Below are 72,089 nucleotides of genomic sequence, written 5' to 3'. Positions count from 1 at the left end.
CCATCTTGCTTGACTTTAGCAAGGCCTTTGATATGGTCCCCCACGAACGACTGGCCTACAAACTACATTACTACGGTATCAGGGGCAAATTATTGCAATGGATCCGGAGCTTCCTGGAAAACAGATGTCAACAATTTCTAATTGAGGGAAATTCATCCGACCCATCTCCAGTGATCTCAGGTGTCCCCCAAGGATCAGTCATATGACCCATCCTCTTCCTGCTCTATATCAACGACCTCCCACTCCAAGCTGCTTCCACATCACGCCTGTTCGCTGATGGCAGTCTCTTGTATAGGACGATTCGTACCTCAGACGGTGCCAAAAAACAAAGACAAATATCAAACAGGGAATGCCACGTACCAAAATCGCAGCCTCCCCAAAACGAAACCTACAGCACGCAGACGTGCACATCACACACATACACACATACACACACACACACACACACGTGCGCGCGCGCGCGCACACACACTAAGCCAACACACGAGGACAAAACGAACAATCAAAGGAACACCGTGGGGCACCGCCTTGGAACGATCAGTGGCAAAAACATCACTTGGGAGCTTAAACCAGTTTATGGTGCGCACCCAACCTCACTCTTACCCCCACCATGTTCCAAAGACACAGGACAGTGTAAATAAAAGTAATCCCCTCCAGGTGAATCTCTAACACACGTAATGGAAACAAAAAGGCATGGCATGAAAATACAAAAATGCTCGTGTATAAATATATAAAAAGCAAACCTTTAGAACCAAAAACGTATGTACTCAATGCCTTTTCAGAAGACAGAGCAACAAGAGAAAATACCCTTAAGGGCCCGACGAAACAGGCCAGAAGACAGGTATCAAAACAGTTCAGTCCTGGTGAGATTTAAAAACTGCTTATCATAGAGTTCGCCCCCTCCCCCAACCCCCTCTCCTCTTCCGTCAGACACAATCAAAGAGGGAAGCGTAGTGTCCAACTGTAAACGGGTTGAACACTAAACATGCGGTAAGTCTCAAAACAGTTGGCTCGTAACCTCTTTTAATAAAACGTTTTATAATTTTACCAAATACATTTGGAAAATTGTCATGACCCAAGATCTTACGAATTTTGTAAACCACATCCCCTTAAAAACGGGTTTAGAAATACCTTCTCGCAGAAGTGTCTTTAAATTACTATTGAATTTTAAAACTAAATCAGAATTACGATAGTAAAATTTAGCAAAATATTAACGCAATTTGTAATAACGGTAGCCTTGCTGAAGAAGTTTACTTGTAATACATAGATTACGTTCATTGAAATGCTTGGCATGACTACACGCTCTGGCAAACCGAATTAAATGAGAAATATACCCCATAAGATGTAGTCTGAGGTATATCCCCATCCAAATGGGGAAAATTTACAACACTAAAGTTTAAATCATCCCTCTTGTCATAAATTTTGGTATGTATAATATTGTCATAAATAGAGAGATGTAAATCTAAAAACGAAGCCTTACAAGAAGACTAAGACAGACTCCAACAACGGGAACGAGATTAGCTTATGTCCTTCAATCCCAACAAATGCGAGATCGTGCGTATTACCAAGAAGAGGAACCCGATCAAGACCACCTACCGCATCCATGCCAGTGAATTGCAGACAGTGAAGGGTGGCAAGTACCTGGGAGTCGACATCGACGAAAAGCTGTTCATGAATGCCCACATCGCATCCACTGGGAAAAAAGGCAAACAACAGCCTCGGCTTCCTAAGGAGAAACCTGACAACTTGCCCGCAAGACATCAAGGCACAGTGTTACGAGACCCTTGTCAGACCCATCCTTGAGTATGCCAGAACCGCCTGGGACCAGCATACGACGTCCAATATCACACAGCTGGAGCTGTTCAGCTCCGCGCCGCACGATTTGTCAAGGGGAACTACCGCACAACAAGCAGCACTAGTCAGATGATTGCTGATATTGGCTGGCAGCCCCTTGAACATCGCCGCTCCAATGGTATTCCGTTTTGTTTTTGTTTTGTTGTTGTTTTCTTTTCTTTTCTTTTTTTTTTTTTTTTTTTTTTTTTGTAATACAGTCATTATCAAAGCCATATGACCTTATCACTGGAAATGCATTATATCTGGAGTCTTTGAAAAAATGGTGCTGCGGCATTAATTATTATGTTAATAAATTCATTTTGTACATAGTAATGCCCATCTTATTATTCAGATTGATTCTCTGAAAGAATTAAGGTAATTCTTCGAAATATGTCTCTATTTTCATATCCCTTTTCTAGATATCAGTTACAATTACGTGCTTGTTTATTCTATTAAACCTTTCATCTTCCACAGGGCACTGGGAATGATGCTGGCGCGTGGTCCGCAATCTCTTTAAAATCTGGTGAAAGGAAAGTTAAGATTACAATTATCTTGTGTACACAATACGTTGTCTACTAAACTGCATCCTGTCTCGCGCTCAAATATAAACGATCCGCTATTTTCAAGCCTGCCGTAAAATATCAGTACAAAAAAAAAATACTTTTACTGCAACAAGGTGCACTACTGACCGAATTTATATGAGCCGCGCCATGAGAAAACCAATATAGTGGGTTTGCGACCAGCATGGATCCAGACCAGCCTGCGCATCCGCGCAGTCTGGTCAGGATCCTTGCTGTTCGCTTTCAAAGCCTATTGTAACTAGAGAAACCGTTAGCGAACAGCATGGATCCTGACCAGACTGCGCGGATGCGCAGGTTGGTCTGGATCCATGCTGGTCGCAAAACCACTATGTTGGTTTTCTCATGGCACGGCTCATATAGTATTCTAAGCACAATGACGTCTTAGCATTGCTATTGATTTAATGCGTGAGGGTGCCGCACATTTCATTACCTCTCAACAATGCTCAATCAAACCAAGATTGTTACTTTTTTGCTTGGTGGCATTCTACGCTTCCGTGGAATTTTCCTTTATAGTTTATTAGCCGAACTGAATAAGTCAGAATTCCAGGGTGATTACAATTAATACATTTATATGCAGGGAATTATATAGAAATCAAAAATATACCATTTTGAGAGGGAAAATGCCGCTTTATCTATCTGGCTATACCCAATATCGTAGTGGTTTGCCAAATAAAAAATATAGCACCTTAAATATTTCTTATAATTAAAGCATTTCAACAAGCGTTTCTTCTGGTATTTTTATTTCCGATAGAAATATTGGCACAAGAAACACTTAAAATCAACATTATTCTTGTGGTCATTCCATGTATGTATGTATGTATGTATGTATGTATGCATGTATGTATACATGTACGTATGTATGTATGTGCGCATGCGTGCGTCTGTGTGCTTTCTTACTTAGAATTCATAGGTGCGGGTTATATATATTGCTTTTTTTTTGTTTACCAGACATACATTTTATGCATGTTATTTCACATACATTTCATTGATAGAGAAAATCACGTTTTTTTTCTCGTTATGAAAGGTTTTATTTTCGTGTCATTTAAAGGTAATTGCATTTCCATGTTTTGCATGCACATTTGTCTACATTAAAGGCACATAATACATTGTAAGTTGTTATGACATAACAAACTGCAACCAACACTTAATTATATCTGGCAGAGGAGCGGTTTGTTTTTAGACTTTAAGCAAGTCCATTATCAAATGTTTTTCTTTATAGGTAATTAGTACAAAATTCGATATTTCTGCTCTGCTTTTATAGTGTGATATACTATTAAGGTAAGCTTTAAATTGATAGCATTTACATTGACCTTTGTCCTCAACTTTAAAAGGAGTAGAACACTCCTTTTTAAATTGTCTTTTGGATATTAAAGGTAATGAAATAGAAATAAAAGCAAAAATTTATTATATTATATTACTATTTAATTATAGTATTTATATACAATAATTGTTTCCCTGAAATGACCAATTTTGTTTTTAACATTTCCGTATACTTCAGCATGCAAATGGATTTTCTTAGTATTTGGAAATTAACTTATCATGTTTATCCGATGTTCATTTAATTTAGTGGTAGTTAAAGGGAATTCCTAAAGTTTTTTTATGCGCATCTTTCTGCGCAGCCGACACTTTCTATGGAAAACTCGAGTGAAGTCAACATTTGTTGAAACATGTGACAAACAATCTTAAATATGAGGAATCTTGAATGAAATAACATTTTTGATAAGGTTTATCAGTAATTAGATGTTGATATTGGTTTATGTTGTATTAAAAAGTATCATGCCTGACAGGTATCTTGCCATTTTTGTGGTTGCGTTTTCACATCGCATTTTAGTACAAAGACTGTGTTGTTCATATAATGTAAGACATTTGACTTAGTACTGATAAGACAGTATCACCTTTCAGATTATTTAATATTCAATTATAGAAAGATTTAAGATTTTTTAAAACTTTTTTTTAACTTCTAGCAGACATACATGTAATCAATTTGGCCAGGTCCGCGCCATTTTCCGTCCAAACAGGTGTTGAATTCTTGCGGTCTTAACATAAAATTTAGCCTGGTGACCCATACATTTTTAGCCATTTTTCTGCTCACAATACAATTATTTTTACACAAGAAAAAGAGGAAAAAATTCTATGAAACAGATTTTTTTTTCAAAATTTAAAAATATATTCTTCTCTTTGGGTATTTTTCATTGAAAAAAGTTCACAAAAGTGAATATGAAACAATATCTTTTTTTTCATTTTTACCCATTATTGTAAGGATATAGTATTACAAATATGATTATGATATCAAATAAGTATATAATAATATCTGTAAAATGAATAAACCTTATTGTGCTGTCTTGGTGTATATTTTGGTTGGTATTTATAAAAAAAGCATACAATTATGAAAATGTTGAAAAATCGGTGGCAGTTTCAGCAACAGTGGGTGTGTTCAAAACAGTTTTTCACACAACCAAGCCTGGTGACCCATTGTTTTTATTTGTTCATTGTTTTCAGCACAAATGTTTCTATCATATATGTGAATTTGAAAAAAATCTATGAAAGGAAAAAAACTATAGGTATTCTCTTTAATTCATATATGTTCAAAAAGAGTAATTGTGGTTAGCATAGCCACGCAAAAATTAAGTAGCGATTTAGATGACATGTTTTATAATACGGCTTTAGAGAAGTTTCTTGCTGAAGCGGTTAAATGGAAATGACAAAATTGTCTCAGGGGTTAGCTGTTTTTCGTTTTGTTTTGTAATGTATGAAGTATTTTTTGACTTTCACTAAAAACACGTCTGATGCGCCTTTGACATATTTCAGACTCCGGTATATACTGGGTTCAAGTCATTTGAATGACAAGACTGTTTTAATGTATATATTTTGTAACATGGTAGACCTGTCAGTATATTTTACATTTCCATTATAAACCAAATGGCATGCGTTGATGTGAAAGATGCATCTATTAAGACCATGCGGTCATCAGAAGATTAATTATATTTGTGAATGTGCGCGAGAATAACGCAAACCGGATGTTATCGAGAAATATGGATATTTCAACACATAAACAGATTACTTACAATGCAACAAATACAGGTCATTTTCAAACTTTTATTACATAGGCTTTTCACAAACTGTCGACTACATCATATTCATATTGAAGCGCCAATATTTTCTTTGCATATGATTCATAAATTCGATTTTCAAATGATTCATTAAGATAAGTTAAAATGAGAATATATTTCATTATTTTCCGGTGCTTAATTTGTTATTAGAAACAAAATGAAGCGTGAAATAAGTCGTTATGATTGTGACAGATGCAGTCCTGATAAAGACCAAAATGCAAGTGTCAATCAGTAAGATTACATTATATATTAAGTAGAACTTGTTTTGATCGACGAGAAGTAATCGGTGGTTTCATAAACAGCGCGATGTTAATCAGAAGATTGGATTTTCCAACACATTGGAAACAAGATTCTGAAATGTGATGAAACTAAATTCTTATAACACTTTTGCTTTGAAGTATAGTTGCTCACTGAAAATTCGTATTTAGGCTTAATTGCAGTTTTAAACTGCTTCGGTGCGAAAGCATTTTATTTGCAGAAAATGAGCACATTCAAATACATTCTGGGGTAACATCAAAGCTTTTTTTCTGGACCATAAGAGCATATTTTATGTATTTAATGCGAACTACATCCCTTTCCACTATACTTACATGTATTTGGACCAAGACTGCCTGAGTCGCAATCCAGATGTTCTATATAATGCTATTTGCTACGTAATCTTTGATACTTTTGACAATTTTATGCGAATCAATTAATTATGTCAAATTCTGGCCACCTTTAAATGATTTATAATTGTCATCTACCTTAGATTAATGAAACCCCTTAAAGAATGGGTTTGATTTGTGAAATAATATACGAGGGACATTCTTAAAATAATAACAATCGTGCTGAAATATGGTACTTTGTCTATTTAAAGACTTCAAATTTAGTTTATCCCTTCAAAGTATTCACCCTTATATTCAAACGCAATTTCTCAGTCGAGAAATCCAATGGGTGACATTGTGCAATCATCTAAATCTGAGAACTTTTCAGCATTTCTTGAGTATATTTGACCCCATTTTGCTCTCGGTTAACATGTGAAAGCCCCCATCGGGCGCAAACATTTCTTAAACCCAAATGCCTGGTGAGAATCTCATGAGTCCTCCCCTTTGACATGCCAAGAAAAAACGCTATCTCGGACATCGTGTCCCTGGCGTCTTTCAGACCTATTTCAGCAGCAATGTTCTTTGACGTCACTGCTGTTTTGGGCCTAAAAGGACGAGCCCCGTCTTAAAGGAGTGTCTGCCCATCTTTAAATTTACATACCCAACTGTAAAATGTTTTCATTGATACTGCACCCCTCCCATATGAAGTATGCAGTTCACTGAGAATCTGCCTTTCAGGTATTTCTTAGGAAGAACGTACTTTAACGCACGCTCTAATTTCAGATTCTGTTTACTTTTCATAGCTACATGCATTTTGCATAGTGTATATGACTACACCTGGTACAAAACTAAATATCCATGAAGCGGTACAAAGGTTTCGATATAACTATGCAGGATTATAAAGGAATCATTCATATATCGTTCATTTAGAACAAGAGTTTGTTTCAATTACATTTCTACGGAAGCGCGTGACTGTCATTGTTTTTAAGATAGTCCTTGTATGCCTTTCAAGATTATCATAATTTAGCTTACATATGCAAAATATTATATATATATACGGTCCTACATATACATTGCAACTAAAAGAAGTGTTGGCTATTTATCCTGACGGTGCGATGGTAACTTATATGTTATTGCAATCAGTGACTTATTAACAAAATAATCCCCACAAAATAATACTCTATATCAATTCATATTTTGACTTTTAAACCATTGTAAGAGTTCAATATAGTATTAAAGTCGGCTAACTAAACTTTCACAAAACACCATTGATGGATATCCGTCGTGATGCAATAGTAAAAACAAATTCAGAACATTAACAAAGGTGGCGTAAAACATCGCCACAATGAGTCCTTTTTGCCGAGCACCTTATCATAGAAAACGAAATGTCTTTGGCGTATGAACATTTTACGAGAGGTTGGTCTCGAAATAAATTTGTATCTATATAATTCGCTTGTAGTTATTCGTTAAAATTGTAAAGAAATGCCGCTAGATTTAACGATTCTGGAAAAGGAAACGGCTTAATTATCCATATTGTTGAGCACCTTTTTAGGGAAACTAAAGCTCTTTGGCGTATAAATCCTCACAAGGATTTAGTCTTGAAAAGAAACTGTATGTCTAATATTGCTGGTTATGATTCATCAATATTGTAAAGACATGTCCTTGATTTTACCATTCCGGAAACATTTTAAGCAGCAGACGGCTTAATTATCTAGATACAAAATTCTCGTTTATTCAGTTCTCCTCGGAAGAAATATGTCTGTGAAGTAACTAAATTGAATTGAGAAAGAGGAGTGGAAATGCAAGAAGAACTATCTTATCATTGAATAGCATAGATATTGAAGCTTTCTCCTTATTTCGTGCTTACATGACATATAGTTCAGTTTACAAATAAGGAAAATTTACAATAAAGAATATTAGATGCAATGTATAATATATTTATTATATGAATTTTGAATGAATATCAACCTTGTGACACAATAAGTGATAATATAATAAAGGTAAAATATATAAATAAGGTTATTAAACGAGACCTTTGTACACGATTACAGATAAATCCCATAAAAAGAAAACCATGACATTAATTGATAATTAGGCAGCACTCATGCTATGATATACAAATGTATGTTGAAATGAAAAAAATAGACAAGTTTTAGATTGCACAGAATGTTAACTTTAGTTAGTTACATAATTCATTCTCTTGTGTTAAAGTGGATTTAATTCTATGAAAAAAAATCTTGCAAATCAGTCATCTGGCATTTTTGCTGTCTAATTTTAATAAAAGAAATTTACAAACGTGAGAGTAAAACTGTGTCGCTATGATTAAAAACCAACAAACAAAACATGTGGGAAGCAGTCTTGTTTCCAATAAGAGAACATACTTTCAGATAGTTAAACACGATTTTCAATGGAAAACCGTTGCTTCCCCATGCACTTTCTCTAACTAAGATAAATCATTTGAGCCGTGCCATGAGAAAACCAACATAATGGGTTTGCGACCAGCATGGATCCAGACCAGCCTGCGCATCCGCGCAGTCTGGTCAGGATCCATGCTGTTCGCTTTTAAAGCCTACTGCAATTACAGAAACCGTTAGTGAACAGCACGGATCCTGACCAGACTGCGCGGATGCGCAGGCGGTTCTGGATCAATGCTGGTCGCAAACCCACTATGTTGATTTTGTCATGGCGTGGCTCATTTCAGTTCGAAAATGCTATTGATATAATCATGTTAATATTATACTCACATAAATCTTCATAATGCCAGTGTTAGAAAAGATCGTCAATGAGTTACGACTTCTGCAGTTTTTTTCTGTGGTTGTTTAAATATTCGATAATTTTCTTTATTCTGTATTTGTAATCTAAATTGTTCATATGAGATTGTCAATACTGTTTTTAAAGTTCAAGTTCTTCAGATCTTAGTATTTGTCCAAAGATTATTTAGAATTTATGAACGAAAATCTCTGCCATATGCTCATCTTAAATATTTCGGTAAACCTTTAAAAGATAAGGATGAAATGAGAAATAAACTGGAGTGGAACTTATAAACACAATTGATTTATCTAAAGTCTTTACTGATTAACGTTAGAGTCACAATGTACATTTTTTATTTCCATTTTAGCTCTGGCTTTCAGTATACTAACGAGATATAAAAACAGACAAATTCCATTTTCATATATTTATACATTGTATTCACTGTGTAATTCATACACATGTACATACATTGGTGCAACAGTATCAAGGGCGACTTTTATTCGAGATTGCATGGGTGCAAAAATATCACAGGTGACCCTTCCTTGCGAATCGAAACCGACATCATTTGCAAAATACACGGTGACACCGTTCCATAAAAAATCTTTCATAATTTTCTGGCGGTAATGAACAACATTGAGTCGAAACAATTACTTTTCAGTTTAAATCATGAACTTTTTCCCGGAAGAGGAGTTACAACTTAACGTGGGCGGGTTTGTTTGTTCTAATATCTAGATGTTGTAAGATTAATAGTCTGACGTTCATTATGAGTTTCGTATATACAGTCGAGTCCACTTAATACGAACTCGCTTGATACGAATTTTCGGCTATAACGAACAAAATCCGGATTCCCCGGCTGAGCCCTTCTATTTTTTTTTTGTTTTGAAAAATTATTTCGGTAATAGCGAACTCTCTTCATACGAATTTTCGGGAGATGTAAAAAGAAAAGAAACCACCTTTTATCTAATGCGACTTCTTTAGAAATGTAATACATTTGTACAAGGATTGGGTTGTACTTTATGGAAGTTCTATTGTGGTTTTCACCAATCTTATAGCTAAAAAATACATTCAGTCCTTAAATAAGAGCTTGTAATTGCAAAATTCTATAAAATAAGCAATTCAAATGTTTCACGACATATTCTATACAATGAGTTGTAGAGTATTTTTAGAAACAGTGTAATTAAGGTGCAGTATTATTTTCATAGGAGAAAAATCATTCCACCATATGGAAGTCGTCATTGTCTTAAAAATCTGCTTCCTTTACAAGTTAGTAACAAATTGATTGAAGGGGTATCGATGACCGAGTGTTTAGGGTCGCTGGCACCTTATCACTGTGAATTTAAAACATCGTTCAAGGTGTAGAATTCTTTCATTTAAGGAAGCCTTCCAGCTAGCTTAAGGAAGGTCAGTGGTTCTATACAGGTGCCCACACTTGTCTAAAATTATGCTTGGATGAGCACCTAGGGTCTTTCTCCACCAGGAAAAGCTGCAAAGGAGCCATGTGACCTATGAAAATATGGTACTGGATGATTCCCTTCCACTTTTCACAAAACTCATCCGTATGGGACTCAACGCAAATGAGGACCTCATACGCTGTTACACGCTTTAGTAATTCGGGCTACTATGACCTAAGTGCATGTCCTGATCTGACCTTGAAAACATATCTGTGTATATTAAGCTTTTGATCTTCCATTTGTCAATGAGGGGCTTTACTGCCGAATCGGTTTAGCGTGTAGGGGAGGATGGTGAAATCAATTTGGACTAACATATTGATATTGACAGACTGCAAATCTTACTATAAGTTGCATATGAAACACATATTTCACTATTTTTTTCTTTTCCAGCTTTCACAAAACACATCCGTATGTGACTCAACGCAGGTAGGAACCACGTGTAAATCGCATTACAAGCGTGTTTTGATATCGGACTACTGTGACTTATGTGTTTGTCCCTCTCTATTGTTGAATATATATCATTAAAATGAATATTGTGATCTACAATTTGACGGGTTTCACCGCCGGTTCAGTTCATTGGTTAGGGCAGGGTAACAGTATCAATTTGAGTAAAATTTCATATTTACAGAACTAATGTATGTAGGAATCGCGTGCAAATCGCATTACAAGCCTGTTTTAATATCGGGCTACTGTGACTTATGTGTTTGTCTCTATCTACTATTGAAGACATATCTATAAAACGAATATTGTGAACTACAGTTTCAGGGGTTTCACTGCCGACTGGGTGCATTGGTTAGGGCAGGGTGACGGTATCAATTTCAGAAAAATTTCATATATACAGAGCAGTGTCATTATACGTTGCATTTATATGAAAACTATGTGGTACTGGGTGATTCCCTTCCACTTTTCACTAAACTCACCCGTATGGGACTCAACGCAAATGAGGACCTTATACAATGTGACACGCATTTATTATTTAGTAATTCGGGCTACTATGACCTAAGTGCATGTCCTGATCTGACCTTGAAAACATATCTGTGTATATTAAGCTTTTGATCTACAATTTGAGGGGCTTTAATGCCGAATCGGTTTAGCGTTTAGGGGAGGATGGCGAAATCAATGTGGACTAACATATTGATATTTACAGACTGCAAATCTTACTATAAGTGCATATGAAACACATATTTCACTAGTTTTTTTCTTTTTTCAGCTTTCACAAAACGCATCCGTATGCGACTCAACGCAGGTAGGAACCACGTGTAATCGCATTACCAGCCTGTTTTAATATCGGACCACTGTGACTTATGTCTTTGTCCCTCTCTACTACTGAATATATATCTTTAAAATAAATACTGAGATCTACAATTTGAGGGGTATCACCGCCGATTCGGTTCATTGGTTAGGGCAGGGTGAAGGTATACATTTGAGTAAAATTTCATATTTACAGAACTGATGTACTAGTATGTAGGAATCGCGTGCAATTCGCATTATAAGCCTCTTTTAATATCGGGCTACTGCGGTTTATGTGTTTGTCCCTCTCTACTATTGAAGATATATCGTTAAATGAATATTCTGATCTGCAATTTGAGGGGTTTCACCGCCGATTTGGTTCATTGGTTAGGGCAGGGTGACGGTGTCAATTTGAGTAAAATGTCATATTTACAGAACTAATGTATGTAGGAATCGCGTGCAAATCGCATTACAAGCCTGTTTTAATATCGGGCTACTGTAGCTTATGTGTTTGTCCCTCTCTACTATTGAAGGTATATCTTTAAAATGAATATTGTGATCTACAATTTGAGGGGTTTCACCGCCGATTCGGTTCATTGGTTAGGGCAGGGTGACAGTATCAATTTGAGTAAAATTTCATATTTACAGAACTAATGTATGTAGGAATCGCGTGCAAATCGCATTACAAGCCTGTTTTAATATCGGGCTACTGTGACTTATGTGTTTGTCTCTATCTACTATTGAAGACATATCTATAAAATGAATATTGTGAACTACAGTTTGAGGGGTTTCACTGCCGATTGGGTGCATTGGTTAGGGCAGGGTGACGGTATCAATTTCAGAAAAATTTCATATTTACAGAGCAATGTTATTATACGTTGCATTTATATGAAAACTATATGGTACTGGGTGATTCCCTTCCACTTTTCACAAAACTCATCCGCATAGGACTCAACGCAAATGAGGACCTCATACGATGTTACACGCTTTAGTAATTCGGGCTACTATGACCTAAGTTTCTGTCCTGATCTGACCTTGAAAACATATCTGTGTATATTAAGCTTTTGATCTACCATTTGAGGGGCTTTACTGCCGAATTGGTTTAGCGTTTAGGGGAGGATGGCGAAATCAATTTGGACTAACATATTGATATTTACAAACTGCAAATGTTACTATAAGTTGCATATGAAAGACATATTTCACGAGTTTTTTTTCTTTTTCAGCTTTCACAAAACGCATCCGTATGCGACTCAACGCAGGTAGGAACCGCGTGTAAATCGCATTACAAGCCTGTTTTAATATCTGACTACTGTGACTTATGTGTTTGTCCCTACTATTGAAGATATATCTTTGAAATGAATATTGTGATCTACAATTTGAGGGGTTTCACCGCCGATTTGGTTCATTGGTTAGAGCAGGGTGACGGTATCAATTTGAGTAAAAATTCATATTTACAGAGCAAATGTAGGTAGGAATCGCGTGCAAATCGCATTACAAGCCTGTTTTAATATCGGGCTACTGTGACTTATGTGTTTGTCCCTCTCTACTATTGAAGGTATATCTTCAAAATGAATATTGTGATCTACAGTTTGAGGGGTTCCACCGCCGTATCGGTACATTTGTTAGGGCAGGGTGACGGTATCAATTTGAGTAAAATTTCATATTTACAGAACAAATGTATGTAGGAATCGCGTGCAAATCGCATTACAAGCCTGTTTTAATATCGGGCTACTGTGACTTATGTGTTTATCCGTCTCTACTATTGAAGACATAAAATCAAAATGAATATTGTGATCTACAGTTTGAGGGGGTTTCACCGCCGATTCGGTGCATTGGTTAGGGCAGGGTATCAATTTGAGTAAAATGTCATATTTACAGAGCAAATGTAGGTAGGAATAGCATGCAGATCGCATTACAAGCCTGTTTGAATATCGGAATCCTGTGACTGATGTGTTTGTCCCTCTCTACTATTGAAGATATATCTTTGAAAGGAATATCGTGATCTACAATTTGAGGGGTCTCACCGCCGATTCGGTTCTTTGATGAGGGCAGGGTAACGTTATCAATTTGAATAAAATTTCATATTTACAGAGCAAATGTAGGTAGGAATAGCATGCAGATCTCATTACAAGCCTGTTTGAATATCGGAATCCTGTGACTGATGTGTTTGTCCCTCTCTACTATTGAAGATATATCTTTGAAAGGAAGATCGTGATCTACAATTTGAGGGGTTTCACCGTCGATTCGGTTCATTGATGAGGGCAGGGTAACGTTATCAATTTGAGTAAAATTTCATATTTACAGAGCAAATGTAGGTAGGAATAGCATGCAGATCGCATTACAAGCCTGTTTGAATATCGGAATCCTGTGACTGATGTGTTTGTCCCTCTCTACTATTGAAGATATATCTTTGAAAGGAATATCGTGATCTACAATTTGAGGGGTTTCACCGTCGATTCGGTTCATTGATGAGGGCAGGGTAACGTTATCAATTTGAGTAGAATTTCATATTTATAAAGCAAATGTAAGTAGGAATAGCGTGCAAATCGCAATAAAAGCCTCTTTTAATATTGTGCTACTGTGACTTATGTGTTTGTCCCTCTTTACTATTGAAGGTATATCTTTAAAATGAATATTGTGATCTACAATTTGAGAGCTTTCACCGCCGTATCGGTACATTTGTTAGGGCAGGGTGACGGTATCAATTTGAGTAAAAATTCATATTTACAGAACAAATGTATGTAGGAATCGCGTGCAAATCGCATTACAATCCTGTTTTGATATCGGGCTACTGTGACTTATGTGTTTGTCCCTCTCTACTGTTGAAGACATATCTATAAAATGTATATTGTGATCTATAGTTTGAGGGGTTTCACTGCCGATTCGGTACATTGATTAGGGCAGGGTGACGGTATCAATTTCAGAAAAATTTCATATTTACAATGTTTTGATACGTTGAATTTATATGAAATCTATATGGTACTGGGTGATTCCCTTCCACTTTTCACAAAACACATCCGTATAGGACCGAAGTTTCTGTCCTGATAAGACCTTGAAACCATATCTGTGTATATTAAGCTTTTGATCTACCATCCGAGGGGCTTTACTGCCGAATCGGTTTAGCGTTAAGGGGAGGATGGCGAGATCAATTTGGACTCACATATCGATATTTACAGACTGCAAATGTTACTATAAGTTGCATATGAAAGACACATTTCACTAGTTTCTTCTTTTTCAGCTTTCACAAAACGCATCCGTATGCGACTCAACGCAGGTAGGAACCACGTGTTAATCGCATTACAAGCCTGCTTTGATTGAAAGCCTTGGCATCATTATTTAGGGATTCGTTTAGAAATTTATGGGTTTTTTTCTTATTGTGTTATAAAACCAATTAGACCACGATAATCCGTAAATAGCCAATCGCAAAGCAGACTTTTACCTGTCTATATTTCATATACAACAGTAGCGTTGTATATATATCGGGGTAAACTTGGGCAAAAAACGCGTGAATTTCGTGTCAGTTTACCATCTAACAATACAATGTACACACTTCAAGGTGAGACTATTTTCATATATATTCATGTATATTTCAATAACCATGGATCAATATTTAACAGCATATTCAAGTTTGAAAAGTGTAAGGTTTTCACTTTTGTTCAGAATATATGCACATTTATGTGTGAACTCATCATTAAACCTTTAGAAAAATTCAAATGAGTGCATTCTAACTATCTAGACTTTACACCCAGCACTTCACTATGTTATGATAATAATGATCCAAAATTGAGACACAATGTTGGCAATAAACACAAGGTCAATTGTCAATTTACATACCATACTTAGAAATTCGAATGTGTACTGTTCAATTGATTGTTTGGCTTTACTATTATTTATATATGTATATATTTGTATTTTTTTATCTTGATCATGTACTCTGTAGAAATGAAACGCATTTTCTGATCTGTTTCGTCCAAAAGTCAAAGTATTTAATGTTGCTTAAGGAGATGTCATGGCTGAGATAGTTTAGCATTATTACAATACACAGTCGGTATTGAAATTGTGTTTCCAATACATGTGCTCATTAGATAAATCCTCAATATCTATGTGAAAATAAGGGATGTGTTTTGTATGATTGCAACACTGTGAGTTGCTCTAATTACTGACAAATGACTGAAACAATAGGAATTCGTACGAGAGATGGATAGACAAAACGACAGTGAGGTAACGATATATTCTTTTATTGTTTTAATGTATGAATTGTAAGCTACAATAAAGAATACCCATTTTATGAAAATCAAACTGGAAGTTAGAAATAACAGAAAAAAATTAATTAGGTCATGAGTCATCATATACCTGTCAAAATTTGTCATTAGTTTTCACGAGCTGTCAAAATTATTTTTATCTCTCTATTCTGCAAATGCATTGTTTTTGAAAGTATCTTGGACGGATATTGTAATGTGTAACTTACATTACATTCCACATTAATATTTGTGCTTGAAATTGCTTTGTTGAGCTCACCGACGTCACATATGAATGTCTATTGTTTTAGTTTATTGTCTGTTATAAAGGTACCAAATCTCAATATTAAGATATAAGAATTGTTCCTTTCTGGTAGACAAAGGAAACTATTTGGTTGAATCATGATATAACGGTTTTTGAAAAGAACTGAATATTCTTTGGCTTTTTGTTATTCACCGGAAATTCAAAAAGTGACATCACCTTACAGGAAAATTGATGCATTTAGCCCCTTACTGGAAAATACGTTTTGACTTGTATTAAACGAGCAAGGCGAGGAAAACACTACACCAAGATAATCAAAATGGACATTTCTTCTACATCGGTTTCTTTATACATACTACAATCTTCGTCATTACAATATATTACAATATTTATTCAATAAGTCTAAATTATGCTGTAAATATTCTGGACCTTCCCGGACAATTCTCTTGTCATCAGTATACACAGGTAGCATTAGTGTAATTTTTTGCAGGTTTGTATTGTTCAGTTACATTGTAAATACATTTCATCGTGTTTCACACCATTCGTTTTTTTCTCTTTATGAATGTGTTACCGTCTTGTCTTCGAAGCTAAGAGCATTTCTGTGTTCTGCACTTTTTCCTGCATTAAAGCGGATAATAATGCAAAGTATTCCATGTTTAATTTTTTGCCAGAACAGTCACTATCAAACAAATCACACCTTCTCCGTTTTCTTTATAATTGCAGTCAACATTTAATTTCCGCTCTAATTTGATAGACAATGGTGCTGCAGTATTATTTGCTATGTTTATAAACACATTCAAGCATAATTGGTGCGATTCTTTTTACTAGCATTGTAACGATGTAGATCAATTAAGGTAATTATGATATCAATGATCTACGAGAGATACCTCTATTTTCACGTTCCAATTCTAGATGTCAGTAACCATTAGATGTTTGTTCATTCGATTGATCTTTCAATCTTCCACAGGGAACAAAGAATGATAATGGCGTGTGGTCCGAAAACTCGTACAAATCTTGTGCTTAAAAAGGATTGTAAGGATAAAATCACCTTATGTACACAATAGGTTGTCTATTAAACTGCATCATGTCTCGTTATTTTAAACATCCGATATATTTCAATCTGTCGATACATATCAGTACAAAAGTAGTAACTAAAGGCAAAACAGACAGAATTTATAGAGTATCCTAATAATGGTATGTCTGACACATACTTAGCATCATTAAAAAAATGCATGACCTCTAAGCATCGCAATTAATTTAATGTTGTTTTATGGCAGCGTGAGGGTACTGCACATTTCTTTACCTCTCATGAACAGACTCAGTCAAACCGAGATTGCTATTATTTTGCTTCGTTGCATTCTAAGCTTCCATGAGATCTTCCTATAGATTATATTAGCCGATCCGAAAAACTCAGAATTCCAAAGAGATTACAATTTATACATTTACACGCAGTGAATTTATCCCTTCATAAATACACATCGCACAAATATATTATCTTGAATAGAAAAAATACTGATATTTCTACTGTTGTGTACGCAATAGTATCGTAGAGTTTTTTTCGTTACGCATTCCTTATAATATTAAACAATTTTCTCCTGTTTCTTGTTTTTCTTTTTTTTTTCTTCTTTCGAAATTTCTGATATAAATCATGACATGTGTAACCCTTAACATCAATATTACTCTTGTGGTTAGTCCATGATTCAAACATTTTACATTTTATCGATATAGAATAACTCGTTTTCTGTTTCGTTATGAATGTTTTAACACATCCTCTTAGCTCAATACGAATCGTGGGATTGTGAGTTCGATCCCCGGGCGAGGCGTATGTTCACCGTGACACTGTGATAAAAAACATTGTGTCTCAAATCATTCGTCATCCATCTCTACTGCAAGTTGAGAAGCTGGTTGTTATAATATACTTGCGGAGAATCCAGGGACACTAATAAGGTTGAGTGCCCGCCGTTACATAACTGAAATACTGTTGAAAAATGGCATTAGACTCGAAACAAAAAAATAAAAAAGTGAATGTTTCATTTTCCTGTCTTTTAAACTAAGAGCATTTCTAGGTTCTACACTTTTCACTGCATTAAAGGGACATAATACTGCAATGCGTGTTGTATGCCATAACATCATCATCAAATCAATCAGATTCTCCGTCGCCGTATCGTTGTCGTCTTCGAGAATACTAATTGCGCGTTGTCCGAAGAATCTAGTAGTTCAGGTAAAAATCATCATTTGCATTGTTTCTATCAACGACTGAGTTCAATTAAGGTAATTTTGATATCAATAATCTTCGAAATTAATCGTTATGTTCATGTTTCTATGTACTTAAAGGAACTTTTAAGAAAAAAAAACCCGAAAACGTTGTTTTCCATAGTTTCCGCAATCTTTCTACACATCAACCAGAGATGAACAATGAAGGACGGCAGGTTTTTAGCTTAAATGAATTTGGTAGAGGTCCGAAATCCGTTATCAGTGACTTATATCAAAGAACTTCAAGTAGAAAACTATTAAAGTATGTTTATGGGATAATATCTGAATATCAGTGCTTCAGCTTGTTTACACAGCAGCGTCAAAATAGTACACAATCAAGTATTTGAAAGGAATATTTGAAATAAAATAACTTGTTAACACAATTATAGTGGGTCTATTAGACATTAGCCTGTCTCTACGACCTGGGGTTTTTAAAGTACACCGTCACATATCGGCACACCAGTACGAAATTAGTTAGTACTACTGTTTGAATTCATAGAGCGTCATTATAATTATGTGCCTGGTACATGATCAGCATCATTAATGAACGTAGTATTTGTATCACATACGATATAATCTTGTTTTAAACCGACGAGAGAATAAAAATCTCCAGCCCTTATTGCCAATCCTTACATGAGATTACAATAGACACAATTATAGGGGATTTATCACCACAAATACACTCAATAAGTCACGTTGCTCTTGAATGTGTCAATAACACCATGACATGAGCAGCGTCATGAGAAAGCCAACATAGTGGGTTTGCGACCAGCATGGATCCAGACCAGCCTGCGCATCCGCGCAGTCTGGTCAGGATCCATGCTGTTCGCTTTCAAAGACTATTGCAGTTAGAGAAACCGATAACGAACAGCATGGATCCTGACCAGACTACGCGGATGCGCAGGCTGGTCTGGATCCATGCTGGTCGCAAAGCCACTATGTTGGTTTCCCATGGCACGGCTCATATGTGTTTTTCTAGTAGGACTTTCGTCAGTAATGCCAAAAGTGTAAAAAAAACACGTGCATGTTGGTGCACATGCCCTGCACGTGCAAAAGTATGAAATATTTGTCAAAACGCCTAATGCGGTTACTAGTACTTTGGCCGTGAATCGCAAAAAATAAATTAATAATTATCTGCAGTACCTATTCAAATGTCGGTATGTGAAATTCGTGTGAATACATGCATTATTACTAAAATAGTAATACAATACAAACTGACCGATTAAGAATTTTGTTGAGTGTAGACACAGCATAAATTTTCGTTTCAATGCTTTATCTAACTTGATGTACATAATACTGTCGTGGTTTTTTACAATGAAAAAACTTTATACGTCTGTTTTTTTATGAATATAATAAAAATGTCATTAATTAAGAAATTAACGAGTTATTATTTTATATCTTAAGGACACGTCACGGCTGAGATACTTTACCATTATTGCAATACACAGTCGGTATTAAAATTGTGTTTCCAACACATGTGCTCATTACATAAATCCATAATATCTATGTGAAAATAAGGGATGTGTTTTGTATGACTGCAACACTGTGAGTTGCTCTAATTAGTGACAAATGACTGAAACAATAGGAATTCGTACGTGACATGGATAGACAAAACGACAGTGAGGTAACAATATATTCTTATATTGTTTTTATTCACGAGTTGTAAGCTACAATATAGAATACCCATTTTTAAGAAAATCAAACTGGAAGTAAGAAATAACAGAAAAAAATTAATTAGGTCATGAGTCGTCATATACCTGTCAAAATTTGTCATTAGTTTTCACGAGCTGTCAAAATTATTTTTATCTCTCTATTCTGCAAATGCATTGTTTTTGAAAGTATCTTGGACGGATATTGTAATGTGTAACTTACTTTACATTCCACATTAATATTTGTGCTTGAAATTGCTTTGTTGAGCTCACCGACGTCACATATGAATGTCTATTGTTTTAGTTTATTGTCTGTTATAAAGGTACCAAATCTCAATATTAAGATATAAGAATTGTTCCTTTCTGGTAGACAAAGGAAACTTTTTGGTTGAATCATGATATAACGGTTTTTGAAAAGAACTGAATATTCTTTGGCTTTTTGTTATTCACCGGAAATTCAAAAAGTGACATCACCTTACAGGAAAATTGATTCATTTAGCCCCTTACTGGAAAATACGTTTTGACTTGTAATAAACGAGCAAAATTTCTGTTATCCCAAAATATATTTCAGTAAAGTACAATAATCAGCATAAATTTGATTATCTAAGCATTTTTATAACGGAAAACAATATATCTATTTGAAACATGCTCAGAGAAATCAAAAGAACATGATTTTGTAAAGAAAGGAATACTTGTTCAGCAGACCCAAGGTCTATTTTTGCATATTTTTGTCAGTTTTAAGTTGGTACTTCTGCTATTTTATCTAGTTTCACATAATAGAATTTAATCAAACTCTGCACATACCTTTGGTTATGTCTACCTAATCTAAAACAAAAAGAAAATTGATAGGTTACCATATTAGATTCCGCTTAAATCAAATTACAATGAGGTGGGGTGTGGCGGGCATTTATACAACGCAGGTTGGCACGAAATACTCTTTTAGTGTTTGAGGAAATGACTGTATATATAAAATTATCAAAAGGCAGATTTCTTAATAATCGGATTTTAAGGTGTTTCTGAAGCATTTTGATGGCATAGAACGATGAAAGTTTCCGCCTTTTTTTTAACAAAACCTACAGTTTACGAATGTACGGTACGGGTACGGTACGGGATTAGAAACAGCTGTGACTCAATGCAGAGTTTGAGCGTTGGTATAAATAACAGACTCCAGTCTGTCGGGTGAAGCAATGTAAACTAAAAGTACTTTAAATGTTTATATTTTGTAACCATGCTGATACTTACCCTAACCTTTAGTCAGTATATTATATATTTTGTACATTAAATGCATGCGAACATACAATAATTTGCGAAGTTTTGCCGTACGCGACATTAGATAATCACTTCCGGCATGCGCAGAAGACCGCACCAACACTGCAGTGAGCTACATCGAAACCAAATTGGCACGGTGTTGGAGTAAATATCGACCCGTCCGGAAAAACTGTAGCGAGTGCCTTTAAGTGGGATCTTTAATGTATATATATTAGGTATGATTTCTTCTGACAAAGCGCAAATATAATCAACGGCTTCCCAAGCTAATCTATGCCTATTGGAAGATTGCTTTTCGTGTAACAGACATCTAGTCAAATTATGTGGGATCTTTAATGCATAAATATTAAGTATAATTTCTTCTGACAAAACACGAATAATAATAACGGCTGGCCAGGCTAATCTGTGCCTATTGAAACATTGTTTTCGTGTAACAGACATCTAGTCCTAGTCCATAGTTGCAGAGCATAGCCTTTATTGTTCTAGCAACGTCATAATTTGCAATCTGTTTATGTTTTATAAACTTCTACACTCATTTCTATCTGATAAACCACCAACAAAGGTATGTCGCAAGTACTAATTGAGCCGCGCCATGAGAAAACCAACATAGTGCGTTTGTGACAAGCATGGATCCAGACCAACCTGCGCATCCGCGCAGTCTGATCAGGATCCATGCTGTTCGCTTTCCAAGCCTATTGCAATTAGGGAAACCGTTAGCGAACAGCATGGTTCCTGACCAGGCTGCGCTGATGCGCAGGCTGGTCTGGATCTATGCTTGTCACAAACGCACTATGTTGGTTTTCTCATGGCGCGGCTCATTAATGATTTACAGTATAAATACATACAAATACTTCGATATCGTAGCTTAGTAAAACAGACCAAAAATGTTATCAGTTTACATAGGCAATTGATCAAAATATTAACAAGTCCACATATTTTGCTCTTATCGTCTGCTGATAATTTGATGTTTGAAATGCTAAGCTACTATCATTTATCACTTGCTGGTCTATGTTTCGGATAAAGCAACCAAGTGTTAATTATTCAACTATGCAATATTCAACAAAATGAACGATAGAATGTACATGTTGAGCCATAGATCTATACATAGAGCTCTGAATTCGGCTACCCCTATCGGGCCTCAGTCAGAGCTCTATTCCCTTCCATACAAAAATAAATTTGCAATATAAGGTTTCAGCTAATATATGTCCTATATATACGCATTTTGCTTAAAATCTGTTTACTTCGCTAACTGATTGACAATTTTTCTACAATTCTATGAAGTCGACTCTCTCGACAATGCTTGGATGAATACTTTCAGTTATGTTTTTCCGTATCAATAGCGCATGTAAATCCGTGCGGGACGCCATGTTGAATTTGACCACAAGGCATCATGGGAAATATGCAAATTAGGTAGATCAATGAAAATGGAAAGTAATTATTACATAATTACGGGACGAGCGACTCGAGATGCGATTGTACTGAAAATTGTCGTGCTCTGAATAAACAACAATAGACAAGTTATTTTAAAAATAAAAATGAACTTTTATAAGGTAAACTGACTCACTGTTAATCTTCCAAAGTTGTAATCCCTCCAAATTTACAATACTTGACAAACAGATTTCATTTTAACTGTCACATCATACGTCGAGACCGACTTCGTTGATCATCTCGATGAAATCCAGGTACCGATCGCACCATGCTCTTGAAACGATGATTCATTGAATTCAACATCATTTCCAAAAGCATGATTCAAAGATAACCTGTAGTTTAGTATCCTTATTGAATTATTTCCAGTTCATTTTCAATAGCAACCATTTTTTTCCAGCAGTTTTGATAAATAAATGAAATATGTTTATTCTCTATGTCCGCGTCCTGGTTGTTACTGTTTCACTTCTCCGAAACATGTGACGTATGAGAAAAATGACGTAAGAAGGCTTGGAGCTTCATGCAAATTTACATGAGGCGCATTCGGGTATCTTTAATAACGAAAATTTAACGTGAATTATACATACAGTATACTGAACTTCTTCAAATGTCATGGCTCTTTCTGCTATAAAATAAATAGATCTGTATTTTATACTTCTTTGTCCTAACATAGATATGATATAGTTGTCTAGAAATATATTGCAACGAAGGTTTTATCATTCACTTTTTTAATAGAAGGGGTTGGGGCTGGGGGGTGGGGTTCCGTTTCATAGGTGGATCCAGCGGTCCTTATCGTGTTATTCAAAATCAGGATGGGAAACGACATGATGTCAATTTAACACCTTCGTAAGGGGAGCGCTGGACTAGTGGTTAAGGTGTCGGTCGCTCAACATGGAGTTCGTATGTTCAAGCCCCAATGAGGTCACGACCACATCATCTTATATATAACAGTAACTTGCTTTTTCAGGAAGCGGACTTGAGAGTGGATCAAATAAACTTGAAGCTTTTATCACAATCGGGCTAAATAAATTAAATTAGAATATTATGGGGAAAAATCCATTACATGCTTCCTTTAGTTGTTTATAAATACGATAAAAAATCTTAAAAAATAATTATATAAATTCGATAAAAAATCTTAAACATTACCCGTTTAGTGCCTCATTTTCTTTACGCGCATATGACCTTGGTATTCTGATGTATGGTCAATCGCAGTCACTTTTACCATAACCAGATAGTAACACAACAAAACATTCATCTGATCACTATTTTCTGATTATCTTTTGAAATAAAGTTAAGATTTTACAGTGTTCTGCAACAGATAGGCATTTTCCCCCACAATTTTCAAAGAAATCCGTGGGAAACCGCACGTTTCACCTCAGTGATTTGCATATTTATGACGTCATTATAATGTGGAGAAATTCGTAAGATGGCGGCCGCTGTTTGAAAACATGACAGAATCATAGGGGTGAGGAAAACGTTTCTCTTGTCGAATTAGAAGCGTCTACACTAATTCAAATGGTATTCATTACAAAGAAGGACAATTTATGTTTATTTCTTTCTAGACAGATTTTCCGAAATCCTTGCATGGAGTTGTATTATAACAATCTTTCACTGGTCGCGGGTAAAGATGGGAATACCCGGCACGAGGGTAACTGTTTAGGCGGTAACGAGGCTAGAAGTGATTGATTCTCTTTCTTGCATACCCATTTCAAGAAATAATAATAAAAATAAAATCAAACGAACGGCTTTACTTTTAGAACTATTTCTTATAGCAGTGTATTTAAACAAAGCGCGGGAAACCAACGTCCGTAAACAGGAAAGACGTCATGACGTTTCAAAACAAATAACAATGTTTAGTTCCGGTTTTGTTTTATCAGTTGCAGCGTAACGTTATGAATTTTTGATAAAATAACGTGATTTGAATCGAGAAATATACTATCAGGAACTAATAGGAACAGTCAAGGTATTGAATTTTTATTCCGTTTTTTAAATAAAATATAAATTACTACATAAATCTTCTACATATATGTAGTTCGTAATACGTCATTTACAGCACAAGAGTCATCTTACACCCCGGGGTGTAAGATGGAGTTTTCCAGCACCGGTAAAAATACCGGAAGTCCCCGTCTGGTATGCAAGAATGCACATTCTCAATTCTCCTTCTTATATTGACATTTTTGACAGGAGTGGCCTATTACGTCAAACGGCAGCATGTCAGTACATGCGATCAGCTGTTTAGACGGAATAGAAGCTATGCCTAGTTGAGCCAATACCAAAATTCAACTGAGCTAGCAGGAGAAAATCAAAGCCAGTATGAAAAAAGTGAAACAGGGTAAATATGGTATTCAAGCTTTTCGACTGGTTAAACTGAGGGAGTGTTCAATACGGAATTGAATAATATAATTAAGTATATGATTTCAAGCTGGCATTGTTATTTGTCTTCTTGCAGTCTTTCTGGCCATTGGCCTCTCGGACAGAATGCATGGCCAAAATGAAATCATATCAATAATGTCATAATAGTATTTCAATTTAAAGATGTAACCTGGTAACATTATTTATCTAATTTCTAATTTGAATTCATTTCTTCTCAAAGCCTTATTTTAATTGTCATATAAGGTTTCCAAATCGGAAACGTCACTTTAAATTTGACTATGCAAAGAAACGAAAATAATTCTTGAAGTTGGTCCTCAAAAATTCAAACGAGTTCATTATTAAGTCACATGGCTCTATTAGCGATATGATATGGATTTCCTCGACAGCGTATACCCCGTATCCTGTCACCAACAAGCAGTGTAACTAATAATACACAACATTAATATTTAAGTATATATCAGGTATTTTTGAAAGACATTACTACAGAAATTTTGTGGAAACACAGTGCCCAAACGATACATACAGGAGGTCTTTTTGAACAGTCTTTATCCAAGGATAAGTTACTTTATCAATTGGCATCAAACGGAAATCTTGGATTAAATGTCCTTTAAAATTAAAGTATTCAGAAACAGTAGTTGTTTCTGGATAATGGTTTATATAAAATATATGACTATTCATTCTTTGGGAACATTGTTGATGCGTTTGTCCAACATACTATTTTAAACATTTATTATATTGTTATTAAGTAAATAATATCTGTTGAACTGCATGGCAGATCATGTCTTACATTATAACAAGATGAATTGGCGGTACAAGAAAATGAATTATTTTCATTCATATTTAAACAGTGTGTACAGCGATGTCTAAACAGTTACGTACACTACCATTTCTGTCTTTATGCTCAGATTAGAATGAATTAAAACATCTTCAATATTATTATATCTTTTGTAAGCAACATTAGGTTTATAGTCATATAATTGTCTAACACTGTTATGCAGAGAACACAAGAGAATATTCCAATTTTGGTTTCTTATTTTACCAATATTAGGCAAAGATGGGTTGTAGGTACATACCAAAGGAATGACTTTATCCATACTTTTGTTATCCATATTTTTACTACACTTACGCGGTTAGAATAGACCATACCGCATTTAGTAAAAGACACTTCAGGAACTTGTGGGCGATTTCTTCTCAAGTGTTAAGTTTTGTTTCACAAATGTTTGTACAGTTATTATAATATGGTCGCTTGCAAGTGATCCTTAGCGGAATGCAGTTTTGCATCATTGCAGTGTTGTTATAATTACTGGTCCTTTGCGATCATGAACTGATAACTTTACAATTACAGACAGAGCCATGATTACATTAATCACTGCCTCTCGGTAAAGATAGTTTTAATAGTCAAAGTCACTGTCATTTTTGTAAAAATGTAATATTAAACTCAACGAGGCATACAACTTTACACTTAATTGGGACAGAGTACCGGTTCTTTCTATTTTCGCTTTGTGCCCTTGTCGTTTATCTCAGAACATCTATTAACTTACAATATCTTCCCTTCAGTGTTGTCAAGATTGTTTATATACAGTTTATATTAATGATTGTTAACAATTAAACACAAAAAGAGACTTCACGTAACATTGCATGCATCTGGGAATTGTCTGTGTACATTTCCAGTTATTGCGATATGCACCCTTGTATCAAATGAATAATAATTGCGATCAGCTAGGGGATTGAAAGTCATTGTCGTAGTTGTAAAATATGTTGAAAATGAAGTTCATAGAGGAAACCAACACAAAGTGATTCTAAGGAAGGTAGACCCCAAAACACGTTTGATCGGAGTATAATGAATTCTTGATATAAACAAACATGTTATATGTCATCACATGACTACTATTGTATCCTTTAGGTCGCGTTTACATTACTGTTCTAAAGTTTTAAATATTTTTGTAGTAGTATCAACATTGAGATCAAAATAAGACCACTCCAAACACAGTCTATTCCGACAACAATGAGCTGAGCATGTTCATATGTGCTGACGTCATTATCCGGTGCGTAAGTTAAAATTGCCACTGAAATAGAAACAAGGGCATAACAGTTATAACAGAAGGGAATAACATTTCACATACTATTTGATACATCAGAGTTATATGCAAAATCTGCTGAGGAAGACGTGAAAACAGTATGCTCTAAAGAACAATTTCGATTGTTTAGACGTTAGTAAGTATGATTTGACAAATATTGTAAAGTAGTGCACAGCCATACTGCGGACAAATGTGTAACTTATATAAGACGCCACATTGTATATACATTGTTTTCAGTATCTCGTATCAGCAAGGTGTAATGATGAATTTGTCAGCCACTAAAAGCTCTTTCCCTAAGAACTTTGCAGCACGATCTAGAACAGTAAAGCTATATACCTGAACTCGAAAGAAAAACATTAACCAACGCTGCAGATGACCACAAAACTGGTTTCCAGTTTGGTCTGATATCTTCTTGCAGCATTTTTATGGACCCCCAGAATATCAGCAAAAGGTCAAGGACACTCTTCGCTATCAAAATGCTTCCAATGATTTTTACAATGCCATCTCCTTCAGTTGATGTCCATATCCCTGATTAGAGAAAATATAAGCAAAAATGATGGTCCCTTGTTTTCTGTAGCTTAAATGTAAGGAGAAAAAGACATTTTATTTAACCGATTGCGTCATGTATCTCTAAAAATCAGGGGATAATGTAACAATTTCTTTATCTGAATCCAGGTTTGGTATTGACCGAATGTTGCAATCTTGCTGTGTTTTTTTAATCATTTAGCATGTTACCATAGTTTAGCAAAAGTTACTTTGTATTTGTATTTCAGTTTTATTAACCGCGATGACGGTTCATATGTAAAGAACATTTTTCTATTTAAAATATCGCTTTTACAGAAAGTTCAGGACAAGTGGTATTAAGGAAAGATAAATAATTGAAAGCTACCTATTCCAAATCTGATTCCAGTTATCATGACTGCTATGAAACACACAAGGCACCTCAAATCTAAAATTACAACATCGTTAGATGATATAGATATAGAATAATCTTGTAAATACAAAATCAAAAGAAAAATCTGCAAAGCCTAACGTATGTAACAGTTTTATGGTGTTGCAGCTCTCTGGGAATTAATATATATATATATATATATATATAGATCAACAATGCATTGATATAAATGGCATACTATACTGGATTTAGCGTCGTTTTCAACAATTTTTCAGTCATATAATCGACGGTGTCTTCTTTTTACACTGAGCACAACTTTATAGTGCTGCCTCCCGTAGACACGTGACATGAGACCCCGCCTTTTCACATTATTCTGACACCGGGCTAACAAGTCCTAGTACTGTCCTCTTAAAGCCGAGAGCCAAGCGAGGAAGCTGCCAGTATAATTTTTCACACGTCTTTCGTATGTTGCGGCCAGGGAGTGAACCCACGACCTACAGCATTCAAAGCGGGCGCTCTATCATTAGGCAACCTAGGAAATTATATTATATTTGAATATGTGTATTGTAGTATGCATTTCAGAATGATATAAAATTGACATTATCAACCGTGATAAGTTAAAATTATTATGGAAATGAGAGAATCAGTTAGAACTTGAAGATAAAGCAACAACTCCGTGCATGTTGTAATTTTCTATTTCGCCTGCTGAAAAACGATTTGTCGTAACTACCACTTTTCACTTTTCGAGAAAATCGAGGTTAAAGTTTCAACTTGCCAAAACTTTTTTGTTATAAAAGCTTTTTTTGAAAATTCTAAAGCAGCTATACTTACAGTATATTATAGGCAACGTCTGTCCTTTTAATTCTCTTCAGCGTTTCTTGTTTAGACAAAATTTTGCTTTTATTGCTTGTTGGTACGACATTTTCTGATAGGGAGTGTTCAGTATGATTTGGACTTACGACATTTTCTTTTTTAATGCAGAACCCAAGTTTTGGACATACAACTATTCAGATTTAGCAATTTTTATCACGTGACAACATTCTGTTACTTGATTCGCTGATTGAGATAAGACATATTATTTTGGAAAAGAAGGTTAAAATATGGAGATACGACATTTTGAAATTTTCAGTACGTGAAAACTACACCATCTAGGTAAGTAAGGGATGTGTCAGGACATACGGCATTTCAAACCTGATTCACTGCATCAATATCTCAAAATGGAGACACGACAAATCGTTTTTCAGCAGGCGATTTCAGTATAACGGCCTACAATGTCCAAACAGAAGGGTAAAACAAAAACTCTCTCTCTTGATTCCCACCATGTTTAAAACTAAAAGAAAATTAACCCCAGATACTTCTCTTCCATAGGCAACAAAAGACCTAACACACAAAACACAAACAGGTAATTAAATCAGAAACTTGCAACTACTTTTAGTGTGATTTTGGTTGTTGTTTCGACTCTGATGGATAATGGTTATCCCTTGTCTTTGAGCTTCGGTTCCGGCATGGAAGTTCATATCATTGTTCTGTTGTCCTGATCTGCTATATCGTAATAAAAATTAGACAATATATTATGTTACCACCTCTCTAATTAAGTCGGACTATCCTACACATATACAAAATAAAAATGTCTATATTTTGAAACATAATGAAAGGTAATAGGAGAATAATCAAACTTTCCTGACTGAGTGTTCGTCATAATACTGTGTGTTGAATTGTATGCCAACATCAAATACTATTAAGAAACTGAAGTATATATCGCGATATAATAATAGAGTAAATGTCACTTCTGGTCAACTATAGAATACGAATATTGACCAATAAAATGTTTTATTTACTGGAAAAAGTAAGGACATTTCATGAAAAATATTCCAAATATATACTCATACCTTCTGTTGCCAGGGTTTGGGAGATCAACTTTCAGATGAACAACAGGGACAAAGTCAGTAGACACATTGTGATTTACTGGTTTGTTTCTCGAATGATTACTCCGGTATTTACTCGGCTGTCGATTTTCATAACTTGCAGCTGGGTAACTATGCCGCTCAAGTTGCGTCTGTAATTTATACATAGCGGGGTTGATCTCAATTTCCGATAGGGCAGACAGGTGTACTTCTCCTTGGAACATAACAGCAATCAGATTATTTTCATCAAAAGTTTCGTCTATTATTAATTTAACCGATTCAAAGTAAGGAATCATGTCATGCTCCTTTTGTTCAAACAGTTGAAACAGCATCTTTATATCACCATCTGTTGCAACTTCTTCGTTCTCACTGAGAATATACCTTGTAGCTGTTTGCTTTTCTTCTAATCGAGTTTTCACCAGTTGTATGTGATCATGGTATGTAAGAATTGCATTTCGAACAAGATTCAAGTGTATTTCATGACATTGTTGGCACAATTTCTCCCCGCAGTGTAGACATGTTTCACATAGCCCGCCTCTTTCTGTGCAAACGTTGCAGACAGATGATAAGCCTATTTCGGACGCTTCCTCACTCGACAAGTTAACATTGGAAGATCCATGATCTGTTCCATTGATCTCGTCACTCGCCAAATATGCTTTCGTTTTTCTCGATGATAACAGCGTTTCTCTGTGTTTCTCAGCGACATCAAGTAATTGCTGAAGAACTAGGCACTTTGGGACTGCATCTGCTCCGCCGACTGGAGAATCATGCCTTGTCTTGCATACCGGGCAACTGAAATGTCCATTCCGTGATCTGAAAAAGAATCAGCAGTTTTATGAGTAATAGAATACATTTCATGACAACCAGGTACCACAGTAAAGATATTTTTATTTTATGTATTATACAAATTTGTTATTGTATTTCAGGAGTTTCAAGAAGATGCGTGAAAAACTGTGCCGAACTTTTCCTGGCGGTTACAATGACTGACTTCTTAAAAGCCTCTCTTTACGGTAAGTCGGTGTTTCCTTTTGTGCTACTTGAAGCGTGACGGTTGTCATATATGCATGTTGCTGTAATTCGTGTTTTTTGTTGGTACCAACTCACCAACAGTCGTTCTTGATAAATGCCTAAAATTTAGCGTCATTTCTTTAAACACATTGTCGATTAAAACGTTTGTCAAAAACAATCATTTGCTAATCAATATTACACTACAAAAGTAAACACCATCTAGTCATTCAGATACGTGAGAGTTACCAAACGTAGTCTGCATAGTCGCACACAATAGTTCCATGTGTGACAATATCATGCCAATGGTTGCATTTACTTCAACGTTACATTCTTGAAAGTTTGGCAAACGTGAAAATAATCTCATTGTTTTAATAACTTGAAATCCTAATCATTGATTATCTTTTAATGGTGTTACAACTTAAAATATCATTCGATGTTTGTTTCCGACGACCGAACATTTGTATACTCGATTCGGAATATAACTATCAGAATAAAAAACTTCTCTCCACGGGTCCTAGGTACGTCTCACGTAGCACAGAAAATTCAACATTAGAATATCCTAATATTAGTATGCATATATACATGTATGATAGATAAATGCATTACGAAATTATTCAGGAACATTCTTTTTTTTTCATTGTTTCGATTCTTTTTTTCATGTCAGTAAAGGGTCGTCTTAAAATTTTGTAATATGGCCTATCTCTTATTTTGTTTTTACTCATCATAAATCAGTTGCACAATTTAAAGCTAGGCGACTATTTTCAAAATAGGTTCTGCTATCCAAAACAGTTAGTAGAAGAACCAATTGAAAGTAGCTATTATTTATTTTTTATTTCGTAAAGGATTAAGGTACATAGTTTTCGCTCACACAAATTGAACTGCTAGTTTTAATAAGAAAGGGCAAGCTTTTGCCAACATATAATAATTTCACCGTTTATTAACATATTTAGTTAAATAAGCAATTCACGTAACAAAGTTATATTGTTTGAAGAGAAATAAAATAAAATTGGTAATAAAGTATTTTGTCCGTTTGATAAGTATGTATGTCGTTGTCAAAATATTTCCCAAATATCGCTGACCTATATACTTTATCTCAAGTATGTGCGTAATTTAATCTTTCTATCAATTTCTTCGCATGACTGAGGCATATCAATCGATAAAAAGTAAAACATTCCATTGAGATTTAACAATAAACAAGAGCTGTCTCCGTAGGATGACACATGCCCCCGATGGCACTTTGAATGAATAGTTATGGCCGATGTTAGAGTTTAGGACCTTTGACCTACGGACCTGGGTCTTGCGCGCGACACGGCGTCTTACTGTGGTACACATTCATGCCCAATAATTTTAAAATCCAGGCATGAATGACAAAGATATGGACCGGACATGCCCATCAATGCACTATCATGAAAAATGATCTTTAACGTCTATGTGTGACCTTGACCTTTGAGCTACGGACCTTGGTCTTGCGCACTGCACGTCGTCTTACTGTGGTACACATTCATGCCAAGTTATTTGAAAATCCATCCATTGATGACAAAGATATGGACCGGACACGCCCATCAATGCACTATCCTTTAACGTCTAAGTGTGACCTTGACCTTTGAGCTACTGACCTGGGTCTTGCGCACTGCACGTCGTCTTACTGTGGTACACATTCATGCCAAGTTATTTGAAAATCCATCCATCGATGACAAAGATATGGACCGGACACGCCCATCAATGCACTATCCTTTAATGTCTAAGTGTGACCTTGACCTTTGAGCTACGGACCTGGGTCTTGTGCACTGCACGTCGTCTTACTGTGTTACACATTCATGCCAAGTTATTTGAAAATCCATCCATCGATGACAAAGATATGGACCGGACACGAAAATTGCGGACAGACTGACAGACCGACAGACGGTTCAAAAACTATATGCCTCCCTTCGGGGGCATAAAAATTGAGGTCACCCATTCAAATGCATTTATTTATGTTATTTTATAACATACCGTATTGATCACAGTTAATGAGTTAATTCATACGTGTACATGCTAACGAGCGCAGACAACGGGGTTAAGATAAGTTTAGTTTTATTTTTAAGTCGGCACGACATATAACAATACAACACAAAAAAGCTCTGAATGAACTTTTTAACCGAGTACAAAGGAAAGTATTTTCCGGAACGATATCTATAAGTGGTATTAACCGGTAATTTCCCACCTGTCATAAACACGTTAGCAAGCCTAGGTGGCGAGTACTACCTCTTCCTCATTTAATACTTCAAAATCCAGTCAAGTATAACAGGAGAAAGCAAAACATATAAACTTTAAAAAGTCTCTGACTAATAGATAGATATTAATTGATATGATATAAATACAAATATTTCTTTGAACTATCATGGAACATGATTATGCAAAATCATCTACAAGTCCCTCCAATTTAGTTACTCAACTGCATTCTGTAGCAAAAATAATAAGTTTTACCATCTTGTCTATACAAAGTATATTTCTTAGCCCGGTTAGTGCCATTCCAAAGATTCAAATTATACATGTTTTATGTCCATTGAATTTAAGTTCTCGCAATACAAGAATCGGTGTGCCTAGTTAACCTGACGGAAAATAGTAAAAATATGACTTAAACTAATTTATCCTTACAGTACTCATTATAGTGTAGTTTATCTTACAATATCTAAATAATTAAATCACAAGCATTTTAGTTTGTTTTAGGGATAAATATATCCAATGTATTTTATTTTTGTTCAAATGTATTTATTCTATGTATCTAAAGTTTTTATCATTCTCGCTGTATCGCTTAAATCTAGCATCAGATCTACACTCAACATTCGAGAGATGAAAATAAAAATGAACAAAGAAACGTTAAAATCTAGTACATTTAACTGTAGTGTTTTGTCAATTTAACATGTAACAAATGTGGTGAAATAATGATAATATTTAGTTTGAAACTGACGGTGGTACATATGTATGTTAGTGTCATAATTCATCTTACCTTAATAATTCCTCCAGGCACGGTCTGTTACATAAACTATGTTGACACGGAAGTTGTTTAGGATTATTAAATTTCCCAAGACATACTGGACATTTTAGTATCTCCATTAAATCCATAATTACTCTTAAGTAAAAAGTTATCTAAGCCGAGCTTTTAATATAAGTATGTACGCATCCAATATCAGATCTATCAATAATATTTTGTATAGAGAAAATTTTGAAATATATAAATACTGGTGGTTTTTCCCATACAGATATAAATAATTCTTGTCTAATTTTAGGTTGCGTGTAACCAAAAAGGATGTAGTGGGTAACGTGATATTTCATGCAAATTATTTAGAAAGTGTTCGCTGTTGCTTTACTACTTAGCTTAGTGTACTGTGAAATCATTAATGTTCGTGGGGGACTAATTTTCGTGGATTTCGTAGTTGAGTCAATCCACGAAATTTAATCCCAACGAACAAGTAAAATTCCATTCATTTTATGTTCAAAAGTTGAATTCCAGGAATTCACCTACCCACGAAATTGCCGTTTTGACCAAAATCACGAAATTTCATGCCCACGAAATTAAATGATTTCACAGTATTCTTTATTCTTTTTTTCGGACATTATTTAATTACACACTATTTATATTGAGGTGAGGTAACGTTAGCATAGAATTTCGCATAAAGATTATAGTTCCTCAAATTGCAAAAGTTTTCAGTTTCTGTTTTCAGTTTTATTTATAATCCATGGCATATAATATGTATGTGGATAAAGTAAGTGAAATGATGAAATAGACAAATCAATATTGTACAAAATATTGTACAAAATGCGGCACAAACATGTGTTTTATCTACAGAAATGTGCTCTGGTTAGTGATATTTATTGAATATATGTCTGATTGGTCTAAATTCGAACAACTTGAATGTTGTTTACAACGAGTACATACTCCAAAAATAGTTGGTTCCATTCAATAGAATTATCCATATATTATGATTACAGCTATGAAAGAACGCGTATAGAGTCAGTCGCTTACCCTGCTTATGTATTAAATTATCGATACACATAAAATATAAATTATTCTAACAACAGCACAATTATCAAGAAAATACTCATATAGTTTTTCAATACCATGAAGAATAACTTGTATACAAAGTTTTGTTTTCTTTCAAAGTTACTGTTTCTCAATTTTAAAAATCTTTTACCACTGCCATCAATAAAAGAAATTTAGTCACATTCTGCTAAAATAATCAAAGATTAAAAATCCAAACAGCTTGATCAAAATGTCTATGCTTTGAAAAATAACATACTGATGCAATTATACAATAACCTCTCAATTTTTGTTCTAACCTGATTATTTTTCATTTGCTTCTATCAGCAACAAAGTACCTGTCCTTTTTTCTTGCTGAATAATTACCTTTATCACTGAAACCTCCTCTGTCATCTTTACCAAAACTCCTCCTGGCTCTACATACACTTTTATTTTCGCGATAATATATAAATATCATATGGCAGCGTGTGTGACATTGATATTTTCAACCCGAGGGCAGAATGTCACCCGAGGCGAAAGCCGAGTGGTGACATTCTGTTTCGAGGATGTCACACACGTTCTCATATGATATTTTTTATTATACCGAACAAAATTAAGTACATAAAAAAATAAAGAATGTTTTTAATTCAATTAATTCAACAGTTTCATCTTTAGCGCGGTAATCGCCTGTTTACACATTGAATAGTGACGTCATTACTATATGTATACAAGGGTGGCAAACATTTCATGATTTGGATAAATATTGAAGCAGTTATTTGCCCTTATATGACATTCAAAATATCAGCGCGGTCACATGATTTAACAGCCATTTTCGCTTGGTCACTTGTCAAAAAGGTTGTTTTTGATAGTCAAAATATTTCGTTCTCGGGTACAGGGATTTTATCATTGTAGACAAACGTGGGGTATAATAATCTATAACGTCATTGTATCTCCATGACATATCACTCTCATATCTGTTTGAGCTTCGATCATTATAACCCCTGTCGCTTCGAATGATACTGTCCTTCTTGACCGTTTTGTTATGACGACCTGGTCCTCTATTCATTTGCCTGATAGATGACCTGTTATTGTTTCGGATCAACTTTCTATTATTACAATTGGATGACTCGGATCTGACATCAGATTGTTTCCAATTTCTGTTTTATCTGGATGTCTATAGTCTCTTGAACCATCGTTTTGATGCCGAGTCAGGCCTGACTTCCATGCATACATCACATGATAGAAAAACCTTTTAACTTCATTCGATATACGAGACCAATAAAAACCTTCCATTGACTATGTATATTAAATTGTGCTATGCAAATTTTCAATATTTATCCTAATGGAGATCTTCATATTGCCCTTAATTACCGCTGAACCGATTGGGCAGCGAATCCCCTCAAATATTTATACACGTATATATTTTCATATCAGTTGAGCAATGGAGAATCTTAAATCACAGCTTCACGATATTACAATGACTTGTTATAACGTATGCAGTTCTCATGTAAAATTTGAACTTTTTCCAATTTGAGAAAATCATCTTGAACATAACACGGAACTAATTTGGCAGCATACCATCTCGAATTGTAGATTACATTTATAAAAGACATACATAATTTCATGACAATGATGTGTCAAAAACTAAAATCACAGTGCGGTTATCACTTACCTTGAGCCATATTTGGATGTCTTCTGTCACAGCTAAAACAATTCAACCAGAGCAACCAGCGCTGAATGTATTTTATATACCATGTATACAAACTTTAATTTTGTCATATTTCTACTATTTGTCCGAATTAAGACACTAAACATAACATAACCACTGCATTGTTTCGGCAGATAATACCCTCAAATTAATTGCAGTTTACATTCTTAATACACAGAAATGTTTTCATGGCAACAAAAATCTAAAACTCTTGTGGCCAAATATTACATTACTAAGGCTTGTAATATCGCTTCCGGTTCTAACTTGCAATGAGTCGTAAGCTGATAAGTTATGTGACAGCTGAAACAAGTCAACCAGCAACGAATACCTTTCATCGGCAATGTGTATTAGCCTTTACTATGCAAAATTTCATTTTTTATTCTAATTGTGGCCTTCATATTGCCCTAACCATTGAACGGATTTGGCAGCGGATCTCCTCAAATTGTAGTTCACATTCTAAATACACATATATATTTTCATGTCACAAAAGTTTTACTATGCCTTGTAATTTCGTATTCTTATTCTCGTAATTTTCAACATTTTCCAATTTGAGAGCATCTTCCTACCCTTTCCATTGAACTAATTTTGTAGCAATCCCATTCAATTGTTGTCCATATTTATGATTCAAATTGATTAATTTATGACAATGGTTTGACAAAAACTAAAATCACAGTGATCCAATATTAATAAGGCTTGTAATACCGTATGCGTTACTCACTAGCGTTGAGTCATATATGGATGTTTTCTGTCACAGCTGAAACAATTCAAATAGTACAAACAACGCTGAATGTACTTATAGACCTTTATGCTGACTTGTATTTCTACTTTTTGCCCACATTAAGACCGTTTTACTTACACATATACTTCCATGTCAATTGTGATAAAGAAAATTAAATCATAGTTAAAAGATGAAATATTGAAGTTCTCCGCGGTACGTAGTAGAGCGGAGAACATATGTCTTAACACCGCGAAGCACAAAATCATTGAACCATTTTGTGCATGGGATTTTTCGCGGGTATTTGGCAGCGAAGAAATCAGTTCTACGCAAGTTTTTGTACTAGTTACATCTACTTTATTTGCGACGTGAACAAAATGGATGCCGGCACGGAGCTCATGGTGGAAAATAAAGTGAAAGAAGTTTTAAAAACGAACAATGAAGTATTGCTGAAGGACATCGGCGAAATGATGAATAAGATAAGTGCAACGCCTTCTTCTTCAAATTTAAACGCGTTAGAAACGCCTAAATTCAAGCGCAAAAGCAATGAAGAACAATTTAAATATAATTCAAAAATAGCTGTAAAATTAGAACAGGCCAGCGGTAGCTTATCGTCGCAGAAAGTTGATGAAGCGAAAGAAAATATTATTGAAGGTAATACATAAACAAAATAATAAATACATGAATAGTTAATAAAATACACATGACTCGGGGTATTTTCGTTTAATAGCATGTAGTAAGGCGTACTAGGATATCAAAGTTTAGTTTTGTTTGCTTTGCTCACACTGTCAGTAAGATATGTTTATTATGTTTACAGCAAAATTTGTGAGTGAATTGATATAATTCAACGTCAATAAGCGAGGCGTGACTTATCAACCATCATGTAGACGGTTATGAGCTTAGGTGTATATAAAGTCTATTTATAGTAAATTTCAGCCGATTAATATTGGCTACGCTTGAATAGTAACGACTTTAATCCGTCAGAGAAAGGTGTGTACAGGTACAAGTTATAATACATGTTTTTAACAGCATGTGTCAATTTTTATGTAATCTGAAAAAACGATTTTCTTAAAAAGAACAGTTATCAGGTATTTTAGCATTGTAAACAAAATATTAACGTTATTTGATACATTTGTACAGTACATCTAGATTTGTCAGCTTAATATATGTATATAAATTATTTTAGCTTGAGATATGATAAAGAAACGACAGAAGCTGAGCTGGGCTGGCGCGTGGTGGCGGAATATGAAACCAACCCGTTAGCAAGTGACAGCGATGATGAAAAGAATTGTATAAGGCTGAGGCGAGAGCTGCGAGAAAGGTGAAATCTGAGGAGTCCAAGACCCGTCGTGGTCGGGCATTTCATTACAGACGTCAACGACAAGTTCCAGATATTCCGTCGTCGTCTGGCGTAATGCAGCGTAACAGACGTCCAGGTTTATGCTTTACTTGCGGAAAGCCCGGTCACTGGAAGATGGAATGCAATCAAAATAGTAGCAAGAGTATCAATAAGTTATGTAGATCTAGTTCATGTATGTTTTGTAAATGTAAAGATTCAAAATTTGATACAAATATTGAAAAACTGTCTGTTGCTGGTAAGAAAACCAGTCAGAATGAAATGTCTGATATACAGCGTAGATCTACAGATGGTACTGTAGATAGCGTTTATGGTTCTTTTGATCAAAGTGTCTCGTGTGCAAATACCAGTTTTAATGATACAGGACATAGCAGCACAGATTCTATAAATAATCATGACACACACTGTGTGCAAAATGTTCATAATATAAACGTTCAAAATCGTAACGTAAATGAGACACCTTTGACTGACAGTCAGAAAGTAGGTGCGAAACCATCGCCAGTTGGTAGGTTAAAGAAGCATGTTTCTGAGTGGAAAAACATATCAGATAATGTATATATAATAGGTGTGGTACAGGAAGGTTATAAATTACCATTCAAAGAGATACCTCCTAAAGTTCATCTTAAAAATAAGAGATCAGCTCGGGAAAATCCCGAATTTATTTGTAGTGAAATAAATTCACTTTTGCAAAAAGGCGTTATCTCCGAGGTTAATGAGAAACCTTACGTAGTTAATCCTTTAACTGTAGCTTATAACAAAGAGTCAAAACCCAGGCTAGTTCTGGACTGCAGACACATCAATCCATATTTGCATAAATTTAAGATTAAGTTTAACGACATAAAAGTCGCAGAGCAATTGTTTGATATTTCAAGCTATACATTTACATTTGATTTAAAATCAGCATACCATCATATTGATATATATGCATCCCATGTTACCTACTTACGTTTCTGTTGGGTACATGATGGTAAAGAAAAGTACTATGTTTTCAATTCTTTACCGTTTGGTATTGCCACAGCGGGCAATATTTTTACTAAAACCTAACAGGTGATTATCAGATACTGGAGAAATTTAGGTCATAGAGTTGTAATGTTTTTAGATGACGGAATTGGGGGTCATTGTGAATTTATAAAAGCTCTAGAATTAAGTCAGTTTGTGAAAGTTTCATTGTTAAAGTTTGGGTTTATGTTAGCGGAGGAGATATGTAAATGGTTACCGGCTATGGTTTCATGCTGGTTAGGTCATGTTTTAGATTTCGAAAGAAATATGTTGTGTGTATCTGATGAACGCATACATTCATTAGAATGTTAAATAGATTCAGTGCTTTTTCAAATTTATAAAGACAGATTTAGTGTAGTACCAGTCAGGGTATTAGCAGCCGTTGTGGGTCAGATTATTTCATTACATAGTGTATTGGGGAAAGAAGTAAGTCTCAGAACTAGATATTTGTACGGTTGTATTTTAGCAAGGGCTAGCTGGAACTTACAAGTGCAAGTAACAAAACAGGCCATTTTAGAATAACAATACTGGCGAAAGAATGCTAGAAACTTGAATTCTGCAGGCAGATCATTTAAGCAAGTAGAGTATATCGATGCGTACTTATTTTCAGACGCTAGTGCATTTGCATACGGTGGTTACATACAGAAATTCGAACAAAATGTAGATGTTAAGAAAATGAGCGGTAGTTTAATAAATAGAGTGCTCCCGGAAGTGAGCATTTGCGATGACGTATCAAAGATGGGGTCAATAATGCCCTCAGACGCGACCAGTTGTCAGTTTATGCTCCCAGAAGTGAGCAAGTGTCCTGTTACGCTCCCAGAAGTAAGTAAGAGTACTTCTACGCTCCCGGAAGAGAGCAGGTGTTCAGTTATGATCCCGGAAGTAAGCAGGTGTTCTGTTATGCTCCCGAAAGTGGGCAAGTGTCCTGTTACGCACCCGGAAGTGAGCAAGTGTTCTGTTATGCTCCCGGAAGTGAGCAGTTGCCCTGTTTTGCTCCCGGAAGTGAGCAAGTGTTCTGTTATGATCCCTGAAATGATCAGGTGTCCAGTTTTGCTCCCGGAAGTGAGCAGGTGTCCTGTTATGCTCCCGGAAGTGAGCAAGTGTCCCGTTATGATCCCGGAAGTGAACAAACATACTGTTAAGTCTTCGGATACCAGAATCTTTTCTAATATATTTTCAAATGAAATCAAGGGCAGTAATATACTCCCGAAAGAGAGCATGAGTAGTGTTTAGTTCCCACAAATGAATTTGGGCAATTGGCAATCGGACTGCTTAGATCTTGATATGTGTCAGGATAATGATAGTGCCGTGTATGGCTCTTGGACTGACGAAGAAGCAGGCAAGAGTTCAACCTGTCGTGAGCTTGAAGCTGTCCGTAGAATATTGTTTAGTAATTTAGAGTTTTTGAAAAATTCTCAAATCAAATTTTTTTCAGATAACCAGAACGTTAAATATATTTTACAGGGCGGTAGCCGTGTAGAAGAGTTACATTTTATTTCCATGCATATTAACAACGTTTGTGATAAACACAAAATAAGCTTCACCACTGAATGGATCCCTAGATCACAAAACGAAAGTGCAGATTATTTGAGCAGATGTTATGATGCAGATGATTGGTTTGTTACAAATGAAATGTTTAGGCATTTAGATAGTAAGTGGGGGCCCCATACGGTAGACAGATTTGCTACACATTATAACAACAAATGTTTTCGCTTTAATTCAAAGGGGTAGGTGCCCGGTACAGAGGCAGTTGATAGTTTAAGCCAAAAATGGCAAGGTGAGAATAACTGGGCTGTACCACCTCCGTACTTAATCACAAGGTGTTTAAGAAAAATCGAAAGTGAGAGGTCGAACACTACTATTGTTATTCCAGAATGGTTCTCTGCTCCGTACTGGCCGTTCATTGTCAACCTGTACAAACAAAATCACAACAGTTTCATTCAAGATGTTTTTGCATTACCTTGTACAGGAGCAATTTCCGCAGGAAAAGGCAGCCGCGGAGTATTTAATAACGAACCATTTTCTTTCAGAATGCTGGCTTTGAGATGTTCGTTCAACTAGCTGTTCAGTGTGTTTTAGTTGTAAGTTAAGTTGTTTAAACACATACATGACATGTATAAATATTTTGCAGGTTCTGGTTTGAGACATACTTTAAAACGAAAGTTTGAGGAAGCTGGTGTGAATATTGACAATAGTGATTCAGTAGTAGACAGAATGGCAAACCACATATTATCTGCTAGAGCTGATGGAACGGTGACGAAATATTCTAGTCAGATTAAATACTTTGAAAACTTTTGTAAAGTGAAAGGCTTCCAGTCACGCCCTGCAAATTCTACACATGTGTCTATGTACTTATCAAGCCTAATAGATTTGGGAAAGTCGGACAACGTGATATCTTCAGCGTTCTATGCGATCAAATGGTTACATGACATTAACGATTTCGATGATCCTACAAAGTCTTCGACAGTGACTAAAATGCTAGAATGCAGCAAACGTTTAAATTCGAAACCCGTGCAGAAGAAGGATGTCATTAATTCTGAACATTTAGTGCGATTGTGTGATATTTATCCAGGCACAACAGACGTTATAACTTTGAGAGATTTAGCTATGATATTAATCGGTTATTCAGGATTTTTGAGATATAATGAAATTAGTGAACTCAAATGCAATGATGTTGAGTTTAAACCCGATTATATTGTATTACACATTAGAAAGAGCAAAACAGACATATATAGGTCAGGCAGACAGGTATAAATAGCAAAAGGTTCTACTGCGGCTTGTCCAGTTGCCATGTTGCAAAGATATATTAAGCATTCAGGTCTGTCTTTGGGCTCCGATTCATACTTATTCAAACCAGCATGTAGATCAGGTTCAAAATGCTTTTTGTTAAAGTCAAACAAGAAACTTAGTTACACTCGTGCTAGGGAATGCATATTGATCAAACTTAAACTTGTCGATCCTGATTTGAATTTTGGTCTTCATTCACTTAGAGCAAACGGTGCGACCGTTGCAGCAAACTCTAAAGGTGTTTAAGATCGCTGTCTTAAGAGACACGGTCGATGGAAAACTGATACAGCCAAAGATGGCTATATAGAAGATTCTCTAGATAAAAAGTTATTTATAACTAAACAGTTACAGTTGTTAAATTTAAGTAGTCGAGATATTCGATTGTATAAGTGTACAGATATTAGAAATTTGAATAGCATAAATACACCTGACATTTGTTTCGTTCTATAAAGTGTACATCTTGCCATTGCAACAGGTTTTTGTTATTTTGTGGGTAGTCTATTAAGACTTGAAGTTCTCCGCGGTACGTAGTATAGCGGAGAACATATGTTTTAACACGGCGAAGCACAAAATCATTGAACCATTTTGTGCACGGGATTTTTCGCGGGTATTTGGCAGCGAAGAAATCAGTTCTACGCACGTTTTTGTACTAGTTACATCTACTTTATGCTATTCAAATTCACACATTGTTGTACTTGTGTATAAATAAGGCCGAAAAAGATGTAAATACGCTCATTGTATCAAGTAAAAATGAAACAATAATCTTAAGATATGAACATGCTTCTGAACAGATTCCGTAGTTTCAGTATTCTGAGAAATAATCTGAGGAGTTGAAAAACTCCGCGCATGTTACGGATCCACGTTTCCTCCGCAGGGGGTTTTCGTGTACGGCCAGTATTTCTTTGACGAATGTAGCTTTAACTCTGCTAAAGCATGTTGTGATGGGAGACTGATATTGTAGAGCTTTAACGATATGTACTCCAGTTAGTTACCGATATATACATGTACCTTATGTCCTCCGTGTATTATAAACTTAAAGCTGTTTGTAAGGAGGTGAAACATGAAATTATATAAATAACTTATTTATTCAACCATTATGCATCAGATACAATTGCTTTTGTTTATATTGTGAGATCAATATACATGTTTGTTCAAATATACATATTGGATATTGTTATGGGTTGTCTCCCCTCTCACTTGTCGCACAATAAAGTGTACATCTTGCCATTGCAATAGGTGTTTGTTATTTTGTGGGTAGTCTTGTTAAGACCTAGTATTTATTGCTAGTACTAGTATCTTAAAGACAAACTACAGAATAATACAGAATAAATAAATACAGAATGTTTGTGTGCGTTTTCAAGATGGATTAAACATGATTTCCTCGGAAAAAGTGAGCAATACAAGAGTCTACTTTGGTTTTACAATGGCAAATTGACAATGACATTTAGGAAGTCAATGCAAGTTGCTTACTATATAAACGTTTGATTGAAATAATGTAGCATTGTGCACAAAACTTGTTGTATTTAGTTACTTTAGACCACACTTATTTACCTTTATTTTTAATCTTAAAATATGCTGAAAAGCTGAAAAATTATAAAATGAATTTCAGGAAGTGCTTTATATTGTCCTTCTGTAATGTTTTAGTAATGCGGTATTATAATTTTTAAGCTTTATTGAAATTGCATTCTAATACTAATTTTCATGATGTTTAAGCGAGAAATAAGAATGTCTCTTGGTTGTTGTTGGTCTTAAAAGGAAAGTAGTATTTTTCTTTCAGATTATGGTTCAAAGAATTTACAAAAAGCAACAGAAGGTTTCTCTTATCTGGTCACGTTTGGTAAAACATATTTAAATTTACTAAGACAAATGACTTGGCCATTCATCTTATGAACATTGTCAAAACCAGTACGCTTCCTGCAACAGCGTTGTAAAAACACTACCATTACTATACAAAAATGTTTGTACGTACGATAAGTTCCTAGAGACAGTACTTCGTTATGGAAAAACTTTTTAGATTTGGGCTATGTTCTTACCCGGAACTTTTAGGGCAATGACAATCACATGTATGATTGTAAAGCGTGATTGTTTTACTGGAAATCAGCTTGGTGTGTCAATAAGGGGAAGGACTGAGATTGAAATGATAGATAAAGGAACTAAAGTAAACTCAAAATTCTATATAGAATATATTTGATAATTTCATCTCACTAAGATTTTTCTAGACAGTTGCAGAAAGATTTTGCTTAAACAAGGTGTTCCATTAAAACAGCACTTTTTCTCGTTACATCTAAAACACAAAATGGACACAACAAACAGTGGTATTAGACGAATCAAGAAGCGCTCTATTTAGAAACCTAATTTGTTACGACTTACATTTTCCCTTAAGGAAGTGTTGAAGAATCTGGACCTACCAATTGCCCATCAAGCTTTTGGCGTCTTGGTTTTATAATACTGCAGAATGATATTTTAATGATCTCAAGTCGAGCATTTGTTAAAGCAAATATAAATAACTAAGAAATAATGTATAGCAAAACGGTGTTTAATACTATGTATACACGATGGGCGCTTATACGTCAGGCGTAATAGTTTCACGAGTGTATAAACTGTTCTGTTTTGCTATAAATTATTTCAATTATTCTAATATGTCTTTTAATAAAAAAATTATCAGTTTTGATAAAACTGTTTCTTCGCGCATGCATGACGTCAAACGTTAGGTCGGCACGCTCCTTTGTTTACACACTCCGGGACCGGAAAGGGTAATACGTCTAGTAGAAGGGTTCAAATTGGGCGAAAATGATGGCGAATTATTATGCAAAGCAAATAACCAACTCACTATGTGAATTAATTAATCACGACTGTTTTGCAATGTAACATTTCGTTTTAAACAATCATGTTGTTTAGTAAAATAAATACCACTCTGGCGTGACGTCAGCAAAATATCGTTGTGATGATTTAGGCATTACTAGTCATGCAAGAATTAAACATAATTATAGTTATGCTTTTAGATTTGTTTTCAAATATACAAACTGAACACACCTCGCATATGCAGGTAACGTAATTATTTTAGTGTATGTATCGGTTTTGATACAGAAGGTAATCGAACAAGGACACTAAATGTCCGTAGTAATATATATTCAAATAAATAAAAGGATCTTTTTAAGTAGAGTTATTAGGTTTTCTAATATGCATAAAACTCAAACAATGTGTGCTAAGTCTGTGTCACAATTTTAAATTTAAAATGTCTACAGATATTTTTACGAAAATTTAGACAAATGAGCCGTGCCATGAGAAAACTAACATAGTGCGTTTGCGACCAGCATGGATCCAGACCAGTCTGCGCATCCGCGCAGTCTGGTCAGGATCCATGCTGTTCGCTTTCAAAGCCTATTGAACAGCATGGATCCTGACCAGACTTCGCGGATGCGCAGGCTGGTCTGGATCCATGCTGGTCACAAGGCCACTATGTTGGTTTTCTCATGGCACGGCTCAAATATGTTTTTGTTTTGTTTGGGTTTAGAATCATATGACGGCTTTTCCAGCTTTGATGGTGGAGAAAGACCTTTTGGTACCCGGCCATTAACATTCTCACCACGGGCAGGCATCTTGGTAGAGCCACCGACATACCGTAATCAAGCCAGATGGTTTCCTCATTTGAATAATTCTTCTCCTTTAACTAGGTTTTGAACACACATCAGTGAGAGACAAGTGATTCAAAGCCAGCGACCATCACTCGTCAGCTGAGACCCCTTTAACAAAACTTGTTTTAGAATGTATTCAATGTCATTTACATATAAACTGAGGTTGTATTAATTTTAATAAATCATGTATGTGTAGTATATTTATCTAAAACGAAGAATTTTTTTAGACTAGAATTTATCGATAAACTCTTTTTATATTAAAATCTCTGTGGACTTTCACAGCTACATTTAGCAAATCCACTTGGTCTACGTTTATGAATAGGACGGGGTCAATTGTGTTTAATTACAAATTCTAATACAGCTTCTTGTTCAAGTGCTAAATCTAATGCTCTGCATCATAATTGGACCAGTATGAATACACATCTAACGATAATAGATAAAATAGCATCTGAAATAATTTAAAAGCCCATGCTCCTTCCGACAGGACAGTTGTTTGTTCCATTATGCATTCCAAACATTTATTTAAAGCGCTCGTGATATAGATGCACAAATGGGAATGCTCATCATTGTTGACTGCATTGTTTTGAAAATTGAGTTTATTCCTGAAACCAGTTTAGTTCTAACTTCTCATTCCTGAAACCAGTTTAGTTCTAACTTCTCCAGTTGTCCGTTGTAATTATCTAAACAAACAAGCCTGATTCGGAAGCACTTACTTTTATATAGCTTTTTTCAAAACAGCTTTGCTGTAATATCGAAGGAATGTCTGAATGGACTGGCAAACCATTAGACATGTGCGGGAAATTAATACATTGTGTTTTTTATCTAGATTGGCGTGTCTTTGTAACTGAGGAAATCATTTTGTTCAACAAGATGTCAGATCTAAGTTAACTCTTGGTATTGTAGAAAGAGATATGTGTCCATAGGATGCATATGTTCCCAATGACTTTCACTGTATGGTCATTTGTTACTAGTTGACCATGAAACACTTGACACTAAAAAGCATTCAATTCATCTTCATTATAAATAAAACAATAAAGGATTGGTATGCTTTTGTGGGGATGATGCCAGTAATACAGCAAAACAGTATCAAGAATCACATGATACAAAAAAAGTAAAATAAAAAGTACATTCATCTATTTTCGGGAATAATGTTAGATCCTAAATAAAATTAAGGTGTGTAACTTCTCATACTGGAAAACTCTATGTTAAATACAATTTGAGATACGCGTGATAAAATCTTTTCCCGTATTTGTTACTACATCAAGATCGGACAGCCAGACGAATAAACGGATGGACACAAGCAAATCTGGAGGCTGGAGATATGAGCAATGGCAGCAAAACCTAATGCTACACTACTAACAGTATAATGCCACATTGATGAGTGTACAAAATTAATGCTCCGCGTGAAGTGTACAAAGTTTAACAAAACTTTAATCGTATTTTATAATGTATTACAGTACTATGAAATCTACCAGTGAACACTTGTCTGATATATTTTGTTATCACGTCAATGACCTAATCCTGCCAACATTGAGAGGCTAATCTTTACTTTCCAAATTCATTCTTATTTCAGAGAACACCATAGTTCAGTTCATTGATAAAATATTTTATTCCAAATGAAAACATGTACATAAAGTTCTAAGTTCACCTCAATACGGAACGTCTTTTCAAAGTTTTAGTGACAGTTTCTCCATTTCTTTTAAACTGTAAGTGTGTTTTCATTTGTAGTAAGAACTGAGTTACTTCACACGTTTAAACGACTCATTTATTATATTTTGTGACAAAAACATGGAGAGTTTGAACTTACGTTTTTAGTCTCGTGCCGCTTCCGTCTGTTTTTGTTAGCGTCTACTGTTGGTTTGTATTCGAACTCCCGAACAACTGATGCACATGACAAAGAAGTCACACTGCATGTAACGTTAATGCTAATTGTTTAAATTATTTCCTTTGATCCTCCATAAAATGAATAGATGAACAAGATACATAATATGTATATACAAATAACAGACAATACAATGAAACATAATAATATAAACCTTATAAATAATATTAACAATGAGTATGAAACATGATAATATATAACTTACAAACAATATTCACAATGAATATGAACAATGAAACATGATAATATATAACATAAAAACAATATTCAAAATGAATATGAACAATGAAACATGATAATATATAACCTACAAACAATACTCACAATGAATATAACAATGAACATGATAATATATAACCTAAAACAATATTCACAATGAATATGACCAATGAAACATGATAATATATAACCTAAAAACAATATTCACAATGAATATGACCAATGAAACATGATAATATATACCCTAAAAAACAATATTCACAATGAATATGACCAATGAAACATGATAATATATAACTTACAAACAATATTCACAATGAATATAAACAATGAAACATGATAATATATAACCTAAAAAACAATATTCACAATGAATATGACCAATGAAACATGATAATATATAACCTAAAAACAATATTCACAATGAATATGACCAAAGAAACATGATAATATATAACCTAAAAACAATATTCACAATGAATATGAACAACGAAACATGATAATATATAACCTAAAAACAATATTCACAATGAATATGAACAACGAAACATGATAATATATAACCTAAAAACAATATTCACAATGAATATGACCAACGAAACATGAAAATATATAACCTAAAAACAATATTCACAATGAATTTGAACAACGAAACATGATACTATATAACCTAAAAACAATATTCACAATGAATATGACCAAGGAAACATGATAATATATAACCTAAAACAATATTCACAATGAATATGAACATCGAAACATGATAATATATAACATACAAAGAGTATTTACAATGAATATAAACACTGAAATGTTTGCGTTATCAAACAACGAAGCTTTGGTTTCATCATAAATAATTATAATATTTTAACCAACATTACAGTAACTGAAAAAAGAAATGTTATGTAAATGAACACTTAATCATAGATTTCACCAGAATTAAGAAAGTCAATATCTTTAATTGCATATAACCTCTACAATATATAATAAGCAATTGATCCTCGAAAAGGTATAAACTGATAAAAATGCATTGAATTAGCATATATTAGGCTATACCGATCCGCTTAAATACGAAACGAAAAGAATTAAGCTGGACTGGAAACCATTGTTAAGAGTTTAGTGAGACTATTGGATGTACAGATAACAATATAACAACAACCGTGTATTTTCTTTTCAAAACGCTAAAACTAAAAAAAAGTATTTGATAATGTCTGATATGATTTAATACGAATGAGTACTATTGATAATTGTTAATGATATTGTATCAGAGACATATGCTTATAAGGTGACAAAATCGTTTGATTGCTGAGTATACAGTTTTATTATTACAGTTAAAGCATACTACTAGTACGGGTTATATATATAGCTACAAGAGCGGAGAAAAGTGTATCTGTTTTTAAAATAGCTAGACATTGCTTAATCGTCATAAATATACTCAAATGTCAACCTAGCAGATCATTTCACATATGTACCTGACGAGCCAGCAATTCTTGATGTACAAGTCAAGTAACAAAAATATCTTTGTCAAATAGGTATTGTTTATTGATATGACTGGATAGATTTTGCTTCAATATATAACGCATTTTTCATTTTTTAAATTGAAATTGTCCTGTTTAAATGTTTCAAATTCTACAAACGTCATCAGCGAATTTATAATTCTTGAAGATTATTGCTATTATTTCAAAACAAAATAATTCTGGTGGTGTGTAAAAATATATATACTATTTGTGTTTTGTCTGTAGTCAACAGTTTTAATTTTTATAACGATGATTGTACAAAAAGCAGTTAAACACTGTGTGGTATGTTTATTTCACTGTAGGCCTAGATTGATTCTCTGCACTTAATGTTGTTTCAAACTAAATGCTTCGTCTACTGTTAGGTTTGATTTACATATCAATCTATTTCTTTAAAAACTTCCACATTCTGTGAATCTTTTGTAATTTTTATCCTCTAAAGTAAGCCGATTTTCACAAGACACTTCATTACGCTTTCAGTGTACTAAATTTAAAAATAGTTTTATTCAAACTTTTCATTTCACCCTTAGGGCTCGCCTGTCAAAGTCGGAAGATAACAATATTTCTATTTGCTTTCTTTTTAGATTATTGATCTTTTTTTTCTTTGCATTCTATAGCTTTCAATGAAAATCTATATCTTTGAGCAGTTCAACAGTTTTTGAACTGTTTCTTAGAAAAGTCTCCGTTTATGAATTGTTATAAACCGAAAGTAAAGGTTTTACGAGCGATTTGTTTGTGTGTCTTTATTCGATTCTAGTCAATGTTCTGAATTTTTGACACCTCTAACGCATATTTAGAAAGATGGCGAAATTACTTATAGTTGAATTAATATGCGCATTCTTTTCAAGTAAAATTCCAGCTGAAATTGATGTGTATGTGAAAAGGGATCGAGGAAGTTATAGCTTTTAATCATTGGCAGATATCAAATCTACCAAACCCTCCCTGTTACTAGTACAAAATAATAACTTTCCAAATATGACCTTGGGCATCAATTTTAAGGAAACTGTACGCATGAGTTGCTTCCCTTCAACTTCAGAAATCTCTACTTATAAGTAAGGGAGATCCCTGCGTATAAGATAGAAGAAAAGAACTATCATTTATTAGTCCGATATCTTTCTTTCTAAAGCATTAACTTCAAACCTTCATGCGGCATTATCGTTAATTTAACACATCTCAATGTACAGTAACCGAATATTGCTTTTATAAAACATTCACCAATAACACAATATATGCAGTAAGATGCACATAAGGCCACTTTAAACGTAGCCTTGAAGTTACCAGTATATGCTACAAGTGTTTTCATTGCGCGCAGTACTTGGGTTTATAGCGATTGTACTCATGACGGTAAAACCCATCTGACATAACTAACGATTTATTCATTATTTATTTATAGATAAAGTAAAATACGATAAAAATCCAACACCATGCTAGTTGCTTTTTTGTTACTTGATTTAAAAAAACTACTTCTTAAAATAATATTACGCTACATAATAAAACTAAACCAGAACGTTGCGGTTGTGCATCTTTTAACGTCATGTTTCTGCTAATGGACGTTAATTTACCAAACCCCCCCCCCCCCCCCCCCCATACGCTGCTTTATGAAAGAGTGTTACACAAAAGAGTTTCGTTTCACTGTATTTGTCACTATAATTTGTTAAATACAGTAACAAGAATCAAATCTAATTGTCACTGGCTGTAGATGCAGATATTCAGATGCCCGGGACCTCTTGGCCGCTAGAGCAGTTACTCAAGAACAGAATATTCCCATCTTGATCATGTTGATATATCTAATGCATCTATTTGTTTCGAATATTCACATCCGCATTGATAATTACAGATAGATCTACAGTAAATTAAAATATTATTGCGATTAGTCCGAAATAATGACCACAAGATATATTAATAGACTTATGGTAAAAGCAGAAATTTTCGCAGGGATTTAATTTTCGCTATATTCGCGAGGCCCTACATATTGCGAAACTTAATCCTCGCGTAAATATTCACCATTAATATAATTCAAATTCAAATATGATACCATTTTTACAATTTCGCCAATATTTAACCTCGCGAACATACTTAATATTTCAAAATCGCAAACAAAATGTGCTTTTAAAGTACTTTTAAAGTTCCAAATGCAATATCCACAAAATGGGCAATAATTCTTTTGAGGACGTTTTTGCTGCGTTGAAACTCCTTACAGGTTCTTTTCCGCAGCAAAACGTTTATGTTAGATTTTGTGTAATCCCGAACGTTTAAATGGCCGGCTTGAAACACGGTTATTATCTGATTTTGTCAAATGTCTGTTACTTGTTTACGTTGAAGACAAGGCTGAGATCCGAATGCCCACTCTTTCATGTTTTCAATAGTTTTTGAATATTTGTTCTGATAATTCATTCTTTCACATATGTCACACAATGCTCTTTGATAAACCTTTAAATAGCCAGGAGAATAAAACTGACTCTCGTTTTAGCAGTTCAGCATATTCGTCGACACGTAGGTTTTTCAAGTAGGTTGCAAGATCCTTGATTGACTTGAAATCTTCTGTTGCTATATATATGCCTTCAGGAAATAACGTTTTCGACTCCTCCTTATAACCACCACGTGTCAACATAATCAGATCATAGTTGAAATTTTCGTAAAACTTTTCCGTGATATATTGATGACATAAAGCATTCTCAAATGCTAAATAGAACTTGTAAGATGTATTCAAAAGTTGAAAACACTTCTCATCATGTGTGTAGTGAATTCCACAATTCAATTTTTTACCACATCGTCCCAAAACATCGACATCAATATACTTCTTCAGTTCTTTCACATACTCTTGCCTTTTCGAATCGGTTTGGCAGTGCGACGCAATCATCAAAAGTGTCTTCTTTTTATTCAGTGCTATTGACTTGAAGTTGCGCTTCTTCTCATTGTTGCGTTTTAGTATTTCTCCATATGGTAGAAATATGTCTGTGTTGTCCTTGTCATAGGTCATTGTCCAGTTAAATATATATTGTTTATTTCTATACCACCAATTTCCACCTGCACTGTATGTAAGTGGGGACTCATGAGCCGCAAAAATCCAAATTTGTCCATCTGGACGTGTAAAATTGAGGTTTCGTGGCATAAAACAGCCATCAAATATAATAGCCTGGCTTCTGTTTGCATCTGTTCTATCAAAACTCATTTTACAATTGCTGTATTAACATGTTTGAAATCCACAACTCATTGCGTCCTTATGATAAACTTTGATAAAAGGTGGCGGATTATACCAGTGTATTCCAAACGTCCTTTTGCTGGTATCTATTTTACTTGATACCTTAATGTCCCCTAAGTTCTGAAATATATACATAGGAAGATTATCTAATAATATTTAACTACTAAAGTCTTTTGAAAACGCTTTCATCTTATTAGAACAACTTGTGCTGTGTTAATCTGGGTTTTGTGTCTTTCAGAACTTTACCGCTATCTTTATGCTGCACACATTGACGTTTAATTCGTTGAAATATTGTTTTATAAATTTAAATGAGTTATTGAAATGAGTCATATTGAGTACATATGTATTGTACAATTATGTGTCATTTTGAGCCTTTTATAAAGGTAGCGAGAGAAAACAAATCCGTCTGAACTGAATTTTCAAAATTAAAAAAAAAATGTATAAGGTTTGCTGTTGTGACGCGTTGAAACACACAGTTCCCTTTAAAGCATTCGGAAATGTTATTTTTGTTTTCTTGTTTGTTGGAACAAGTAGTGGCATGCCGCTATTTTCCTTTTTATGGGTCAATTATACACACGTTTTTATGCCCAGTTTACTCTTTTAATACTCTTAATTTCTATATCGTTTAATACCACTAATATATATTTTTGAGGGCATTTAAAGCATCTTCAGTTATATTTTACCACTACACTTTCAATGGTTGAAAGGCATGCTTTATGTTGTTTGACCCTGACTGTGTTATTGTGTTCAATGCGTCCATAGAAACTAGTCTTACTTGTATTTTATAAGCAACATCAAAGTAACACTGCCTAATAGTTTAAGGAATAACTAATGATTGTTTTATGAGAAGAGTCAACATAATAAATGATACAGTGTTCCATATCTGTTGTAGGTTTAATATTTTGCTATCTTGATAATTGTTAAAATCAGTCTTATTTCTGTAGATTTTATAACTTACATGCAAAGTGCTTGATTCAAATGACTTACAGAAATGATGTCATACACACATTTAAGATGAGTTATAAGAAAATCATCACTGACAAACAGTAATTGCTGTCTAATATATGTATCAAAAATCCTTCTTGTCACTTCGACCTAAAAAGAAAAATATATTTTACGAAATAAACTCTTCATTTAATTACGCATGTATGTTGTAAACATTTGTTAAGAGAAGTGTTTAAGTCAAAAAACACTTACTTGACTTGCTTGGATGTCCCTCCATGTCCTTGACGTTCCAAAAAATGTCATAGAGTTTGACATCAGCAATAGCAACACGCAAGTTAACATACTAATCATCACCTGAAAAGCAGCATAATACAACATTCAGTAAGGAAAAAACAAAAACGATAACCACGTTCCCAAAACGCAGCTTCCACAAACCACGACCAATAGCACGTCACACACATACACACGCACGCACGCACGCACGCACACACCCAAGAAATAGAGAAATGCGGTGGGACACCGCCTTTGAACGTTCGATGGCACCACTGGGGAGTCAAACTCACAGAATTATTATAATAGAAAAAGATGGAATTTTCAAAAGCGTTTTTTTTTTCTTTAAATTTGTTTAGGTTGTCTGTGTGTGTAACGTTTTTTTTTTTAAATGTTATTTTTTTTTATCTAAATACAGTACAGTCAGGAATGAAAAATGGTTAACATTTATTTTCTTGAACATAGGAGTATTCTGTTATTTTAACAGCTCTATTGTCAATCTCATTTCACAATTTTTGCAACTTTTTGAAATGGTTTATAACATTTTCAAAACTGGAGGTACTTGGAGAAATGTGTTAGGCACACAATTATTACAGACATAAATGTGAAACTATTTTTCATTATTTTTGTTTGGTATTTTCTACAAAATAGAATGTGGACAAGCGGAGTACATGTGTTATATGTGAAAAGTTATTTTTCCAACTTCAACGGACTCTCTTAAACTTTAAGACATTTCTACTTATTCTTAACAGTTTTGTATACATTTGATGCAGAAAGGCCAGTGAGGCCATAACACGTAACAGAGAATCACCCGACGGCTAGTTTCGAAATAATTTATATAAAATAAGTTCACAGATAATCCTACTATTAGATAAAGAATATTATGATCGGTCATTGTATTTAAAGTCATCGTTTTACTACGGACTAATATATATCTATATCTATAATATATGTCTATAATTAAATTGAATACTTATAGTGCAGGAAATTGCATCAGAAACAAATTACAGGCGTACGCTAGAATTCGGGTCGACATTTTCCCAATAACAGAGTTTCTTCGAACTTAGGATATTGAAGGTCAATCATCTAAGAAACAAAAACATTCAATAGAAATCATAGGTCACCGGTATTGGAAAGAGTTATCAGCCCTTAAAAACGTCATTTTCCACAAAAATGTCGTTTTCAACGACAGATAACTTTTTCAATACCGGTGACCTATGATTGTTATTGCATATTTTTGATTCTAAGATAAGCGTCCTTCAATATACAAAGCTTGAAGAAAATTATAATTGGGAAAAACTCGCCCATTTTATATACAGGGAATTCCAGTGTACGCTTTTAAAACAAGCTTTATTGCCCCTAACATATCAACTTATGTCTTTTGAACATCATACAATTTGTTTCTAAATGAAACTTAGTACTCTCATAAATTATGGACTGGTTATCGACTGTGGTTCACAAATCAATTTAAATTTATGTTTACTCTTGTCACATGTGTAGTTTTAGTATAGTAATGAGTAGAGAGGCTTCCGTGGCCGAGTGGTTCAGGTCGCTGACTTCGAATCACTTGATCCTCAGTGAGGAGTGATCAAAGTAGTATTATTATTGTAAGGAAATTATCAAGCTGGCTTACGAAAGGTCGTTAGTTTTACTTAGGTGCCAGTCTTTTTCATACCTGACAAATTGTCAGAAGGGGCATCTTATGTCTTCCCTGTCATAAATATTTGAAAGCCTCCTTATTTTATCGGTGTGACTTTTGGCTCAAAATCAACAGAAACAAAACAATTCCAAAATTACTGGCATTGTTTAGATGAAACTGTCATTCCAAAATCATGATACTTTCAGTAATAAGCTACTTTCCCAAATTCAAATCAGATTATTAAGCTATTTAATAACCTTTATTTTCTATATCATTTACAGTCGTATTTATTTGGCAAGAAAATCTAAAAACCTTTTTAAACATATGTCGATTTTACATGCTTTATAAACATTATAAAAATCTTAACCTTTGAAGATTGTGGGAAATAAGATTTAACCAAAAATACTACACATCATTAAGGCAAAGAAATTATTGTTATATTTGAATTTAAATAAGGCAAACAAAACTCTTTTGATTATTTTAAATATATAGAAATAGCTGCTTGTAGGAGCTCGAGTTTCCTTTATGTCAGTGTAATATAATATTACAAGCCGGCTGATTTCACCATATTATAAACGCACAGTCTCCATAATAAAGACATCGCAGCTTCATTTTGATAAAATTAATCTTATTTTTGAAAGATGAACAGACCGACAAAACAATGTTATTCCACTTCAACCAACACCTGAAGGCATACCCGCTAATCCTATTCATTGAATACAGTATTTCAATATGTTCTGTGCATTTGAGCGCATGGATTCAAATCAATATCTATGTTACAGAGTTCTGATTAAGCAGGTATATGAGGTATTGAATTTCCTTTCATGAACAGAATCATTGAAACTGAGTCGGCTATCATATATTGTTCAGTTTTCATATTGTTCACCAAGAGCTGTCCGCTAGGCAACGCGCTCAACCATATCACGGTAAGAACTATGTGTAGTTAAAATTAAAATAAATTTTAGCAGGCAGAACGTCAACCAAATTTATTCAGATGGAAAAGGGCCACCGTGTGAATTTTAGAGGTATCCAACTTGATTAATCAATAGGTTTTATGACTGAGAAACATTGTGTGAACATGTAGTAGATATACATCTTGATAGTTACACACAATATGATGAAAAGTTATAATGCTGACAGTACTGTCCCTGAGCTCCCACAATGTGCAAACAATGCTATCGGCTGATTCATATAAATGTATGAAACAGAATTGCTCAGATCTTGGTACGCTTTCAGAAAGGCCAATAACTTGAAATGCACACCAGGAGAGAAGCGGTCACAAACATTTGTATTTATGAAAAAGCACAAGTACTCGGTTATTCAACATTTTGTAAATCATTTAAATTCGTGCTTCATATCTTTGTGGCTCGAAGGTAAAATTATCATGCTTTTTAATGAATTGTTTATATATATTAAGCGAAATTTAAGGCCTTATATTGCGTCATAGTTGTAAAGTCCCATGTTCAAGTAAAATCTCACTGTATTTGAAAGTCTATATCGTTGACATATTCACCAAGATTTCAAGATGGCCGCCAATGCAGACATCATTGCAATATAGAAAACCACCATTTGTATAAAAGGCTCGCATCGACTGTGTTATCATGAATATTTTGATTTATGCACAATAACTTTCTTGTATTTTAATGTAACAATTTTACTGGAATTATGCAAAACCTTTCACATATCCGCTATAAATTTCTTATAATTTTCATAAGATAAATACAACACAAGCAAAGTATATTCCTCAAGTAAAAATATTGCCATTACTTGCTTAGAAAGTTGGTGTGGTAGATTTACCACAGATATATATAGATAATCCCAATCTGCTTGGCATGTGAATAAACCAGATTGTCTATTCACAAAGAGCTATGCTCAGTTAGCAGCAAACGCATGTATCTAAACTTTTTCTATCTCTCTGTTCTGAGGGCTTTGTCTAGTAATGTATACATAAGTTAAACACAGATTCATTGGACATTTCGTGTGCATAATAGAAAGCCTAGAGGAAACAGTTGTTTGACCAATACTTTAAAAACGTTAGTCTTATTAAATAGTGCAGACTAGACGTGTAACATTTTTCACAAATGAGCTTTTCGCTGTAATTTTATTTTGCCAATGATATTGTACAGTAGAACTTTCACATGATATACCAAAAAATTTAAAGCATCGACTTAATGCAATAATAAAACTTCATTGTACCTCCTACCTACAACAAAGTACAAAATAAAAAAGTTGTTAAACATGTAAAATTATTAACTTTTTGGCTAATGCACAATAAAGTTAAAGTATGCTTTTAAGTAAAATTATAGTCATTGTTTAATTTACTAGGTCAGTGCAACTTAAGATAAAAACACACTTGTTTTCAGCAGTAAGGACACAGATTGGCTACTTAAGGCAGTTGAAAGTAAGAACACATGAATTATTCGGGAAATTGGCAGACTTGCTGCTTTAGGTAAATAGCTGCATTAAGGCAGGTGAAAATAAGAACACATGAACTATTCGGGAAATTTGCTGACTTGCCGCTTTAGAGAAATGGTTCTAATTAGAAAGAAGTAATATTATCAAAATACCTATATTAATACTCTCTATATGTTACCTTAGAGGCATTTCTGAAACATGTTAACATAGGATAATCAGTTATGTCATTCTGGTTCTTCAGAAAATATTTAAATTTGTTCTTCAAACAATTAACAAAACTAATGTAAGAAATGAAATACAAACCAAAAAGATCCTTTTCTGCACCAACAGTTTACAGCTATCCATTCCTTAGGAGATATAATCACAAGTAGCTTTACCTTTTGTAAAACGTATATTCAACTTTGAAATACATCTATATGCACAAATCCACATTATTTCAATTGATGTTCAATTTACTTATTTATGAAGCAATACATGCAATTTGCAGTCGGCAGCCAATACGATATATAAATTAAGAAATAATAAATATGTCCCTATATTTTATCAGTTAATAAAATATAGGCAGGAGTTCGGATGCGTAATAAATAAATCACGAGTGCGTAGCACGAGTGATTTAATATTCGCATCCGAACGATTGCCCATATTTTATTAACTGATAAAGATATTGGAACATATTTATTATTTCGATTCTAACCGCGCAAACTCTTCGCATTTTAAAGCACTACATTTTAGCTCGATACGTCATTCGGCTGGTCATATGCTATTATAAAAACCTCCCCACGAATGGAAAGCGACTTGCATAAAACGGAATTTTCCGATATTCAGAAAAATTTAATTGAAGTATTAAGTAGTTACTGCTGTGAAAATGTTATTTTCAATAACATTTAAGGTCGGATATAGAAATCAGAAGTAAATATTTCATTCAAAATTTATATATGCAGTTTCTAAAAATAGTACATGTCACCTACATGATAGCACTGAAACATACACGCCAGAACATTGCGCATAAACACGTAAACACCTGAGTCTGGAAGATTGGAACATGAATTATAATTAATTTACTGTCAAAGTAGAATCTAGTTGGCAGTTGTGGTGTCTACAACGCAGAAATTGTAAACTACGCACACGACCAGATATAGATCTAGATGCACCGATGTTTAAGTTTAAATTTGATGTACTTTTTATTACTACTAGTTAGCACTGAAAAAGTAGAATATTTAGTCTGCATAAAACGGAAGCAGAGTAGAATTCCGCAGTCATGTTACAATCTTAGGGCGGAATGGAACAGCTATATTTTATCGTAGATTCATGTATAGGCGATTTCGCTATATGTTTATATAGCAACTGCTGCGGATCGTGTTAGAATTGTAAGTAAAATATTGTGTCTATTTCTGCTAAGTGTGGATTAATCGCCTATTTAAATGGCAAACAAATGACAGTGTAATAACAGCAATTTACTGACTGTCAATAATTGGAGGTGTGAATAACCGTTGATATGGACGAAAAGGATTAGGGTGCATTTATAATTGAAGGGTACAATAAAACTGAATGTTTTCGAGAATACTATAAATGCAACTATGCAGTGATACTTACCTATTATACTAAATATGTTCACTTGTGACTTCATATTCGCGGGTAATAATTCCACGAGGGCGCAGCCCGAGTGACATTATTTGTACGACGTGTTACCGCCCGAGAGTATAAATAGTGTTAAAACACGGTTCTGCTATAAATTATTTCGATTCTGATATGCCCTTAATCTAAAACAGTAGATAAAATATAGTAGCGCCCTTTCTTGGTCGCAACAAAAACATTGACGTCATCGCACGTTAACGTGACGTCATTCTAGTGTAAGAGTGTTTTAACAGGGAAAAGCATAATAGAATGAAATATATACCACTCGTTCCACCCAACAGCAGTAGCTTAGATTCCATTTAAAATCCTCCGTTGAACGAAGGCTGAGATTGTTTTGCTTTGTATGAAAGTCAGCATTTTTAGACCCTAACACTGTTCATTTCAAAGTTATCATAAGTCATGAAGTAGCGACATGCAAACTTTTGTCTTATACTTTTCTGAACTAGCAATTGAGGAAACTCCTCACAGTAATGTTTGACTTTATGGTAGCAAGTATTTCATAACAGATATCGGGTAATTCGCTTGTAAGATGTGTTAATGAAGCTCTCAGTATACATTAGGGTAAATGTCATAACGTACATACCAAAATGATAAAAGGGCGAGTTGTTTCTAAAAATCACTTCTAAATAGATCTTATATATATCCATTACGTCAATACTTCTCGTCATAAATCAGTGTTACCCAAAAGAATCACTGAGGACAAAAGCGGTTTCCTATAGTTTTTTTGTTGTTTTTTTTTTTGAACGTTTGAGAGTCCAATTTATGGACTCGTCTATCGATTAGGGAAATCAGCATGATTTGCTTTGCCTTATTTAGATAAGACTCACTTCTAGTCATAACTAAAGAATGGTGTAGTGGTTGCATGGTTGTTTGTCTCATAGGCGGTTGGAATTCAATACGCCGATCAATATTTTTTTTTCAGTGAAAATTTTGGAGGCTTATTTAAATTAAATTCATTCTTTTACCTACATATTTTCTAATTATAATTTCCCATTTTAATTGTCATATACAATTATCATTTTAATGCAAAACATCATTCATTGGTATGTTTCGCTAGCTGTGTCAGTGGAGTCCTGGAGTACAGATTTTACTAGCTAAGCATTATAACTTATTTTATTTGCACATGTATACAGCACATCTTAGTCTTGTAAGAAATTGTCTGTTCAAGTGAAAGAAATAAGTACATGCAAAACCTTTGAACTAACAATTGAAAAATGGCATTCTACTTTAAATTCATCGCCTGGTAGCCGTGGCGTTATTGCAGCAAATAATTTACAATTTTTTCTTGAAAGATATTAGATTTTTGTTATTGAGGTATGTTAACGAAGCTTCCATATAAGGAAGTAATCATAACCTGTATAACAAAAGGGGAGAAGGACAAATTGTTTCCAAAAATCACATATCACTCTTACATGGAAACAAACAATTCTCCTCTATATCTGCATGTATGTATACGTATTTACATACATGTATATCTTTATTACTTTATGTTTCAGAATTTCCGGTTATTTATAATTCAATTAACGCAAAACTGATATTTCACTACTTTAAAAGAGTACAAATATCTGTATTTATTTCACCGTAAAGCATTCAGACAAAGTATCTACAATTTATACATAAGTCCGGTCCGATTTCACAGATACATACTTATTTAAGAAGTTTACATGCATTCTGTTAGTATTTGGTCCAACATACTTTATTAACAAAAGCTGGCTATAGTGAATGCCAAAATATATGTTGGAATCTGACAATAGCCTATGAAAGGGCAAAAATAAGGGCAAAGGTGGCCACTCTTTTAATTTAACTTCCCATTTATACCTCTTTGTAGTAAAGATGTGTATCTATAGAGATTGTTTAGTAAATAAGTTTGTATTTAGAACATTACTGAGTAAATACATCTATAAAACGTATTAAAAGTAAAAAACTTTGTGTACTTTCGGAGGTTCAAAAAATGGGAATTTAAAAGCATTTTTGAGAAATCAAAGTCATTACCAAAGTCATGCATAAAATAGAAGAACTGACACTGAATTGTTGGTTTATTGTCAAAAAATAATGATCTTCTGGGGATTTTGTTTTAAAAAATGTTTTTAAAGTCTTTTAGAAATCATTTTAGACAAAAACAAAGGTAGCATTAAAACTTAATCAACATGTATGTGACGAACAGAATACCATATACAAAACATTTTACCTTGTTATGATCATTTTATTGCAATATCTGACTTTTAATATATAATTATAATTGCCGCCAATTTCAATTTGCCACAGACAATATTTGGCAAAAACGCCTAGTACTTCTGCAAAAACTTTGAACTTAGAAATGGTACCAAATGATAGCCCATCCCTACCATATACCAACGCGTTCATACTGAAGCACTGACGAAAATAGTGACATCACGCTCTATGTATAAAATGATGACACAATTGCTTTGGAAATATAACACCGTCGACAAACCCGGACATCTTATATTTTAATGACAGTTATTCATTACTACAAATTAGCAATGATATATGTTGACTGTGTCTGCTGTACGAATGTTCCAGGGATTCTTACGGAAGCCCTGAGGTCTCATTTGGAGTTAATACTTATTACTAATTTCTTGTGACTTACTTGTTAATAATTGTTAGTTGTTTGTTATTACTTGTTTGTTGAGACAAGAGGGAAATACTGATAAATAGCACATTGTGCAGCAGAACTATCAGCGTATAAGGTAAGAACTTTGTGTTCATGACAAGGAATTCTTAAAAAGGCTGTGGCAATATACTATGCTTATAATACAGAGTACAGAGGAACGCTGGTTTAAGCTCGTGTGAATGATTTACCTCTCATGAACAGACTCGATCAAATCGAGGCTTGGTTGCATTCTATTCTTTCAAAGGGTCTTTTTATAGCTTTTCTTAACTTTCATAACAGCAGTCTTAAGGTGCCGTGTGGCGGCTGTAAAAAAAGTGTCCTCGTACTTGTATTCAGTGTTGTTACATTTTCTTGTTCTTTGGGATAATGGAGTTTATTTAATTTTAACTACCATAGAGTTCCACTTATATTAATAAGCTGTGCTAGGGGGCGTTAGTGGTGTTGCACGTTTCATCAGACTCAGTCGAACTGAGTTAGCTATTATTTTGCTTGGTTGCATTCTATGCTTCCAAAGGGTCATTTTGATCGATTTCATTTATTATCTGTTCAAGACAGTTACAGATTTTCTTTTCAGATGACCAGTTGTCTTGTGCTTTTTGGTATTGCTTTGCAATTTTATCATCACAGCTGATGGGTCTTCGAGACTTGACTTGACCAAAACGTATTTTCAAAACGAGTTTACCTACAAAGAGATTCTCATTCATTTTGTTAACATGACTAGCATTATGTTGAGTCTCACTTAATTGAAGCGGATACTAAGTAAACTAAACTTGCGCCGATGGCAGGGAGTCACTTTTGCATCAAGACAGGTCATAGAAGATACAATTATCAACGAGATAGCGGGCAGTGGCCAGTGTTTGGGATACCACACTATGTGGAGAAGGCTCATAAAGGACCATGGATTGAATGTAAAGAGGTCTACGGTAATTGGGTTACTGAAAGAGCTTGATCCTGAAAGATGTGCGAATAGGAAAGCACATCGCCTTAATCGAAGAAGATATATTTTAAAAGGGCCAAACTATATGTGGCACATAGACGGTTATGACAAATTAAAACCATACGGGTTTTGCATTCATGGCTGTATTGACGACTATAGCCGCCGCCTGATGTAGCTTGAAGTATCGTCTTCAAACAACAATCCACTTCTCATTGCAAAGTACTATCTCGATACCCTTAAACAAATGAAATGTACGCCCGGAGTAGTAAGAGCTGCCTATGGAACTGAAAATTCTGTCGTAAGTTATCTCCAAATTTTTTTCAGAAGTAATACTAGTACTAGAAAGCTTTCTGTACGGTAAAAGTACGTCGAATGAATCAACGTATTGAAGCATGGTGGGGTATTTTGCGACGAAATAAAATACATTTGCGGATAAATATGTCTAAAGATTTGAAGGATTCGAACAGATTCAACTTTGAAGACCCGGTTCAACAAGATGCCTGAATGTCTGTTTTATGGATGTTCTCCAAACAGAGCTTGACAGAATTGCACTGCTCTGTTCGCTGTACCGCACATAACCAGAAAACTTGCACAGTACTGAGGTGCACATATTTTCGCTTCATAATTTTGCAAGATGATATTTTCTACTTACTAGTATATAATCATCCCACGTCCTTTATCGGCAGTATTTCAGCTATGCAAGATGTCCACTTATTATTGATAGAGAAATACCTTAAACTGAAACGCTGTTCACAACAAATTACTTTTGGCTTTTAAAATGCTGTACGCATTGAGCCTATTGGTTGTCAACTTTATGAAATTTGACTAGTTCATCAGAAAATGTAAATTTTCGCATGTTTATGTTATTCAGGAGCCATAACTCAAGACTGACTTAGACCATCCAGTTGGTTATTGAAGTTGTCAGAGATCTTATGACCATTAACATTTTGACTACGTTTAGTTAACACTGGATAAGAACTACTCAATTTAGAGAGCGGACACTGCCATATTTCCCAATGTTGTGTAATTCAAGAGCCAGAACTCTGGAGATACTGGTCCGAACTCTTGACCTAGACTTTATAGAGCTATACACGTTAAGTTCTGAGAATAAATTCTCTAGTTATCGAACAGACACCATCAATTTTGGCAATTTTGACCAATTCAATGGCCATAACTCTGGAGATACTGATCCGAAATACAAGGAGATACACACTTTGTATAAATTTCGTTCAGATCCAATACAAAATACTCTAGTTATTGTGCGGACACCGATTTTTTCCGCCCGCCACACCGCCACGCTGTAAAGGTTGAAAACCATATACGTCCCATTTTTCAAACATACGTATAATCACTGGACACCGTGCATAGTTGAAATAGTGCTGATAAACGAGGTAAATGCAAATTTAAAAACCAAAATGCACTGGTCATATCTAGAAAATGTATACTCTATATCTTTTGGAACTTATAGCATTTGACATACTGTTTAATATAAAGTTGGAGGGGTGAATTTATTTTGATCTTGCTTCATAAGAAACACAACGTGTTTATAATTTCAATTTATGTTTATTATGAGTAAGAAGTTGGATAAACAAATAAGATAATAACCCGAATCTCTATTTGTTTCATGATTTTTGATGGAGCTGACTGGGTCACACATTCATTAGCTGACACACGCATTTGGTGTCCAAGTGCATGGTGTTAGTAAAAAGTTTGTTATCACTGGTTGAAAAGTCCATCATATTTGTTAGGTAATCCTGGAAACTACAGGACTTTCCTTTCAAATCCTCAAAGTCATGTTTTTCATTTCCAGCAAGATTTGCGAGACCTATATCCATTTCGCTAAGTTTTCCATGTTCACTTTCGTTGTTTGGAAAGAAACGCTTCTTTCCCTCCTCTATTATGGTTTTGACACATATTGGTTCATCTGATTTATATTCAATCATTCGAGTTCCCCCGCATCTCTTTACAGTTATTACCCGATACTTCTCACGGTCAAAGTGTTGCTAGCCTAAGTAGAGCTTGTAGTGAGTGTGTTTAGCTCGTCTTGTAACTGCTTTGTTCTGAAACATACAATAAAATATTTCAGTTCTATGGTCATTTTTCATATAACATGGCTGCCTCAAACTCAAATGAGCTGAAACTAGGACAAGCGCTTTACACAGTCGTGTAACATAAGCCTTATAGGGATTTATTAATTGGTTTATACAGCCTAGTGACCTAATATGACCAAATTTTGACCAAGTAAAGAACTGATCTTTCGGAGCAATTTTAGTTGTTATTGTATGGAAAATGTACAGGTTCTATTGACTAAATAAAGTTTTTAATTATACGACCTACTGACCTGGTTTCTAACTCAATTTCATACTGAAGAAAGATCTTATCAATATACAAGTTCTGAGCAAGTTTGATTATGATTGCATGCTAAATATGTTTTTTTACCTAGCATTCAAGCTTTTAAAAGGTATTTCTTTAATTTGACATTCAGAGTTAGTTTTTCATAAAATCATTTTTTTTTTTCATAATCGTTGATATTATCTTAAACGGGAAATATGCGCATTTTTTAAGTATAATTCCAGCTGAAATAGATGTTTGTGTTAAAAGGGTGGAGGAAATTATAGCTTTTAACCCAATATACCAAACTCTTCCTGTTACCAGTATGAAATAATAACTTTCCATATATGACTTTTATTAATTTGACTTGGGCAGCCTTTTTAAGAAAAGTCAAACTGTACGCAGGAGTTGCTTCTGAAATATCTCTCTACAATATACGTAAGGGAGATCACTGCGTAGAAGATTGGAGAAAAAAATACTATTATTTTATTAGTCCGATTTCATCAACTTCAAATGCTTATGCGGCCTTATCGGTAATTTAACACATTTAAATGTTCAGCAACCGAAAATTGTTTTTATAAAATATTCACTAAAAACACACTATTGTAAAATAATCAAAGATTATTTTATTTGTTTAACTTGTCAAATAAGGTCAGAAGTACATTAGCGAACATATAACGTGTGCATTCTGTCAAGTTGATATATGATGCATTTTTATTATTGCTTATATCAAACCCACACGTTTTATACGTCAAATTGTCAGACAGTGCATATAACTGATGTTAGAGAATTGCTATATATTGCTGTTTTAGATATCTCGGATGGTCAGAAGGGTCTAGGACAGACCAGGTGAGACCTAGGAATGGGTCTCGTAGATATTAAGTTAGGTTTTAAATATGACACTTCTTAAGACTTAAGAAGTTACAAAATGAATTATGAAAGTTATGTACGAAATATTCTATTGTGTAAATAAACATGAAAAACGTTCAGACTCGTGTTGTGTTACGTTACACTATGTGAAGTAAGATGCGCATAATGCCACTTTAATGATGCGTTTGGTGAAGTACGACAATAGTACCGCCACTAGTATGGGAGGAGATATCTTTTTAAAAGTTTCCCTGACCCACTTACGTAAGTTTTCAAACAAATCAAATTTCTTTTAACACATTTTGTAGAGGTCAATGCCAGAAATGTTCGGATCAAGTTTATTAAAATTTTAACCTTTTATGTACTATATGTTTTGACAAAAGTGTGGACAGACGACGGACGGATGGTAAAAGATAACTCACCCTAGTGTAGTAAGAGAAGTTTACATAATGCATATCTTCGATTCATTTTGATCCCAGTTAAATTACAGCCATATTTTACTACAGCTACTAATGTTTAGATACGCATGTGAATTTCTAATGTCACGACGACCATGTCAATATCAAGGCCATAAACCATACAGCGTTCAAACAATAAGCGTAATTATAATTCAGGTTGCTTATAAATTGTTTTATTCTTTCTGACAAAAGTTGTTTTGGACTGCCAAACAAAGAAAGCTTGTTGGTCCAAATGACTGGTAAAAATGATAGTCTTTAGCGATATCTGACATGCTTTCTAACTGCAACTGATATGTGTTAAAGGTAACTTGTTTTGTATTTGGAGTAATAGTTTTTTTTTCTAGTTTAACTATTCAAAATGGTGTTATTTTCAGTTCTGAAGCTTGTCTTTTTCTTAGCCTTTAATTTCTCCAAAAGTAACGTAATTCTTTCTCTTCTGTTATGAAACGTAAGCAACCACTCTCTTTACTTTGTTGAAAGAAAGGGTGTAAAGAAAATTGTTCCTTATGCTTTTGTAAAAAAGTGAATTGTTTCTCCTACCAACATTTACTCCCAAAACATAACAAATCTGGTAAAGGAAGAACTATAGTAAACATGCAGTGAGGACAAAGCAAATCCCAGGTTTTATTTAGTCTGTTTAAGAGCAGTTAATGAAAATGTAACACTGTCCAACCCCGGCTGTAAAACATGCACAGCTGTAAAAGACCTGTAAATGGAAAATGACTAGAAATACAGTTGAAATTTACAGAGGCAGTTCTCAAAAATACTGCACGATAATTTACAGCACGATAATACGACACGACGCACGGCAATGCGACACGTCTTGCGACATGAAGGTGGAATGCGCCCCAAACATTTTTGCCGAAGTTCGTCCTAAAATTTATACTGCACAAAATTCAGGATATATGCGATTGAGTTCCGATTTTACTTTGTCGCCATATTGTTCGAGTTTTTTGTTATTATATCAGAAACATGGCCCCTGACGTCACTTTTCGTGCAACGCCCAGTTCCGAGTGCCCTCGGTTCTGAATGTCATATTAATGAAAAATATAAATTAATTGTTACTTTACATACAAAAACTGCTACTCAATGGTACAAAATTCAGTGAAGTAAGATTGACCCTTAAGACATCAGAGACGATATTGTGAAGTAAGAACGGAAAAACTCACATCAAGTTTTGCTACAAATTTTGCCTTAAAATCCAGTTTATAAAAAATCGGCTCGATCAAAAAAACGTATAATTTCGGTATATTGTTTCACAGTATGTGTACGTGTAGTAGACACATAAATACATAGAGGTCACCGACTTTTATTTATCAATATTTGACGATATTTTACCCCTACCCCATTAAGAAATGACACGCTAAATCGTGTTTTATTTTACAAAATAATCTAAATAGTAGGCGGAGCTGCATGAATTAACGGTAAATGATGAAATGAATCGACATGAAAGTATTGTGAGACGTAAGGGGATTTACTAAGAAAGTGTTTAAAAAAGTCAGACTTTTTAAAACATGTAATAAATTGAAACAATCAGGTGATTACGGACATGCTCCGGAAAGAAGAATTGTAGAGATGAAATATATTGGTGAGATATTTGATAAAGGGTGTATAATCATGTAAACGACATTTCGTATCTAAGTATATTATCGAAAAAAACTTAGACTTTTTTCATTGGTTAAATTTAAGTGTTCCGTAAATCTGAAAGCTGCAACTGGTTAAGGTTTTATAACTTCTTTTTTAGTATTTATTACTTTATTAAGAGTTAGGTACTGCACTTGATTAAAAGGTTCCCGCCAAGAAATAGATTATTTGCATCGGACCACCAGCTGTGCTTAATTGTAATAAAAAGACACTGTCTCAAAAATAAATTCTCTGCGTCGGACCAGCTGCAATACTTTGTCGTCACTTGAAGATCTATCTCTCAGGAAAAAAGTCTCTTCTCTGGACTAGCTATTCTGCCAAAATGTGACCTCACTGTCTCTGTCTCTTTGTCTCTCGTGCGGAAGGTCGCGACTTTGATCGGCAGTCGTTTACCAAGGATGTGAAAAATGATACCAGTTTCTCAGCATTATGCAGATAGAACAGACTCTTCTCTCAACTCGTAATCTCGCATGAATGAGATGTGGAGATTGATGTCTAAAATGGTAGATTTCTTTTCATGATTCACCATGAATTAATTAGTGTAAAAAATAGTAATTTCATATCGGATATAGGATCCGATATACTATTTTCGTGCTGATTATACATGTGAAGCGGAGCAACCGCCTGACATGCGTCGATAGATATTTCTGGTAAATTCAGGCAAATCCTCATGTCATAAAATTACTTTCTTAATGTTTAAAACATGTTAAAGTATCTATTTTCACGAAATTAAATCGACAACAGGCCGCATACAAAGCTAAGTTAGCATTACAAACAATGGATAGTAAATATTGTCCGTAAGTATTGACTTGGCATTCATGAATATTCCGTATATTTTCGTAAATTAATGTTCGGTGTCCGAACATAAATAGCGGTATAACTATTACCTATATAAGGTAGCTGTGTGGACAAAGCGTTTGGCTGTCACTATCAGTGTTGTGGGTTCTAACCCTACGTCTGACCATATCTTTTTTCCCCCAATTTTATATGCAAACTTACTACTTATTTCATCAAACGTATCGTGATATTTATGGTTCATTTATTAAAAGTTATCATATTTACTCGTTTTAAAGAAGTGGAATAAAATTGTTTTAAAACTATCTTAGATAAAAAGACAAATTACCTGTCACCAGCGTTCCAGAAAATAAATCATAAAAGAGAAAACAATTAAAATTCATGAAATATCATACATAAAATAATGTAAAATTGAAACAGGTATCGATAATATTACATTATATTAATAAAATGACCTAAGTGATTTCGAGCCCGTGGCAACGTGCGTGGAAGTCAGACACCTTATCAGTACGTCACTGTGTCACTGAATAACTGTAACTATGTTAATTTCAGGATAGATATTTTCAGGATACAAATATTGCGAAAATCAACGAAACCGCCCGAAAATATTGGCGAAGATTAACGAGTGCCAGGTCAATACTTACGGACAATAGCGGATATTGTCCGTTAGTATTGACCTGGCTCTCATGAATATTACGTATATTTCCGTAATTTAATTCTCGGTGTCCGAACCTAAATAGCGATATAACTATTGCGTAAACATTTCTTGATGGTTTACAAAATATCGCAAGTAGCTGCGGGGACAAAACGATTAGCCATCAGTCTCGGGGTTGTGAGTCCGAGTCATCAGTCTGATCATCTTTTTTTCAAATTTCATCTCCAAATTTTACAGCCAGGAAAATTGATACACTTATCTCATCAAATGTTATGGTTCATTTATTGAAAGAAATACACTTGTAATCAAGATATTTTGTAGAAAGTGTCGAATAAAAATCTTTAAAGGTATCTTAGATAAAAAGACAAATTACTCCCGAAAATTGATACTACAAGAGAAAACAGTCAAAATTCGTAAAAATCGTTGACAAAAAATATTGTAAGAATAAAAGCAAATACGACAACACTACATTACATTGAATTAAAAAAATGGTCTGAGGTGATTTCGAACCCGTGGTAACGTGCGTGGCGCGCGTCGTTTTATATTGTCGCGCGTTATATCGCATGTCGTACCTCAAACTAGAAGAGTAGATGGTCGACACACAACACGACGCGTTTCAATGCGATACGACGGGCGACAATACGACATGATACGTCATGTCATGTCGTATTGTTTAATAAATGTTTCAATCTGCTGTATTACTTATATTTTATTTATTAAAAGACAGTTTAAGACAGTTTAAATGTAAACAATACACAACATAATATCATGAAAACTCCATCAGATATTTTCCACCCATGTTGATAAATTTCTCCTTAAATTTACTATGATCGCTCTTAAAGTAAAATTCTTATCCCTGTGAATAATTTTGTCACGAATTTGGCCTCTATTTTTCAAGATTTTAACCGCGTTTTCGGCCAAAATATCGTCGATCGCTGTGCTAATATTCCGAAAAATACCACAGTTTCCATTATGTAATCGATCGCAACAAAAAAGGAAGATAACACTTAATAAAATATTGGCCGTTAAGACCAGAATTCCAAACTTCCTGTCGTGCACCTGGTATTAGCGACCCTTTTCCCCCACTCCACTACCACAAACGAAAACGTAACGGATTAACACCGATCTCAAACCTTAAATCCTAGACTGGCTCCCGTCCCTATGTTTGTTCTTATTTACATATAACAGTTTTCTTCATTAAGAGGGAAGTAACTCCAGAAGGTTTTATTTACATTGACATTTTTATTGCCCCTGGCTCCAAACATGTATGGTTGAGCCATCAGACAAAATTGTGCTATTTCAGAGGCTTAAAATTTTCTTATAAAATGTTTCCTGTATTTATATAAAATATAACCATGCAGCCAGGGAGCCAGGCTACTTAAATCCTTTAAAGCCTTTATATACGGATTTCCAGATTAATCTTGATTTTTTGTCATCACTGTATGATGATAATGCTACCTAAATATCCAGCTAAGACTTGTAATGTGATTTCAATAGCAGATTTTATTGCAACAGTGTTTTGATAAAAATGTTATGTTATAGTGAATTATTATACTAGTTCATACATACCCGTTTTTGACGAACTTGTTTAATGAAATTACTACCCGTGACTTTGAGGATGACGGAAATGATGTCCAGAATTTTCAAAAAAAAAAAAGAATACAAAATTTAGCCTTAATGTATTGCAATGCCTCATTACAAACTCAGCTAAATTTTCAAGTATCGTAAACTTTAACAAAAATCCCGTAGATAGCTTGAGAGCATCTTATAAAACTTATGTTAGTAAAAACAATATTAAGACAAATTGAATTACAAAAGCGACGCTGAAATGAACAAAATAAAATAATCTCTGTTCAATTGGCGAGGTTCCGATGTAGGCTAAGTACCTTCAAATAAACATTTATGCAAAACGATAGAAATCAGTATAATTAAAACGTCTTGCATAAATGTTTATTTTAAG

The 72,089-nt window shown here is 34.4% G+C and overlaps 2 protein-coding genes across 3 annotated transcripts; both read right to left on the bottom strand.

The window, feature by feature from the left end:
* Positions 1–26,416: 26,416 nt before the first annotated feature.
* LOC123538717 (tripartite motif containing 13-like) lies at positions 26,417–34,089 on the bottom strand. 2 transcript variants are annotated; one of them, XM_045323013.2, is made up of 6 exons: positions 33,878–34,089; positions 29,866–30,693; positions 29,406–29,518; positions 27,974–28,033; positions 27,421–27,612; positions 26,417–27,072 (listed from the first exon to the last, which is right to left on the bottom strand). In XM_045323013.2, exons 1-6 carry the CDS (start codon positions 33,991–33,993, stop codon positions 26,930–26,932), a joined length of 1,452 nt encoding a protein of 483 aa, XP_045178948.2. In that variant the 5' UTR covers positions 33,994–34,089; the 3' UTR covers positions 26,417–26,929. The 2 variants fall into 2 exon arrangements, with proteins under 2 accessions (XP_045178948.2, XP_045178949.2); XM_045323014.2 differs by having other exon boundaries at positions 29,406–29,515.
* Positions 34,090–51,667: 17,578 nt separating this feature from the next.
* LOC128550800 (glycoprotein 3-alpha-L-fucosyltransferase A-like) lies at positions 51,668–54,211 on the bottom strand. The gene is made up of 2 exons (XM_053530611.1): positions 54,104–54,211; positions 51,668–53,026 (listed from the first exon to the last, which is right to left on the bottom strand). Exon 2 carries the CDS (start codon positions 52,874–52,876, stop codon positions 52,112–52,114), a length of 765 nt encoding a protein of 254 aa, XP_053386586.1. The 5' UTR covers positions 52,877–53,026; positions 54,104–54,211; the 3' UTR covers positions 51,668–52,111.
* Positions 54,212–72,089: the final 17,878 nt, after the last annotated feature.

The sequence above is a fragment of the Mercenaria mercenaria genome, chromosome 18 (genome assembly GCF_021730395.1).
Source record: "Mercenaria mercenaria strain notata chromosome 18, MADL_Memer_1, whole genome shotgun sequence".
Lineage (NCBI taxonomy): Eukaryota > Metazoa > Mollusca > Bivalvia > Venerida > Veneridae > Mercenaria > Mercenaria mercenaria.
Note: the sequence above shows the minus strand (reverse complement) of the source record. Positions and strands in the feature narration are given on the sequence as shown.

Excerpts from the sequence above, each read along its gene's own strand:
- LOC123538717 (XM_045323013.2), bottom strand. The coding sequence starts at position 33,993 with ATGGATTTAATGGAGATACTAAAATGTCCAGTATGTCTTGGGAAATTT. Across the intron at positions 30,694-33,877 it reads TGCCTGGAGGAATTATTAAG|ATCACGGAATGGACATTTCA; the intron begins GTAAGATGAATT and ends ATTCTTTTTCAG. Across the intron at positions 27,073-27,420 it reads TGTTTTTCTTTCGAGTTCAG|TGGCAATTTTAACTTACGCA; the intron begins GTATATAGCTTT and ends TTTCTATTTCAG.
- LOC128550800 (XM_053530611.1), bottom strand. The coding sequence starts at position 52,876 with ATGAGTTTTGATAGAACAGATGCAAACAGAAGCCAGGCTATTATATTT.